Raw genomic sequence first — 72,089 nt, 5'->3', positions numbered from 1 at the left:
AAACACCGTTTTTTCCCAGTACCCAACCATGTTTCAGCACCACTGTGCCATCATCAGTGGGTTTCCGTTTTATTTATTCTGTAATGTGAACATTTTTAATAAATGGTTACAAAATTATGTGGATGTTTAGTTCAAAAGATAGTCTGTTTCTTTTTGTTAATATCTTTACACTTGGTGTGCATGATTTTTCCGGATCCCTTGTGTCTTTTTTACTACAGGCACCTTCTCACCTGTTAACTGCAAACACGGTCAACACAAGGAGCTGCAAATCCAAACGATGTGTTACTAAAACAAGGAAATGGCTTTCTTCTAGTTGAGAGAGAGTTATATAAGCATTTTATAAGAACGGTGAGACACTGGGTGGATATCCTCATCCACGTGGGTATGAACTTCAAACTAATTCGCAAAATGCCGCGTTCTGGTTCATGCGAGCCGCCAGTACAAGAAATAATTTTACCAAGCGTGAAAGAATGTCAAAACTAGTTGCATTAATGCAGGAAGTTATAATAAGAAAGCGTCTCCTATGTGCAGAAGCATCATGTGATGCCACGAATTTAATCAGCGTGCTATTCCATACACTTAATCTGCATCAGCCTAACACGAAAGGTTCACCATGAACGTTAAATCAAAATGTAAAGTTTGTGAAATTACTGTCACAAACCGCTAAGCGATATTGTTTCATTGCCTGACAATATTTCATGGTTACTATTTTTGAGTACTGCACCTCTGTGCTAGTGAGAAAAGCTTTGCGTTTTTTGCGCTGGGACGGAGAACTACTGGTGTGGTCTCAGCGTCGTGTTGTGAGCAGATCGCAGTCAGTGAATCCTTCCGTGGGAAACTAGCAGTTTTCGCCAAAATAAGGTTGCCGCCAGCTTCTTGCTGTTATAGACCGAGCCGGCGCCCTGTCCAAAAAGTGGGCAGAGGGCGCTATGCTGCCACAGACGTCCTGGAGGCATTGGAAAGTTTAGTGCACAAACACCAAAGGCCGAGATTCCGCAGCACTTTGTAATACACAGTGATTAAATAGATTTTTTTTCTCGTTGTAATTAGATGATCACACTCTTTGCTATCTCTTATGAGGTGCAACAGCCATGTCTCTAATTTCCTAGGACCACCGTGTCCTACTAGTTATTTACGATATTGCAGTGCCTGCGTTGTTCAGAAGCACTGGGCAAAATTCCTTCAGGCTTGTCTGGCATCGTACTTCTGAGCAACACAGCAATGCAATATCATATTTATCCTCCAACGCTGAAAAAGTGACTTTCAGCTGAACTGTCTCCACTGTGCAGAAGTGCACATAATGGATGTACGAGTAAGGTTTGTAAGCGCGTGGTGGACAATATATGGAAATTTGATTCTGGCCGTTAAGATTGATCAGATACTCTATCGGTAAGGTGACCTCTCAAAATAAGTAGGAAGCCAGGTTCAAGTACCGAACTGACACAAATTTTCATTGTAGTTGCACTATACTGCTCATATTCGCAATTGCGAATACGTTTCATCTAATAGTTAGTTGTTGGTCGATACCTTTTATTAAATGCATGCGAGCTATCTGATTGCTGTCTAACCGATGTGGATTACTCTCCCATCCACAGGGGTATGTCGACAGCTCAGGTGTACTCTCACAAATATACTCATACACATATAAAAAATTTATTTTATCTGGAACATTGGTGAATATTTTTCGTAAAACTGTAGTTGCTCCAATTCAGTACTACAAAAGCTTTTAGTAGGTTCCCATTTGTCATTAACTGCCGGAATAGGGTATCCCGTCCCCAAGAACACCAACTGCGCCGTAGTCTCAGCTCCGGGACTTTATGCAGAATCGTCGGCGACGATCAAAAATGTGTGCCGGGCTGGACTCTGGTAAGGTATAGGGTTGGTAAGCAGGGCACATGAGCTGCTGAAGTGGAATGCTGACCCCATCTGAGGGAACAAAACTTTATTTTCACCACAATAATTAAAACAGAACAACACAATGATTACTTAGCGTTTGCAAATAGTTGTGATCTACGCCGATTATTCAATTGTATAAAAGCAATGAGAATAATTCAAAAAATTTAGAAGAGAAACAGCCTTATGGCCCCAACTTTGAACTAATAAAATATTACTTCACTCAAATATAACTTTAACATAACTACAGAGCTGAGCTCACTAGTTGTGAACTTAAGTCATTATCAGGCTTTGTGAATATGAAAAACAACAATTTGTATAAAAGCTGTTAGGTTTCAAAAATACTCAAACAGCAAGATGTCATAAATACTGAATTAACTGTTATGGAAAACAATCGGCAATATGATTTTATGATAGCCCGAAAGATCCACACAGCAATCAGCACATTCTCGACGTTCGGCGTTCACATCGGCCGCGCGTCTGAATTCCGTGCTCGAGAGTTCAAGTGACAATGACAGGCATGAGGGTCTGTGCACACCAATAACGGCTTCTAGAACACACAAACCCAGTATTAATACACAATTCTCTAAAATACTAAAACCAACAGCCGAGCACTGCGTCGCACCACGTGCAGGAAAAGATGTTAAACGTTATGGTGTGACAACGGCAGTTATTATTAAAGCAGTAGTTCGTTAAACAGTCTCCAATGACGTGAAATTTCACTTCATAAATTTATAAACCACAACTACCTCTAGGTGATAATGACCAAGCAATCTGCGCGCAACCTTAGATCCAAAGCACCGTTTGACAGCTTAAAATTGATACTATTATTGTTGCCAACAAGGAAGAAGTTGTTATTTCCTATTTAAATTAACGGCTAAAGTTTTATGCAGAGATAAAATTTTGTTTCAAAACATTGACCACTTAACATAATAACAATAATAATAAAAAAAGGAATCACCGAGTACCGGCCGCACTTGTAATTGAAGATAAATGCAACGAAACCAGAGCACAGCCCAGTCACAATAACTTGCAATACATAGTATACCGGACGCAAGTCACAGTGGTTTAAGGAATGACTAGCGAAGATGAAAGTGGCCACACGGAGCAATCACATCCAAAAGTCCCACCACAAAATGGCTCACAATATAAAGTTAGTTCAGGAGCTCGCTGTTAACATGCACGCCAGGGAAAACTCCCGCGCTCTTCTCAGGATTCGAGATAGACACGACTCTGCTTCCGCACTCCACTTCCGCTCGCCGCCAGACCCAGACGCCGGAATGTAAACATCGTGCGCCCTCGCAGTACACCAATCGCTGACTGACTGCTCGCGATGCTCCGTTCGCAGTCTTCCCTCTGTTACTGCCGCCGACCGAGTCTCCGACCTGCCCCCGACCGTCTAACCTCGCGAGCCGCGGCCGTCCTAAATAGAGGGAAAATTAGGAAAGTTGTGGTAAGGACTATGGGACCAAACTGCTGAGGTCATCGATCCCTAGGCTTACGCACTACTTAATCTAACTTACGCTAAGGACAACACACGCACCCAAGCCCGAAAGAGGACTCGAACCCCCGACGGGCGCAGCCGAGCAAACCGTGACAAGAAGCCATTGACCGCACGGCTACCCCGCGGGGATAAATAGAGGGCGCTAGCCAACCAGGACGCGGCAAAGTGCGTAGTTTTGTCAAAGAAACTATTCCGCCAAGAGCAACGCACCAAGTCACGACTCAGACTCGAACCCCGAATCTCCTGCTTACTGGGCAATTGGTTTAACTACTCCACAATCCGGACACAATGTTCATTGCAAATGCATGGACTATGTCGGCACATTTCCCGGTCGAGCTGTGTAGACTTCCATGTATTGCTGTAAAGTTGCTGAGCTGTATTCAAGACTAGGTACATTTAGCGTGATTTCTAGCACAAATGCGAAAGGTGGAATATTAGGTAGAAAATAATTCATTTGCGGCAACCATAAGAACATAAAACCTCTTCTTGGTAACAGCAGGACAGTAAGTCTGAGCGTCAAATACTATCAGCAACCTTGCAGCCATAGCTTATGAGAATGACAGCACACAAGGGATCGCATGTTTTTCGGGTGGCTCATAACAAATGCTACATTAAGTGACACAAGACAAAGACAGAAGTAACTGGAAAGGCAGTAATGAGTGGTGTAACCTATCCTACATGTTATTCATTCTGAACTTCTAGCACTCTGTAAAGGAAACCAAGAAGAAATTTAGAATGGAAATGTTAGTTCAGAGAGTAGTAACAACAACGTTGACGTTTTATGATGACATTGTAATTCTGCTGAAGACGTAAAGGGCTAGAAAGAGCAATAGAAGGAAATGGATACTGTCTGAAAATGAGACTGAAAGGAGTACATCGACAACAATAAAACAAACGTAATGGAGTATAGCCCAATTAAAATAGGTAATGGCGAGCGAATTAGCTGACGAAATGACGCACTAAAAGCAAAAGTAGTGAATGAGCTTTGTTATTTGCGCTGAAAAATTAGTGACGTTGACCGAAGTTCACATGATGCAAAATGATGACTGCTAGTAGCGAGAAATGCATTTTTGAAGAAAATAAAGTTAGAGTCGAATTTAAGTTCAAATCTTGGGACGTATTTTCTGAAGGTATGTGACATGCCATTGAGTCACACCCCTTGTAAGAAAGAACAGAGAAATAAGAACTCAGATCCCACCGATTACTGCAATCGCAAATTTGTTCTCAACAAGGTAATTATCGGCTTGTTCTACGCTACGAAAGTTCAAAGTGTTTTCATTCAAATTCGTGCAAATCGATCTATCAGAATACTTAACAACATTTGATTCTATCTTGTTTGGTTTTAATCAATTGGAATGGGAATTTACTTATCTCATCTAGGAACACGGGATGCTATTGCGACGACGCCCATCACAGTACGCCCACCACCCTCCTATTAAGGGGGAAGTGGTCACTATGTAATTCTTCATAAAAACGACTATATATATTCGGTAATTGTAACCGCATCAGCTGTATTTCGTTCTTTAGTAACATATGATTAAAACATTAGAGCTGAGAAGTTCGGGATCTCTTTATCCAATATTCGTTGTCCGTCAAAACAAAACGCCACTAGAAGACAGTATGTCATGGATTAAAATATGCCAGATTCCAATATAGTGGATGGGTTCAAAACAAATCGCACTATAGCGATCGCTTCTCCAATCTATATTGATACCCAAGATGAATCCTCATAGCTACGGTTGCCCAACCTACAAGGTTGTCTGCAAATATACTAAAATTTGCTGTCCTTATGTAGTCGACGATAGATGCTAATATCTAACAACCACCCACCGTTTAGCGTAATAATTCTTCCTGTTCTTGTGCTCGCAGCTTAAGAGTGAAGTTTACAATCTATTACAAATTACCTAGAAAGAGTAAGTATAAATGTAGCAGATTCTGATTATACAGGAGTTAGTGGCAAAATTTAAATCTTCTATCTTAAAACTTTATATTAGATTGCCTTTGGTACAACGTGAATCCATTTTTAGACAGACTAACATAATCAGTGGAAAAATGTCAATCAGCAGCAACACTGAAGAACATCATCATCATTCACCCTTACGGAGTTTTAAGGATATTGTATATTTAAAGGTCAACATTTAGTTGCCTGAAGACATGACTATAAGGCCTTGAAACTAGTCCCACTTCATAATTATTTTGAGACAGATTTTGACGTTTTCATCGTCTGAAAAAAATTATTATCTCGATCTATTCATCAATGGTAAACCAGAGGAAATGAGGGCTAAATACCGATTGATTGTTCTAGTTACAAAAGACTATCACCTAAATCACGGATGAAAATACAAAACAATGCTTTGAATTCTTACCATTAAACTCTATTTTCAACATAACTATTTTAAATAAAAGATACGACATGTGGAGAATACGAAGAATGCTTTACTAAATATTGGTGAAAATGGGTACGAGAATTTACCAGATATTTCTCTCTGATAGTTCGTCCTGGTCTTTATTTCTTCTGTTTTTGTAAGTTGCAACAACTCAAATAAAAACTACTCATCGCTTGTTCCATGTGGTGCCCTCAGCCATAGCGTCAGTATGTTTTCTCATTACAAACAAAAGAGTTATTTTCAATTAAATTTTATATGCTCGTACGACAAATTGTTTCAGGATTTGTCTATAGCTGTATTGGGTTTAGGAACATGAATTAACACGGGCAGGAAAGCAAGAAGAATAACCAGTATTGAAGCAGCGATTGGGAAGCACAGTTGATGCGGTGTGGGCTGCCACTGGAGATGGGAAGGGGGCAGTTTGACAAGGCAGATCGCCATGTAGCATCGCTATTCATCCGCTGCTTGAGTACTTGTATTTACGGGTGTTTCGGTGTCCCTGTTAATACACACCGCCTGCTGAAGCTTGTGAAGTACCCAGAAGACATGGTCGCGTAGTTCACGAAGCTTTTCATTGTGAATGTTCGTCAGTATATTAATGTCTCTCCACTGTCACTAGCGTGCTGTTTCAATCGATTTAATTGGTTTCGGTTACTACCAACCTCAGTTGATGCCACTTTGGATAACGGTTTGGACTGCCATTTTATTGGCAGTAATATCTCACACACAGTATGACGGAGAATATGCATATTTAGGGAAAAATATATCTACTTCCGAAAAAAATTCTGGATAACTATAGGTCGGAATGATATTTACGTCCATAAAACGATAGCCAATCAACGACGAGGGCTTGATATTTGGTCCGTTAAACTAACAGTGTTTGGGCATGTCGAGCAGTGGAGTTTCGCCTGACGAATCTGCTGCTCCATTATGCTGTGGTTGTTATGTTTCACTGCATTTGTTATCGTGTGGTGTAATCATAAGAAGGGAGGCGTATTCCTGTTCTGTGTACATTATCAAAACTTAAATCATCTGATGTTTACATGTCATTATTAATAAAATTACAGTTTACAGTGCCATATGCAGACTATTTCACTGCGGTGCTGTTGCTGGCAGACCGCTGTGACCGAGCGGTTCTAGGCGCTTCATTCCGGAACGGCGCTGCTGCTACGGTCGCAGGTTCAAATACTGCCTCGGGCAGGGATGTGGGTGATGTCCTTAGGTTTGTTATGTTTAAGTAGTCTGCGGGACTGTTGACCTCAGATGTTAAGTCCCATAGTGCTTAGAGTCAATTTTTTGCTGTTGCTTCAGAGCGGACTATTTTAAATTAATGATATTATTGTACTCTTAGCGTAAGTGGTTTAAGGTTCTAGCTTTGCTGAATAAGCATAAAAAAATTTCCTGTGGCGTAACCTGCCGTGGATAAGTATTTACAGTTTCTCAGCTTTTACGGTCGAAATGAAACCATTACCTTCAGCTAATGTGATGAGTAACTCTGCGCTTTCGAATAACATGCATGTGCTTATGCACGCTCGTCGCTGATTAGCTGTCGTTTTATAGGCATAGCATCACAAGCTGCATTCTTGTCATGTGATAGTCTGAAAAAATTTTCTGCAGTCTATGTCCCCTTTCCTGCTCTATCAATTGGTCTTGCTCCACCACTTGTTGTAACAGCCTTTCTCGTGGATATCGCAGGTACGACGACATTTGAGATGCATCCATTAAAACCGTGATACCTTGCTACCTTGATACATTCGTAAACCTTTGAGCCCCAACAATATGAAAGTAAATACAATTTCAAAATATTTCTCCAAAGTAGCCTTTATTATAACAGTAACCAACGGATAAAAATGATTCAAATGGCTCTTAGCACTATGGAACTTAACATCTGAGGTCATCAGTACCCTAGAACTTAGAACCACTTAAACCTAACTAACCTAAGGACATCACACACATCCATGCCGGAGGCAGAATTCGAACCTGCGACCGTAGCAGTCGCGCGGTTCCGGACTGAAGCGTCTAGAACCGCTCGGCCACTGCGGTCTGCTCCAACGAATACAAGAACAAATTCGCTAAAAATCAACACTCAACTGTTTTAAGATGATTTTATTTCGGACCAGTGGGACATATACTTCTCAATCACTCATCATTTGATACAGAATATTTGAGAGGAAACTCGCATCTTTCCTAGACACAGTTCCACATCTCGAAACTTCGATCAACACGTAATGTCTGAAACAAATTATAGCCTTAGATAACGACAGAAAATGGGCCTAAAGTGTAATAAATTTTCTGTTGAAACTACGCAATGCCCTTGTTTTTCTTCATTTCGAAACTACTCATAGAAGCAATAGGACATACTGATGTTTACAATAACTTTGTATAATGCAGACTGAAACGACGAATGACAAGTCATACCATGAACGGGATTCGAACGCAGGTCTTCTGCCTACTAGACTGCTGCGCTAACCACGACGCCGCCCTGGCACAGTGGCTTTGCACAACTGCACAGACTAATCTAGCACGCATCCCTCCTCAATCCTAATTCCCATACAAGCCTCAGCCCATTGGGTATTCTTCTTAAACCCGAACACCATTGTAGAGACTTTCCAGCTATACTGGAATGGTACCAAAGCACCGAACGAAACGCGGGATTCAACGTGAGATCCACTTGTAATTTCTATAATCAAACGAAAATATGTGGCTCCAGAGACATTTCCATGTCTCAAATAACTAAACTGCGGCTATGGTACCTCTTTTCATTCGTCGCTTCAGTCTGCATATATACGTAATAGTTATTTGAAACTTGAAAAGATCTCTGGAACTATTTCGTTTCATTTGATTAAGACTTTACATAAACTTACTCCTCAATACGTTCACTATAAAAAAAACACGTGACAATCTCTTACATTTACGCGGCACAATCTCTGCCCCAACTGTTGCCTTGAGTTGCCACAATACACAACATTCGTAGAAGTACGTAAGTGAACCACTAGATGTGTTTGTCTTGCAACAGCATTGGTGTTCTCATGCTAGAGACAATGGACTTAAAAAAAATAAGAAGAAAATAGTTGTTCCAGGCAGAAGCCACCTATACTCAGAGGGGATAATTTTTTATATAGGATAAACAGAAAATCGTTTGTCTAGCATACTGCACGGAAAATGAAAACTCATTTGAACTTACAGCAAATCAACAAATCCGTGAGGCTCTGAATGGTCTTGCACGAGGATCATATCCAGAAGAAAGCTCGGTGCCGTGTGGCTGACGTGTAACCCAGTGGCTGGCAGCGCCCATTTGATAGACATCGTCGGGCGCTAAGTGGCAATGTGTCGCATTACGGCAGGTAACCGCCACCGCCGGACGTCACGCCTGCCCCGGCGCCGGGGTGCTTCTCGCCAGTAACGATGTTAATTACGGCAGCCGCCGCCGCCGCGCTGTATCGCAGGCGGCGCTGGCGTCGCAGCCGGCGCTGACGAGCGGCCGGCGCCTCGCGCCTCGCCAGATAACGGCCGCGGCCCGCTGCGGCGCGGCGATAAGCTAACGGCGCCACGGCGACGCCCCGCCGTCTTATCACCGTCCGCCGCTGCCGCCGCGACACTTAGTTTTAACACGGCAGGGTGGCCGCTGTCGCTGGATGGGCGCCTGCCTCGCTTCGAGACAACGTGGCTCCCTCTCCGGTCGCGGAGGGGAGATTACCGACGCGTAATGGCAGTTACGTTGCGGGAAGGTCTACGTGTAGACCACTTAGTCTCTTAGTATAGAAAACTGACACTCCTGTGACCTTCTCGTCTGTAAAAGACTACTAAGAAACACCAGCTGTTGTCCATCTTACAACAAGGATACGCACAAATACAGATGGCGGTAGTATCGCTTACACAAAGTATAAAAGCAAGGGCAGTGCATTGGTGGAGCTGTTATTTGTAGTCAGGTGACTCCTGTGAAAGGATATCCGACGTGACTTGAACGCGGAATGCTAGTTGGAGCTAGACGCAAGTGGCAGATTATTTCGGAAATCTCTAGAGATGTCAGTATTCTGCGATCCTGCGATCCACAGTGTCAAAAGTGTGCCGAAAATATCACATATCTGGCATTATGTCTCACCACGGACAACGCAGTGGCCGACGGCCTTCAGTGTTTCCGTCGTGTTCTCGGAGCTAACAGACAATCAACAAAGCGTGAAATAACTGCAGAAGTCAATGTGGGACGCACGACGAACGCATCCGTTAGGACAGTGTGGCGACATTCGGTGTTAATGGGCTATGGCATCAGACGTCCAGCGCGAGTGCCTTTTCTAACTATTTGAGTTGGCAAGAGATGATGGTAGCGTTCGAGAGTGGGGCAAACAAAAAGCAGCTATGCATAAAAGTTGTAAACAAGGCATTGTTCAACCTGCTGGTGGTCCCATAATGGTATGTGTTGTGTTTACATTGTACTGATTGGGTTCCTGGTGAAACTGAACCAATCACTGACTGGAAATGGTTATGTTCAGCTACTTGGAAACCACTTGTAGCCATTCACGGACTTCATGTTTCCAGACAACTATACGTCATGTCACCGGGCCACAACTTAATGGGAGTAGGACGTCAAACGGGTCGACTTGTAGCAGGAGAGGCACCAGAGGACATTTTATTTTCTACTGTCTATGCTTTTACAAATAAATTCATAAAATTTTGTAAGCATGACCAGGAAGGATTCAGGATTCACACTCATAGCAGTGGAAGTGCAAAAACATAACAAAATAATTTTTTTTTTAGATATGAAATTTCATTATTTTTTCACTGACTGTTGGCAGCATTTGTTGCTATACGTACATTTTTCTTCACAAGTAAGAGAGATTCTGTGATGAATTTTGCTAGCATACAAACCATACTTACAGGTGTATGAAACTCTAGAATTTTTCAAAGCTATTAAAAACTGTGGTAAAAAGTGAGATAATTAACAACAAAATTTGATTTTTTTCTAAACATAAAGTTTAAAACGTAACAGCTCATTCATTTTCTCATAAATTAAATAGATTCTAGAGTTTCAGACACCTGTAAGTATGGTGTGTATGCTGTGAAATATTCATCGAACAGTCTCTCTTACTTATGAAGAAAAGTGTACCTGTAGCAACAAATGCAGCCATTAGTAACTGAAAAAATGATGAAATTTCACATCTAAAAAAATTACTGTGTTATGTTTTTGAACTTCCGTTGCTACATGTGTGAATCCTGAATCCTTCCCTTAAGTCCCATAGTGCTCAGAGCCTGAATCCTTCCCGGTCATGCTGACAAGGTTTTATGAATTTACTTGTAAAAGTATAGACAGTGGAAATTAAAATGTCCTGTGGTGCCTCTCCTGCTCCAAGTCAGACCGTTTGACGTCCTACTCCCCTTAAATAACTTTCTGGAGAATTTGACCAAATGATTTGACCGTCCAGATCACCCAACGAACTTACATCTGACCACCATCCTGCGCTGATGTTCTGTCTTAGGCCATGAACTGCTTGCCAACACCATTGTCTACCACTACAAATAGGGATCAATTTGCGAGATGATCAATAATAGCGCCCATCCCACCGACAACGTGTCAGCTACTGATCACATCCGTGAAGCCATCTGCAATTCCACAGGCTGCGTTCCTTCCGCCAGGCTTCTGTTACAATAGTGACCCGAAACACGTTCTCTCCTTTGCTGTAAGAACTGAAATGCTTCAAGAATAGGGTGCGACGGCGCTGGCAACGATAGAGGAATCCGGATGACCACAGGAAGATGAAGAGGCCCTATGGAGCTATAGAACACTGCGAGGAAATGTCTGAAGACAAAATGGCCTCCTTTGCCCTCCAGACGCGCGACCGGAGACCCTAGCCAACCACGGCTGTCTAAACGCCACTTCAGGGCCCACAAGGACTGATACACGACCGGCTGGGTAAGGCCGAAATTTTCGTCGAGGCGTACGAGGCCTAGAACACCATTCATGACTTGGCCGACGATGACAACACGGAGGGTATACACCGCAGAGTATAAAAGAGGCACCGCTGGTGACGCCAGTTCACGTGAAGACTCTAATCCGCTACCTGGTAACTCATTCCGCCCCCGGGGTCAGACGGCGTTACAAACGAACATCTAAAACATCTTCCACAGAAACCCTTAGCACTGCTCACAAGGATTTATGACGGTTGTATGAGGCTGGGCTATTTTCCAGCTACATGAAAGGTCGTTCAATTCGCCCCAGTCTACTGACCAACTACCGTTCTATAAGACTACATGTTATCTTACCGAAGTTTCTAGGACGCCTAATTTTGCGCTGCATGAGACCATTTATCCGCTATCAGGACATCACTAGGCTAGAGCAGTTTGCATTCCAGCCTTCACTTTCAGTAAACCTTCAACTACTGCGAGTCACGAAGTACATCGCCTAAAATATGAATGTTTCCAATTCTAATGTGGCCTTTTATTTTGAGGTAGAAAAACCTTATGACCTTGTGTGGACTGATAAGCTCTTGATCAAACTGCATGATCTAGAGAACTGGCTTGACTATTGCCTTTGGGTAATCGGTAGTTTTTCCAACTCCAGCAGATAGTAGTTCATATCGATCGGCATCACTCCAGCGTTAGTTGCCTAAAGGAAGGTCTCTCACAGGGTTCGGCCCTGTCCCCAACTCTTTTTACCCTTTGTGTTAACGACCATCCCATAATGCCCCAGGTCGTTCTAGCTCAGTTTGCAGACGACACAGGCATAGTCACCGGCAGCCAGCAGTAGTGGGGACACTCCAACGTTAAGCAACGCTGACGGGACAGTGGGCATCGGATAATCTCATTCGTCTCAACGCCGACAAAACTAAGGCTCTCGTCTTCACTAGCAAACGCCACTGTTTGCGGGACAGGCTTACTCTTCACCATCAAGAACATACATGTACGTACGAAGTAAACTACTTAGGGGTGACAACGGATAACGAACTCCTTTTCAAACGTCATATCCATGGCAACAGAATTCCACTACTATACCTCCTACACCAGTTGTACACATTATTGAGCAGTGCCCAGCTGAACGTTCAAACAAATCTTCAGCTGTATAAAGCGACAGTTTTACCTGCATTTCCTTAAGGCTGCTCCACGAGGGGAGCTACCAGCCCATCCAATCTTTGGCCACTACAAGTCATTTAAAACAGATGTCTCTGCCTCACATGAGGAACTCCAGAATGATTTAGGATTGCGACCTTCATGCCGAACTAAGCATCCCACGCATCTCTGGTCACATCTGCAATGCACAAGCTCCTCCGTACGTTCGACAGACTCAGGCCCAGTACCCAACACTTGGCTGCATCGGTCCTGAGTGCGTTTCCCTTGTGCGATTTCTGATCATTGGGGCACCCGAATGATTGGATTCAACAAAAACCAACACCTTTAGCATGGCCAGCTGTGCAGTAAACTTTATACTGATTTGGTTAACCACAATTAAATCAAAAATGTCGAATAACAGTTCTTCAGCGCCCAAATGCCGTTTGCAAATGAAGCTATTTAATAGCACAGGTATAATGACTCAAAATGTGGTTCAGGCTGTGTAGCACCTTTATCACTTAAGGAACTTACACACTTTTCTGGGCTAATATCTTCTAGTCAATTTTCGCAATAGGGGGAAGATGCACTGCTCTTAAAATTAAGGGAAATGAAAAATTGAAACTGCTTTGCACCGCCAACTCTATTAGAGAATTTATTTTGACTGCACTTGTTAAGCGCAATAAAATACGAACTCGAACAGTAAGAAAGTTTGTTCAATAGGTCCACCTTTATTCAAGCTCAAACGTTTGTGACGAAATACGAAACATGCGATGTATACCATGCATATGCCTGGCGTTGCATTCACCCAAACTAACAGGTTTCACCAGAAAGCAAACACGAGCGGCATCAATTACCATTTAGATTTGTCGTGTTGCCATAATGCCATCGAACAAGCTGCTACTGCAAGTTTTATGGCCAATCTAAAACTGTGTCACAGGCCACCAGACGATATGAAAACTGCAGCACCACGTTACACAAACAACAGAATTGCTCACTAAATCGATTGCTAGTCTTGACAAATAGCCGGGTTGATTAACACATTCACTTTCCCAGTTGACAGCAGGATGCATGAAATACGGAGCAAGGGGTTCCACCGACCAAGTCAGCACAGTTAATCCGAGTAACCACGTTGGTGACTCGGTATAGGATCCTGTGCAGCCAGCCTCCTGAAACCCACTTCCACAGGCACGCCACAGCAACTGTCACTAGCTCACTGTAGCTCACTGTGCTAGCACGCTGTATTGCTGCTCGCTTCCTGGCCGAGAGGTCACTGAATGGCTGCCACTGGCCGGTCCGAACACTGTGTCCTTACACCATTCTGCTACGGCTGCAGGTTCGAATCCTGCCTCGGGCATGGATGTGTGTGTTATGTCCTTAGGCTAGTTAGGTTTAATTAGTTCTAAGTTCTAGGCGACTGATGACCTCAGAAGTTAAGTCGCATAGTGCTCTCCGCGCACGCCTTCTAGAATCCCCGCGCGGCTTAAAGTCAAAGACAGCGACTCTCGCCTGGAAACAAGATCGATAGGAGACTACACGGCCTGCTAAACAAAACAGCCTAAATAACGACATTTGCAGGAGTGTCCAAACGACAGAGAATTTTATATATTGGCAATGTGGTCACATGCTGTGAATAATTTTGTTGATGCTTACGATTATTATCCATGCGGAGTTAGTGACCACATACACAGAGTCACCAAGATGGCGAATTCTGAACTGACATTACTTGAAAATACGTTAATGAAGGAAGTCGCTTCTAAAACTTCCATATGCCAACTGTTCTTCTTCTTCTTCTTTTTCTTGACCTTTGTCCCTTAGCGGAGCAGGGTCGGATTTGGTATAGTTGAGTTAATGAAAACGTCAGTTTAGTCAACGTGGTCCCTACCACCAACTAGTGGGCGCTCCACCTTTCATGATGGACAGTAGGCCGTAGCTGCTTTAAACACGTTTTCATTACTTTTTCATCAAATTCTAATATAACGCATTTGGTAAGTAATTACTAATATGCGCACTGGTTTATAAGTGTGGTTAAGTGGCTTCTCTACTTTATAGATCACTATTATTGTGGAACCTGTGGCACTTACAAAATTTTACTATCAATAAAAATGCAAAAGTGGACGGTAAGTAAATGGGGTCGAATGCCGTGAGTTAGTGGGTGACTGTTTGTATGTAGCGCTATTCACAAGAACTGAGCAAAAGTTTCTTTGTAAATGTTTGCGAGTAGTGTAACACAGACGGTACTTGGGTACCAGATCGGTATTCACCTACTGGGATGTGAGAAACGCCTGGGAACCAGATCCAGGCAGGCCGGCACACCGAGCTGAAACCAGAAGCTATTATACTCCTCCCAGAAGCTACTCTTTAACACAAATGCTTGTCCGAACGGATGCCCATATCATATATCGATCATTATTTGTTATATGAGTATTACCCAGTTGGATTCGTGTAGGAGATAAAGGAAATGTCATGAGCCCGTTACGTCTCGGTTAGCGTGTCGTAGTCGTAGTCTATTGCACAATAAAGAACACATAAAGAACTACAAACGAATTTATGATAATCTTACTTTCCCCCCACATACATATTGCATAGAGGCTCGGCGTTTAAATTGAAAATCTGGCCAAATCAGGGATGAAGAAGCCATGGTTTTTTAATGAACTACGAATATTCAAAAGCATTAAAATAACACTAGTCCGACAGGCAACCTCAGCAATATATGATGTGCCATAGTTTGTGGAGTAAAAATGTAAATGTCGATCTGCACAGAAATTCAGAAAAGTACCGAAGCAAGCCGAGTATGCTGTGAAAGAAAATGAGTCATCCTTCACATGCGGCATAAGAAGTTCGATTACTTCAAAGAGTATGCTCTTGTTTGAAATACATGACGTCGTACATTCGTCAAAACCGTTGTGTGCGGCCAAATTCATAGTCTCAAATAACACTCAGAGTACTACACTATCGGCCATTAAAATTGCTACAGCAAGAATAAATGCAGATGATAAATGGGTATTCATTGGACAAATATATTATACTAGAACTGATATGTGATTACATTTTCACGCAATTTGGATGCATAGATCCTGAGATATCAGTACCCAGAACAACCACCTCTGGCCGTACTAACGGCCCTGATACGCCTGGACATTGAGTCAAACAGAACTTGGATGGCGTGTAAAGGTACAGCTGCCCATGCATCTTCAACACGATACCACAGTTCATCAAGAGTAGTGACTGGCGTATTCTGACGAGCCAGTTGCTCGGCCACCATTGACCAGACGTTTTCAATTGGTGAGAGATCTGGAGACTGCGCTGGCCAGGTCAGCAGTCGAACATTTCCTGTATCCAGAAAGGACCGTACAAGACCTGCAACATGCGGTCGTGCATTATCCTGCTGAAATGTAGGGTTTCGCAGGGATCGAATGAAGGGTAGAGCCATGGGTCGTAACACATCTGAAATGTAACGTATGTAACGTCCACTGTTCAAAGTGCCTTCAATGATAACAAGAGGTGACCGAGACGCGTAAGCAGTGGAATCCATGCCATCATGCCGGTTAATACGCCAGTATGGCGATGACGAACATACGCTTCCAAAGTGCGTTCACCGCTATGTCGCCAAACAGGGATGCGACCATCATGATGCTGTAAACAGAACCTGGATTCATCCGAAAAAATGACGTTTTTGCCATTAGTGCACCCAGGTTCGTCGTTGAGTACACCATCGCAGGCGCTCCTGCCTGTGATGCAGCGTCAAGGGTAGCCGCAGCCATGGTCTCCGAGCTGATACTCCATGCTGCCGCAAACGTCGTCAAACTGTTCGTGCAGATGGTTGTTGTCTTGGAAACATCCCCATCTGCTGACTCAGGGATCGAGACGTGGCTGCACGATCCGTTACAAAACCAAAATGGTTCAAATGGCTGTGAGCACTATGTGACTTAACTTCTGAGGTCATCAGTCCCCTAGAAATTAGAACTACGTAAACCTAAGTAACCTAAGCACATCACACACATCCATGCCCGAGGCAGGATTCGAACCTGCGACCGTAGCGGTCGCGTGGTTCCAGACTGTAGCCGCTAGAACCGCTCGGCCGCTCCGCCCGGCGATCCGTTACAGCCATGCGGATAAGATGCCTGTCATCTCGACTGCTTGTGATACGAGGCTGTTAGGATCCAGCACGGCGTTCCCTATTACCCTGCTGAACCCAGCGATTCCATATTCTGCTAACAGTCATTGGATCTCGACCAATGTGAGCAGCAGTGTGGCGATACGATAAACCGCAGTCGCGATAGGGTACAATCCGACCTTTATCAAAGTCGGAAACGTGATGGTGCGCATTTCTCCTCCTTACACGAGGCATTGCCGGTCTAGTGCTGTTTGTGTATGTGAAATCGGTTGGAAATTTCCCTCATGTCAGCACGTTGTAGGTGTCGCCACCGGCACCAACCTTGTGTGAATGCTCTGAAAAGCTAATGATTTGCATATCACAACATATTCTTCCTGTCGATTAAATTTCACGTCTGTAGCACGTGGTGTAGCAATTTTAATGGCCAGTAGTGTAATTCAGAGCGTCGCTTTGTGTGTACAGTGAGATTTGTGAGTGCTCGTTCTGTACAAGTGCGACTGAGGATTCAAAACTGGGACTAGGTTTCCCGTCACAGAGCGGGCTGCAACCGTTCTGGGGGATGTGTCCCTCGAGGCAGCAATCGGTTCCGCATTAGCTCGTAATTACGTGGCCCGCGGACGCTCCCGACCGAGAGCGGTCCACTTGACGCCCCAACGAGCGAAACGCCAGCCGACCTTTAACATGAAGGCCCATAAATATCCAGCCAGCTCCTCCCCACCTGGGAGCCAGCGGGGGCTAAACTTTTCCATACGTTTGCCAGAGGCCGACCCATAAATTTCTTTTCCAAAATTCTCGGCCTTCTTGGCACGCTTCCTTCGGCTTCCTACAGTCACTGGCCTTCCACAGAGTACTACTGCAGGAAACATTCTCCGTTCTTTAATAATTTTAAGGGATACCTTAGAATGGACTGGTCATTTTCGCAGGGTACACTGCTGTACTCTGGTCTGAAAAGAAATAACGACGAAACAAACAGTGTTCCTACATGGCGCTGGGAAAGGCCTCCTGAGCCAAGTGATGCATCTTTCCTCGGGGAGGTCGTGCCCCATCGCTTCAGGAAGCGAATCTCTAGGGAAAAGCACGTCGTGTAGGAAACAGATATTCTCTCAGGATAGCTCGTCACGGTACCGGCTACATGTTTCTTCAGGCCATGCACGCCACTGTTAGCAAGCTGAGCATACACATTCACGCACGCACATACACACACACATACCCGCACATTCATTTCAGCCACTAATTAAGAGACAAATGATTATGTTGTCTTTGCACGGTCAAAAAACCGCGGCTCTTTAAAAATTCACTCAGTCAGCAAGCCAGACATCAAAATATTTTCAAGAGGACATGTTTTAGATAAACAGGCGGAAATCAATGTTGCCTTATTTAGTGGAAACATCAAAACATGCTCAAACCGAGATTTACACGCATTGTGGTGATACTGGACAATGGGATGGAAATATGTCGCCGACTGAGTGATTAGAGTTACAAGATGTGAAATTTTGTACATTTATTTAAATAACAACTTTTAAAAAAATATCTTTATAACATCGCTTCTTACAGCACCTCAGCAAACCACTCATCAGTCTCGAAATGTAACCTGTGCTCAAGTAACTGACAGCTGAAAAACTCTCAATTATTCCCAAAAATGTATCATATACAGAAACAGCGGCGAACGCAACAGCAGTAACAACAAGGTTTACAAGCAACGTTACTCAACATCTTAGGAATTTAGAAACAGCTTAAGAATTTTATGTAGTAATTTCTGCTGCTTCAGTCACCTTTTACTAATATTTAAGTAGCACAACGCGTTTGGACAGCATTCTGCCATCATCAGAACCAGTATTTAAAATAGAACGTCAGAATGATTACGGAAGCGAACTATAGAGGACAAGGAGGAGAGGTGCATGTTTTTAGAGCTGAAAGTATAGGTGATTCTGAACAAAAAGCTCCAAATGAATATGTCCTCCCAGCACCTGTCTGAGAATCACGGACGTCAGTCCCATGTCCTTCATCAGCTCTCACAGGCGAATACAATCAAATCGACATCAGGGTACGCAGTGTTCTCTGTACTGACCATTTCAATGCACACTTTTGTTACTCCATTACGTTTCTTACATTACATTATATTACATTATTTACTAGCCGGCTGGTGTGGCCGAGCGGTTCTAGGCGCTTCAGTCTGGAACCGCGCGACCGCTACGGTCGCAGGTTCGAATCCTGCCTCGGGCATGGATGTGTGTGATGTCCTTAGGTTAGTTAGGTTTAAGTAGTTCTAAGTTCTAGGGGACTGATGACCTCAGATGTTAGGTCCCATAGTACTCAGAGCCATTTAAACCATTTTTTTACATTATTTACTCCACTAGGTTACTGGTTCTGTGGCTGACTTAAGAGCGAAGTCTACAACCGTAGAATGGACAGGAAGTAGGAACCGCTCGCTCTTATTTTACATGCCCGTGCTCAAGTAAAGGACGGTACGAATGACCTCAGATAAACAACACAGCAGTTGTCTGCAAGAGCTACAAAATGTATTGCAGTTGAAAATGGACTTTCGGAACAGATCTTTCGTGAGGACATGCATGCAATTAAACAAAACTTTTGATCAGAATGTTTCATTTACTATCACCTGTATTTTCCTTATTCCCCAGTTTCTTTTAGTTACCCCGGGAATTGTTAAAAACTGGACGTACGTTCATACGCCGTTTATTTTTCAGAATCACTGTCATCCCTCAAAGCATGTATCTCTCTTCGTCGCTCACCCTTTATAACCCATCCTTAAGAATCAAACAGTCAAGGAAGGTAGCTTCCCTTCAGTAATAATCTTGGATGGCTCCAGGTTTGGATTCCATACAGTTTTTCTCAAATTGTCCTGCTATAAAACGTCTACCTGGTTCTGTTGCGGCGGTGTTTAGCACAGAGAAAGAAGGCTGGGAGCTATTGATTGAGCTGCCCGTTACAAAACACAAATAACAACAAAACTTTCCAAACAGAATTTCAGCTCCAGAAATTGTCTTAAAACATTGCAGTACAAGATTACCTGCTACTCACGAGTTACACTACATCATTAGCCACTTCGAACCTCTTTACCATCATTTTCATCATTATGTTTATTCATTAGATTCTTTGACTGTCGCAAATTTCGGACTTGATCTTACCACTCTGTGCAACCCTCTAGGCTTTACGTGTAATACTATATTGGAAAACGTTCATCGCTTCCCCGTTCTATAAGATATCTCAAATTTTTACCAAATTATGTAAGTGTTGAATGTCATACCTCTTCATTTTTTGTCAGCCCTACAACTGATGGAAAAAGTCGCATTTCGGATGTTGGATTCTTCTTCAGTCTTGCTAGTGACGTATGAACGTCATGGTACGTCAGCATTGATACGTTTCTGACTTTTTGCTCATTGCACCATACAATCTGTAAGAAATATTTAGTTCTTTTCACTAATGTCGAGTTGTTTAAAAGGTAGAGTGTGAGTGGATGAGAAGTTGATCGGTTGGATAGTGTAATGTATTTGAAATAAGCATAAAATTAAAGTAAAAACTGCTGCGAAAACTACTCCAGTTTTCGCTGATGGTGATATATCAAAGCAACGGTAGTGAGAGATGATGGAATCATAAAAACATTACATATCACAAACAGCACTTATTGTAACTCGATATACTGACGAAAGAAAGATTTTCTTTACGAGCTACCGCAACACTAAAGATCTATTGGTCGTGAAATGTTATTGCTCGACTTTCACTCGTCTTGCGAAATATGTCCTCTCGCTGTGACAAGACTATTCAAAATTGACAAACTCAACAGCAGTGGACAAGTAGTTCCATTCATACATGTTCTCGTGCTCCGTCAAAGTTTAGCCTGCACAAGAACTAACATAAAAACAGTATATGCGAAGTTTCAAAATGGGTAGGGGAGAATGTAGCACCTTGGAACACATTTAGGACCGTAGCCTGCAGCAATCCCTGTAAAAGAGGTGTAATATACTTTGTAATTTCACTTTTAAATTATGGCATTATCTCTTCATACGCTGCAGTGTTTTTCTAAAATTACACAAATTGGTCCAGAAAGTTTAGGTTTTCCGAAGTGGGAAAGCATCGTCGAAGATACAATAGGAAAAAATATTCTATTGAAATTTATGTATTGTAGTGTGGAAAATCTTGGCAATACTGTGTAACGAAGGTTACTGTGCTACGCACCAATAATCAGTAAGTTAAATCGAAATAAGTAGAAGAAAGGCCAAGAAAAAAAATCAATAAAGGTAAAAAGTTCAATACACTTTTAAATTGAAGCTGATGGAAACCGATACAAATTTCTGTTTACAGGACAGTTAAAACTGTGGAGACATTAACGAAACTCAATTAATTTACTAGTATCACATGTTCAATGGTAAATGCTCTTCTTCAATTTCAAAGTAAAATATGGTTCACGATCGATTAAATATGGCTTAACTGTCCACATGTTACACAGAAGCTGTATCATTACACAGTATTTTCCTGTCCGTAAAATTCTGTACCTGAAGAATTAATAATGTATATGAGCTGCCTTTAATACATTACACAGCACTTAAATGTGTCGAACGCGAAACTTTAACAAATGCTGCTCAAAACACCCCATATATAATGACATCAAAACTGTGGGAAATGGTGGAAACTGCTCATGGTGGTCATTAGAACGTATTCCTTCATGCGATTTTAAAATCAATCACTAGAACAAAAACATCACGTGTTCCTGGGTATACTATGCTCCAGGCATAACACTTTCCCATGGATGTGTGTGATGTTCTTTGGTTGGTAAGGTTTAAGTAGTTCTAAGTTCTAGGGGACTGATGACCTCAGAAGTTCAGTCCCATAGTGCTCCGAGCCATTTTTGAACTATAACACTTTCCGCTCTACACGTTTAGTACATTGTACAGGTACGAAGGGTACTCATGAAGTTTTAATTATATTGAAAATTTATTTGTCTTCAGTGTCTTTCACGGTGGTATACTTCAATACAATATTCTAAGTTTACAAGCAGTATCACTTTGGGTAAAACACTCGAGCTTCCGATAGCTGTCGCCGCCATCTCATCAGGAGTTAAAATCACTGACAGCCGCTGCCGGCATGGTGTTCTGACTATACAGATTCAATAGCAGCGTCCGGAACTTTCCAGAGATGGCTGAAGTGACGCATGAACGGATGACGGGTTGCTCATTCCAGAGCTGCTCCGGCCCGCAGCTTTGAAACTGTCATGCCAGCCTTCCTACAAGCGTCGAACCTCCGTCTTTGCTTTAATAATGAACATACATTTATAAAGTCTCGTAATTACTGTTTATTTGCATGTAATTGTCTACGGTCCTGCTACAAGCAGAAAACCTCGTATCAGAGTACGGCTGCACGTTGCTTGACGAGTTAAGGCAAAACGGCACAGCCCAGTGAGAAATTGATCGTGCAGTAACTCATCTTCTATGTCTGAAGGGAAATAACGCACAATGCACAGTTAGGTGGCCTCAAATCTGAACCACGTCTGAATAACTGTGAATGAAAGTGACAGACCATCGAACCTGGATTCACGAAAGAAGTGAATCCGCTGGTGCTCGAAGACCGGTGTCGCACTATCGAAGTGACGGTGGAAAAAAAGTGAAATCACTCATGTATCAGTCTTAAACATCTTGCACGAATAGAGAACATAATAAAATTGTCCGCCTGCTGGCTCCCGTGACTGCTCACACCCATTCACAATGCCCCCTGATGCGAAACTGTAACAGAAACATTGCATCTGTGTTAGGCCGGTCCAGATGTCGTCTGCGTCTGCCTAATTACCATGGACGAGTATTGGGTGTACCACTATAATCCTGAGAGAAGGGAACAAAGCAATCACTTCAAACGTTACGATTTACAAGCTCAGAAAAAGGCCAAAATCCAACCGTTATCGGCGAGATGATGCAGTCTATTCGGACTGAAAATAGACCACGCTTATAAGAAGTATCCACCTACGTCTCCTCACGAGGCTGCGGAAGACCGTCAAGACAAACCATCGTGGGAAACAGTTCAAGAGAATGTTTCTTGCTCTATGGCAAGGCTCTACATCATTCTACACATTACACACAACCTGCTTTTTTAGTCTATAAAATTTGTCCTCAGTTCCGCCTTCTGACATAGCTTTTCTAGGATGAGGTAGTCTTTATGTTGAAGCAGTTACCACAACGATGGGACTGTGATTTTCGAGGTGCAGCGTTATTGAACAATCGAAATACAACCGTATACAACCAAGGCTTCAACCAAAATGTGTCTCAGTGAATGCAGCTCGACTCAACCTCCCCCCTCCCCTCCCCATCCACTCAAATGCAAACCCGGGGGTAACTGCTACCAGTTGAGACCTGGTACCAAGGAAGGCAGGATTGGGTTGCAATTGTGGACGGGGCCGAAATCAATTACTGTTGGTTAGTTTATTTTTTCTATCATGTAAACTTTATTTTGAAACAACAAATAAAAGGTGATAATAAATTAATAAGTATTCCACGGCTGAAGGCCTTAATGACAACAAATTCAAACTATTTCTCGGCTGAAGACCCAAATAGCGATAATTTAAAACTGATTCACGGCTGAAGGCCTGAATAGCAATCAAAGTGCGTCGGCCGTTGTGGCCGAGGGGTTCTAGGCGGTTCAGTCTGGAACCGCGACACCGCTACAGTCGCAGGTTCGAATCCTGCCCCGGGCATGGATGTGTGTAATGTCCTTAGGTTAGTTAGGTTTAAGTAGTTCTAAGTTCTAGATTACTGATGACCCATAGTGCTCAGAGCCATTTGAACTATTTGTTGATCAAAGCGCTTCTGTATGTTGATTGACCTGAGGTTACGCATGAGTTCTGCAGTTTACAACGTCTCGGTGGACTGAAAACGAAAATAAAAGTCATAAACTGTTCGCCCACATCCAATGAGTTGATAAATTTCTATTCAGCTTGGAAATGAAGATTATTCTTGAACTTCCCTTCGACTACGAGGTCATTAAAAGATGCAGTCTCCGATTGAGCGGGAGTGGAGAACGACACAATGTCATCTCCAAAGGAACCATGCTGACATTCACCTTAATCGTTCTGCGGAAACAAATGAAAGTGGGCGCTGATTTAATGAGCTCTTACTTACAAGGAAAATTGTCACGGAATGATGATTGATTTCAAAGTGGAAAAAGTTTTGGGCACCAAAATATCACAGAAAATGTATTCCGAGCAACACAAGTTTGTTTAGGGATAGTATGTACCTGCAGATATGAGAACAATTGAGTTATAGCCATCAGACAAAATTCAGTTTACTAATACTTCTACTACCGTCAGTTTTTCGTTACTGGCTTAAGTTAATCTAGGTAAGGAATTTTTTTCCTAGTGATGGGTCATCTGTTTTATTAAACGTGAATACCGCAGTGGCGATATCGAAGCCTGTGGCTTCTCTCTTGAGACAATTTTGTTAGTTCCCTTATCCACAGTTGTGCAACTGCTATTGAAAAGGCGCAGGACTCTGAAACTCACGATCTATCATAGTGGAACTGGCGGTTGAAGAATTGCAGAATAGTCTATCATATTCGGTGGTCAAGTCGCACTCCAGAGTTGACCTGCAACAGCTATTGAAAGAGAGCATGTCTCTAAGACTCAGACAAATAGTGGAATTGGCTGTTGGAGAATAGCAGAATAGTCTACCATCCGCCATGGCCAAGTCGCACTCTAGTTTTTGACTCATGGAGTATGATTTTCCTTCTCACTGGATTCGAATCACTCTGACGTGTTATTGACTCTTCCCAACCTGACCCACGTAATTTATGTTCTTTTTCCGTGAACACCGTAGTAACGTAGCAATATGAAGGAGTCATGTTACAATGAGAAAACTATAACACGCTGCAAATTACCGCTGCAGGTGTGGCAACACAGTTCGTTACCTCGTAACTTCAGCTTTATCGTCTCAGTACGGACATCCTATGACAGAGTAAATAAGTATTCACTAGGAAATATTATAAATCCAAGAATCAGTTCATATGATCGAATTTCAGTCACAGATTGATCATTTCTATGACAGAAAGCATTAAATTATGAAAGCGAAAGTACTTCGCAGTGTTTTGGGAACAGTATTTTGTAACAGTGAACAGACGGCAGGAGAAACGTGTGCTGAATGAAAATTTTGTTGTTACACCAACAGAAAATGGGAATAATTAGACTTGTGAAGTGTAATCCGCCATACTGTAAGTCTGCGTTGTGATATAACTGTGTTTGCCTTAGTATCGAACACGACGTATGATATATGTTGTTACCACCCATTAAGGACATGAAATCTTAGAAAGAGTGTCATGTATTACAGTTTTCGACTGTTGCTTTAAGGGATTGACCGAATCTAAATAGAAAGCCCTATGGTATTAATGGTTAAGAGGAAAATCAAATGGTTCAAATGGCTCTGAGCACTACGGAACTTAACTTCTGAGGTCATCAGTCCCCTAGAACTTAGAACTACTTAAACTTAACTAACCTAAGGACAGCACACACATCCATGCCCGAGGCAGGATTCGAACCTGCGACCGTAGCGTTCGCACGGTTCCAGACTGTAGCGCCTAGAACCGGTTAAAGGAAACCAACGGCATAGTTCTGATTTATTAACATGGGAGACTTTAGTGGAAAGCATAGTTTTGACAGTTTCACAGTGTAAAATTTGTGTTAAAATTGGAATCAAGACACTTGTTATATGAAATTTCGCGAAAGCAGTCGGGTGAAAATGATTTCTTACCATGGTATTTCGGCTGGAACCATTCAGCGATCTTTAGTGGAGTGCTTTGCAAAATCGTCTGTAGATGGCTGAATGGTTGACAGACGAAATATCGTGGCAAGAAGTCAACGTTATCCGGCCTCATTCCCGAAACTTCATGGAATATTCTTTACGCTGGGAAAGTTTCGATAATCCCAGGTGACTTTCTGCCTCACAGCCCACTAGTGTAGAACAACACGAATTTTAATGGATTATTTCGCTCTGTATCTCTTATATTAACCTTTATAAATTTTGCTTTCCAAATTACTTTCAATCATCCTGTATGCTTGTGAATTTTTTCTACAGTCGTATAATTCTCAAAACCTTCACATGTTTCTCTCATTAATAATGATTTAATATCTTTGGGCTTCTGGTTAATTTCATCTTTAGGCATAGTATCTGTGACCTTACAACTTCCGACTTGAATTTCATTAAAAATCTTCTGAGTGTACTGCCAAGTCATCTTATAAAATATAAACACATCCTTAGTTACGCCACTAAAACGAAGCCGAAACGTCGGTTAGTTTACTATTTTCAAAATTTAAATACCGAAGAAGTGGCCAACTTTGTGATTGTCGTATCACTTCATGACAACAATGTTCTCTAGCTCTTTACTGACACGCATGCGACAGTATGTTCTAACCTAATATGTTCCACAACGTCACGCATAAAAACGGCATTCTCTCAGTGTTCACATCGCGGGTCCTATTGCTGATAGAAAGGCAGGGTCTGATGTTTTGGATACTCAACACAAGGATCGTATTTGTGTCACTATCGTACAGTACAGTGTGAAAGTGAGGATAGTACACACTTCCTTCTGCTTAGTCAAATGGAGCAAAAAGTTTGCTTCTTTTTTAATTTGATGTTTACGGCGCGCCTCAGGATCTTATGGAGGCACTATTATTTCATGGGCAGTTCTTAGAAAACCCCAGAAAAAGGGTTTTCAGCATGTTTTCATATCAAAAACAAGCCGCGGATTTAAGGACTGCTCTGCACAGCAAATTTCTGAAATCCTTAAGATATGATACTGAGATCCCGATCTTGAATTGCATTGGAACAGATCTACTAAGGAGACTGCCCACATTGCGCTTGTCCGTCCTCTTTTAGGATACTACTACCCGGTGTGGGATCTTTATGCGATAGGACTGACGGAATACATCGAAAAAGTTCAAAGATGGGTAGCACGTTTTGTATTATCGCGAAATATAAGAGAGAGTGTCACTTCAATTATACTGGATTTGGGATGGACATCATTAAAAGAAAGGCGTTTCTCGTTGCGACGGAATCTTCTTACTAAATTCCAATCACCAATTTTCTCCTCTGAATGCGAAATTATTTTGTTGAGACCGACCTATATAGAGAGAAACGATCACCACGATAAAATAAGGGAAATCAGAGCTCGTACGGAAAGATATAGGTGTTCGTTCTTTTCGCGCGCTATACGAGATTGGAATAATAGAGAATTGTGAAGGTGGTTCGATGAACCCTCTGCAGGCACTTACATGTGATTTGCAGAGTATCCATGTAGTCATAGATAAATATGTTTTTTTGTTTACGCTGAGATACAAGAATAATTGAATACAGGTCCTCATTCAGGTAAAAAGTCACTAAATATGGGAAAGAATCTGTATGAGCTAAACGCTAATATAAAACATTTTATGTAACGATACATCAAGGAGGGAAATTTTCCGTAGATGTACTCACTACGAAGAGTGATTAGCTAAACGAACTAATCGAAGTACTTAGGTGTGTAAGATGAACACAGTGAAGTAATTACCGATACGAATTTGTGTCCTACCAAGTACTATGTGCAAATAACCGTGGCTAGTCAAAGACGTGTGAGTGAACTGATAAGCCTCATTAAGTAATGAGAATCAATTCAATAAAAGACGGTCTACCGGGTGCAAACAACACTAGTCCCAATTGAAGGACGGTAATTGTGTAATTATGGAAATCAGTAGTTAATAAAAGTGCTCAAATCCTTTTTAAGACCGATAAACAGTGAAAGAGTGAAATCGTTTTCGTAAGTTGGGAGAGAGACTGTACCCAAGCAGAGTGCAACTACAAACATTCCATGCAATCGCTCGGACTCGGCCGTGGTGGCCGAGCGGTTCTAGGTGCTACAGTCTGAGCGGCTTAAAGGCATGGACGAGTACGTGTGAGCCTGTGGGAGTGAGAGGTGAGTTTCATATTAAAAGGAGCGTGAATATGGTTGCATGCCAAAATTCTTGGAAAAAACTTTTAAAGGTGCTATGCAAGGTTGAATGATTCAGCCGGTGCCTCACTTTTCAGTCACTCTTTTAAACAGGAGCATATTCGCCTTTTTTGTGCTCGGACCGGAGAATTTTCCTGCTGGTTCTTAAATACCGTAAACCGGATTAACATACCACAGGTAGCTCCGTGGCAGTGTGTTCTTATATAGAACTGTCATTAGTGGTCTAAGTTACAATGTGTGCATTACACCTTAGTTGATCACAAAGCCATTTCGTTTGTGGGTGGGAAAATGTGCTTGTGGATTTGGAAAAACCCTTTTACTCCCTATAACTTTCAAGAGGTGCCTAGCTGAAGGTTCGTTACATAAATCAGTAAAATGTGCTGGCCTTGCTGTAAAAGAGTTACATCTCCCTAACATTTTCTGCAGCCACTGGAAGGGGAAGAACATCTCCGTAGATTAAAGAGATCTTAAACAAGTAATTATCTTCCTTAAAAAATATTGTTAGTACTTCCCACTTTTTTTTGCTCATTCACCTTATTTCTTTAATTACCTTCTTTCTTTAATAACAGTGTTTCTTTAATTACCTTGCTTAACTTTGGTCAGATTTTTTTCATTTTTATTTTGTACCAATGAATTGGCCTACACTTATATCGAAAAACGTTTGCAACATAATTCTCAGCAAACTGGCAAACGTTGTAACCAATATTTTTTCTGTATATACCTAAAATGAAACTCTTAAAACTGGGTAAGTATGTGACAAAGTTATAAGCAGTTACGATTTACAATACTGCCAGGGATTTTTCCTTGATGGGAGAAAGGTTACGGGCTATACTCAGCCTCGCGAAGCTAACGGAGGAGCTGCTCCACCTATTAGTAATGGTTCCAAGTCAAGAAACCATGCAATGAGTAGCTGAGCGGTGTGCTGACCACAGGCCCTCTGTACTGCATCCAGTGATGTCATTATCAGAGGATGACACACGGCGGTAGGTCGGCTCCGATCATTCCGGCTAGGGTCTGAACGTAGTACTCTATCTACTACTACCTTACCTACGTCATCTGTTCATGGCACAATGTTGTGCTGAGCTGGGGGAAGGGGCGGCTTTAACTTTATGACAAATAGTATTCCGTTTTCTGAACAGCTTACTGCACAATAAAGCTTTATTCTGTCAAAATTAATGGAGAAAAAGCTACAGGATTTCAAATATGTCGAAATTAAGCAAGTTATGTTACAGAAGCTGCTACATGTGAAACAAAGTTGTCCACTTTTTCTGTACACTACCTGCTCAAATGTATCCAGACACCTGTTAGTGGAAATTAATGCAGTGTGAGTCTTCGATTCGCCTCTATGACGGCTAGAGCTCTGGTAGGGACACTTTCAGTGAGATGTCTGATTGCAGGAATGGCAGGCCATAAGCCCTCAGGAGGTGAAACCAGAGAAAATGACGATTGGACACTGGGGTCTGGAGCCAAGTCGATATTATAACTTAGCCCAAAGGTGTTCTGCTTGCTTCACGTCAGGTCACTGTACAGACCAATCCATGTTAGGAATGTTATTGCTCATAAACCATTGCCTCTCAGATGCTGCTTTATGACAGGGTACACAGTCATTCTGATACCAACAATCGTCATCTCCAAACTATTCCTCTGTTGTACAAAGTACACAATGTTGTAAAATATGTTCATTTCCTTCCACATTCAGCATTTTTCCAAGTGCAACAATGGGATCACATCATAACCGCGAGAACCATCCCCATGCTGTAATACCACCTCCTCAATACTTCACTGTTGGCACTTCATATGATGACAGGTAACGCTCTCTAGGTATCCGCCAAACCCAAAGCTTTCCATCGGATTCCCACAGGCTACAGTGTGAATCATCACTTAAAATCACTCATATGCAGCCATCCATTGCCCAGTGCCGTCGCTCTCTACACTAACTGCTTAGCACTGACCACAGAAACGTGAGACTTTTGAGGACCTTCTCGATCACTATACCCTATCCGTTTTTAACTTCCAAAACTCAGTCATTGTGCCAAGTGGAATGCAGAAACATTTTTGCGGATTTCATTCGATTTTTAGCCACTCTCCACAATACTCGACGGTCCCTGACTGTTATTAAATATGATCTGTACCGTCTTCGTTTAACAGAGATTGTTCGTATCCGTTTTCATTTCACAGTCACACCACCAGAAGGGGACTTGGGCAGATTTAACAGGGTTGAAATGTCCGTGATGAATTTGTCACTCTTCCGAGTAGTCCACGTTCGAAGTTACCGAGCTCTCTTGACCGATGCTTTCTGCTGTTACTACTTTTCTGCTGACAAACAATTTTTTATACATTTCATTTTCATTACGTAGGGGAATGAATGGGCTGGCTGAGAATTATGTGACTCTTTGCGGCCAATGTGCTTTTGTTTATTCAGTTCTAACATTGTTTATCTTTAGATTGGGTGGATTGATTTTGGAGGACTTGATTCCTAATAAGGAATTTTGTAGAGAGCATTATTTGGGCCAGTTCTTACAGCATCTGAAATCCCCAGCTAGAGCTCCTGGTGTTGCCACCTTACCGTCATCTGCGTGCCTATCGGTGCAACTGTCAGGCTCTTTCTCTGATGGTCATCAGGGTTGGTCGTATCCCATTGACGTCGTCTGCCTGAACAATAGCGTTCATCGACTCAGGACGATCCTTGCTGTCGCCACAGAGACGTCTGCTCTGATAATTTTCGTCGTTGTGCGGCACGATTGACGACTATCGTGGGATGAAGTTTTGACTCATATGACTGGATCACCTACGTTTCCTGTTTTTGTGCTGGGTGGTCCCATTTTTGTGTGGAAGCCGTTGTGCACCCATGTTCGCTGGTCTACCGCTGCAGCTGTGTGTTTCCACGGGGGACAGTGCTGACAGTCTTCGCTCTGCAGCGCGCAGCTGGCTTCCCCTCCATCACCATCACTGGTTTGAGGGGGGGTGGGGGGGCAGCCGGGCGCGTGGGAGATAAGACCTCTGCCTGCTCGCCTTTTACCAGCTGCAAAGACGAAACCTTGGTGGTTGAGATCACAACACTCCTCGTTTCCTTTTATCATGGCATGTCCATTTGAAATTACTTGGAAGCGTCTGGATACATCTGATCAAAAAGAATATGTTGTAAGATGACTGAGAGCTATCAGCTCTTATCTATATTGCACGTGGTTACGCTTTTTGACTTCATCAATAAATGGCTTCTTGCGTGGCCCCATAAAAAGGCGTTCGCGGCCATTCCAAGCCCTTTACTGCTGTGCCGGGCTCGCGTAGGAGAATCTCTCTGACCATCAAGAAGGAAGTTCCCAGCCTGCAGCAACAGCGCTGTCTCCGTCCCCAGTGGCCATGCTGGGTGGTTGTCTTGAGAGCATCGCGTGACCTAGTCCACGACGTCGGCGGCAAGTCCAGTACGAGCATGCTGACAGACGACGAAGTGGGCAGTCGTACACCGGGTAAAGCTATCGTCGGCCCCACGAGATGTGCCCAAACCAAGACTGGGGTACCAGTTGCCACTTGGAGCAGCACCAAAGGGACTGAAATTGGTGAGAACGTTTCCGAACGCAGCCTGTTGCCGTCCTTTCATGCTATGGAGTTGACTTTAACGGACAGTTCAATATGTTTAGTGCTGTTTGGCAGACGAAACCCCTCTCTTCCCTTCTCCCCCCCCCCTTCCCCCTCCTACCGAGTTGCGGTCTGTTCCGTTCGCTTTTTTCTTTATGGTTCTGACAGACTTGAAAAGAATAAATTGTTTATTGTTTCATGTTAACTAGCTTCCGTTCATTAATTTGGTCTTGAGATTCCAGGTCATAATGAAATGTTTGGTTTTAAGGCTTAAACTGCTCATTTGTTAGTTTGAGTAATGGGGTGGAAGGGGTAAATTGCTTTGAGCGGTACCGCTGATCTGATATTGCTCAGCCGGCCGGAGTGGCCGAGCGGTTCTAGGCGCTTCAGTCTGGAGCCGCGCGACTGCTACGGTCGCAAGTTCGAATCCTGCCTCGGGCCTGGATGTGTGTGATGTCCTTAGTTTGGTTAGGTTTGAGTAGTTCTAACTTCTAGGAGACTGATGACCTGAGATTTTAAGTCCCATGGTGCTAGGAGCCATATTTGTTATGCTGCTCAGTGAATGCATTTGGTTTTAATACTAACGTTATGTGAATTCCATGAACTGAGCTGCACTAGACTTGTGCTTGATGTACCAGGACTTCTTGTTCGTGGTGTATCATTTAAAGCTTAATAGCTAGTGCCATCAGATACCAGGACTGTTGTTTTAATTTTTTCTTATTCTTAATCCTGGAGTCTACATTATTAATCGGTATCGTAAAAGGTTGTTTTAAATATATTCGCCGGAGTGTAATCTGGATAAGTTGGAAGAGTGGTCTGCTTTCTGAGTTGGTTATTATATGTTTGTGAAATGTGTTTTATGTATACACTCCTGGAAATGGAAAAAAGAACACATTGACACCGGTGTGTCAGACCCACCATACTTGCTCCGGACACTGCGAGAGGGCTGTACAAGCAATGATCACACGCACGGCACAGCGGACACACCAGGAACCGCGGTGTTGGCCGTCGAATGGCGCTAGCTGCGCAGCATTTGTGCACCGCCGCCGTCAGTGTCAGCCAGTTTGCCGTGGCATACGGAGCTCCATCGCAGTCTTTAACACCGTAGCATGCCGCGACAGCGTGGACGTGAACCGTATGTGCAGTTGACGGATTTTGAGCGAGGGCGTATAGTGGGCATGCGGGAGGCCGGGTGGACGTACCGCCGAATTGCTCAACACTTGGGGCGTGAGGTCTCCACAGTACATCGATGTTGTCGCCAGTGGTCGGCGGAAGGTGCACGTGCCCGTCGACCTGGGACCGGACCGCAGCGACGCACGGTTGCACGCCAAGACCGTAGGATCCTACGCAGTGCCGTAGGGGACCGCACCGCCACTTCCTAGCAAATTAGGGACACTGTTGCTCCTGGGGTATCGGCGAGGACCATTCGCAACCGTCTCCATGAAGCTGGGCTACGGTCCCGCACACCGTTAGGCCGTCTTCCGCTCACGCCCCAACGTCGTGCAGCCCGCCTCCAGTGGTGTCGCGACAGGCGTGAATGGAGGGACGAATGGAGACGTGTCGTCTTCAGCGATGAGAGTCGCTTCTGCCTTGGTGCCAATGATGGTCGTATGCGTGTTTGGCGCCGTGCAGGTGAGCGCCACAATCAGGACTGCATACGACCGAGGCACACAGGGCCAACACCCGGCATCATGGTGTGGGGAGCGATCTCCTACACTGGCCGTACACCACTGGTGATCGTCGAGGGGACACTGAATAGTGCACGGTACATCCAAACCGTCATCGAACCCATCGTTCTACCATTCCTAGACCAGCAAGGGAACTTGCTGTTCCAACAGGACAATGCACGTCCGCATGTATCCCGTGCCACCCAACGTGCTCTAGAAGGTGTAAGTCAACTACCCTGGCGAGCAAGATCTCCGGATCTGTCCCCCATTGAGCATGTTTGGGACTGGATGAAGCGTCGTCTCACGCGGTCTGCACGTCCAGCACGAACGCTGGTCCAACTGAGGCACCAGGTGGAAATGGCATGGCAAGCCGTTCCACAGGACTACATCCAGCATCTCTACGATCGTCTCCATGGGAGAATAGCAGCCTGCATTGCTGCGAAAGGTGGATATACATTGTACTAGTGCCGACATTGTGCATGCTCTGTTGCCTGTGGCCATGTGCCTGTGGTTCTGTCAGTGTGGTCATGTGATGTATCTGACCCCAGGAATGTGTCAATAAAGTTTCCCCTTCCTGGGACAATGAATTCACGGTGTTCTTATTTCAATTTCCAGGAGTGTATTTATGGGAAGTACTAGCGACTGCATAATCTGACTAGATCCAGTAGAACGGCGCATCCAGTACTATGAACTATTTCCGAGATTGGGTCCCTCCCACATTCGTATAATTGTAAAAGGAAATTACTCGGTCATCACCCGGCATTTATAATTGTCTGTACCCTTTCGGACTAATTTTTACTTTGTTTTCATGAGCACAGTGTTGGTTTATTTTACTAAAATTGTTTTTGTGCGGACGATACTTACTTGAATGAGATTTTTCCACACTGCAGCGGAGTGTGCGCTGATATGAAACTTCCTGTCTGCTGGACAGAGATTCGAACTCGGGACCTTCGTCTTTCGTGGGCAAGTGCTCTCCCGTCTGCGCTACCCAAGCACGACTCACGCCCCCCTCTCACAGCGTACTTGACGGCCTAGTCCTACCACTCCCGAAGCATCTACCTCACTGTCCTTTACAAAATGGTTCAAGTGGCTCTGAGCACTATGAGACTTAACATCTGAAGTCATCAGTTCCCCAGAACTTAGAACTACTTAAACCTAACTAACCTAAGGACATCACATACATCCATACCCGAGGCAGGATTCGAACCTGCGACCGTAGCAGTCGCGCGCTTCCGGACTGAAGCGCCTAGAACCGTTCGGTCAGCAATGCCAGCTGCCCTTCACAATGACTCGGCGTTACATCTAGGTTTTTAATGACTGACTCCTTTGTAGTCGTTGTTAACTTTCTCGTATTCTTTTCTTTCATCCGTTCGCTCATGTGTTCCCAGAATCATCCATAATTTATTTACTTTTGTTCCTGCTGTGTCTAAAGTTTCCAGTCCTACTCCAACTATTTCCTTCTTTGTTGTACTCCACTCCCACATGAATTCTCTCAGCGCATGCGTGAGCTATCATAAATTTGCACTACGATGTTATCTGTAGGCTGTACTGGCACCTCCGCTGAAGTGCTGGGACATGTGTTTGGGATTTCCAATAGACCCAAGATTGGCATCAGTTCAATTTCAGCAACCGCCCAAAATTTAACTTTTTTTATCCTGAAAGATATACCTGTTATGGACTGAAACAAAATTATTTCGGATGCTGCCAACTATTTCACTGGTGCGGTATGTAGCAATCGTCTTCATTAAAAAAGTAGATCAAATTAATTGTTAACTCTCCTTCCGTACACTGACCATCATTCCAGTGACATATATCACGCAAATATCTGTCGCAATGTCGCAGAATTACGAAGTTGTCACTCTCCATCTGGAACACCAACCAGCTCAACTGATCACAAAAAGTATTTTCACAAGTTTATCGTAAGTGACATTTAATGCGTCCCAGACGACACCAAGCGCTGACTGACAGCGCCCTAAACGTCAGTATCGTATTTCCCACAACTTTTGTACCGTTTTTTGACTTTTCTGGCTCGACCAGACAATGGCAGTTTCACAAATGTTTTGCTTATAATTGAGAACATAATTAATAACGGATACTTTCGAAGAGATTTTTTACTTTGTTCCTATCTGTGACAGTTACCTGTTTTGTTTAATATTTGTTATTAAAATTTTCCCCTCTGCACTAAAACTGCAGCGAATTCCATTGTCTCATCACTGCCTCCAAGAGGTCTTTCCAGATGGTTTATCTTACTAAGCACCTATTAAGTACAGCCTCACTCTGAAACGTCCCCTTAGAAAAGTTATAATTACTGTGCTGGAAACTTCTACGTTATTTGATTTTCAAACAGCTGAGCAAAACTGAACGTACTCAGACATTTCTCTCTTTACTTATTCTGATCATCATTAAACTGTCACACAATATTTTTAGCGCAACTCAATCTGAATTTTCAATAATCCCTATCAAAGAATGGCCCTGCATAACAATAACCTATACCTTTCCTAATTCACTTGCCTCACAAAAATCTTCGTTACTCGAAATACTGCAATACAGCGAGTGCCAATACTGCTAGCTAAATAAGAGATTCTAACTACTGAAGTCACTAACTACTGATAGGCATAGTTAGCAAATGAAAGATTTTGATAGAGAACAAACAATGTATTTACCTTAATAATGTTCAAAAGTCATCATATATATGACCTCCATCTTTGAAAATTCCTTTTCTCTGGCGGACACACGTCCAGTTCGTCCGCTTATAGCATCTCTCTCCCCACATCCACCACTGCTGGCGGCTCACCTCCAACTCCCCAACGCTACACGCTGTTCACATCCAACTGCTCAACACTACAATAGCGAATATTCCAAGAATGCCAACCAGAGCTCTACGTGGCGTTACCAACATAAAAACCTAAACAGCCTACTTACAACTCGAGTCCAACACCAATGAAGCTTTACACTCACCCACCATATTTAACATTACTTCAAATGAACGAACAAAATACACACATTGTGCAGTACATTGTAAAGGGGACTATCAGAACAGCCCCACATCACCGCCACATTGTCCAATTCTAACCTAAATTTTGACTATTCCATTTTTTCGTACACTGTTATGGATTACATTATTGAGTCTTATATCTTTTTCAACATCAGGCTAATGGGTTATGGCTAGAATCAGACTTTTGTGTGGTTTCTGTTTCAAGTTGAAATTACGTTTAACCGTTTGTCACGTGACGTGTGAAACACCCCCGATTAATTCCTTTATTGGATTTTGTGTAAATCATCGTAGCCGCCAAATAGTTAATTATTATGATTATACGACCGTGTGCTTAATGGAAGAAAGGCTATCGGTTTTTCTGCTGGTTTCGGGGGTATTTCAACCGAGTGCGGCTGTTCTGAGATTGAATAGTGGAAATGATAGAAAATTTGTCTATTATTAAGGACCACAAAGGTTGCGATGTACAAACTGATATATATTTCCTACTAACACACAAATGCTGAGGCAGTTACTACCTTCGCCTTACACGTCTAATTACGGTTATATCTCTTATTGGTTGCTGATTTTAGGTATTTCGTCACACGCAATGATGATAGCTAACATCCACAACAATCCTCACTGCAATCCATGGTTGTTGCTGGCCGACGCGGTTGACGCGAAACACGAAATTCGGCACTTGTCACTTTTGGTGTCATATCACTCGCGAATCGGTATCGATGAGGGTCCACCCCACGACGATTAGGGGGGGGGGGGGGAGGGGCCCTCATCTGTCACACTTCGGTGAATTTACTTGACCACCATTCTTGCCTGTCTCTCCCGCACTACTTATCACTCGACGCACTCTCCCATACTACTTCACACTCAACGCTCGTCTCACTGCCTGCTGCAGCGCTTGACAATCGACTCCTGTCTACTATCGACCTGGGCGTCGGATACTAGCATCTATGTTTGTGGGATCACCGATCCCTTACACGTGTCTATAGTCAGACTAGCCAAAGAGTGTGCTTAGTACAACAACGATACTTTCCGTACTAATGTAACGAATTATACACTAGGAATTCTTACGAACTCCTCCTTTTGTGTACTTATCTTGCTACAACTGACTGGCGTAATATTAGAGTACTACAGACGAGAACATATAGTAGGGGAGAGTGTTGTGCCAGGAGGCTAATGTTCCTGAGAACATACACTGTTTTTGGCCGATACTTCAGACTAATGACTGATTTTAGAATCATATGAAGGAATCCTCACTAGAGACCTCCGTAAGCAGATTCAGCTATTTCCTACAGTATTTATTTTTGTTAGAAATAAAGTCGTGTTTTGCAAAACATACATAAATATTTCGCATTCAACACATTTCAGTGTTGTATAATATTTTAAAGCTGTTAGAATACTATTTTAATTCTCCAGGTACAATACAGGGTGTCGCAAAAAGAATGACCCGATTTTAACTTGTAATAATATTGAGACAAATGTCACTAGGTAACCGAAACAGCACTGGATGTAATCAGCATGGTCTAGAGTTGCAGAAAAAATCCACTAGGTGTCGCTACGAGGGGTTACCTGGAGCGTACAGCCCGTCTCGTGCCTCAACGTTGGATAGGATGTACAGGACCGCGTGACCAGGCTTAACACTTTTGGCCTCGTAGTTCCCCTGACTGGGGATATGTTAAACAATGTGTTTTACATTCCTCCCTTACCTCGTGACATTGATGAACTGAAAACCAGAATATCAGCTGCTGCAGATTCACTGACAGAAGGCACCTTACGCTCAGTTTGGGATGAATTCGGCTATCGGCTAGATGTCGTCAATGCAGCCAATGGAGGACATATTGAACATTTATGATGGATTTTTATAAACTTCTGTCTTTTCTGAGTAATTTAGTATGCAATTGGTTGGTGCTAAGTCATTCTTTCTTATAAATAATTCTATTTGAAATCGGATCATTCCTTTTCGGACACCCTGTACTTTACAGTGAGCAAAATGCTGTATACACTGTGCAATTAAGTTAAAGGAGCACTTTTTGAAACGCCTTTATTTTCCACCATTTTGACGTAGAAGTTTGAAATTAGGCTCAAAGTTACCTGCAACCTTCCTCCGTAATGGTGGGAAAGGTTGACGCCCTACGACGTCACCCTAGGCTCGGCAACACTTCAAGCAGCAAGATGTCGACACATGCGAGAAAAAAGAAAGCCACAGCTTGGAAGTTCATGTGAGGTTTATGGTTGGTTAATAATGTCACATTGATACCAAGTTTCACCACAACGTCATCGTGGAAGTGTCACACGATGGGAAGGTCGTCATCCTCCGCCCCACTTCCCAATTCCTCACATTTCACCCGTTGTATTGACGTATCTGAGACAGAAGTCAGAACCGTGACGCCCAGTGGTGATTTTGCTATGGGTGGCGGCCTAAAACATTTCAGACACAACGCCTCTGAGAATCGACCCGAGAAAGCTGCAGGAGATGGCACAAATGGTGTCAATAAAGTAACCCATTCCCTAGGGACATTCATTTACACAAATTGCTCGGTCAAAAACAGATTATAGTGTGATGTCCAACAGACTGAGCTTCATGAAAACCTTCGACTATACTGACACCCATGGACGCTTCAACCCATCTCTCAAAACATCGTGGAGCCACTGCCCGACTGAACGTGATCTGACCTTTTCGGAGTATTGCGTGACTATAACTTTTCCTCTGGTGTGCGACGTAGAACGACTGTGGACCGTTCCAAGGCATTAGACGAAATTTGAACGTGATCGGAAAAGGAATGGGCGTTTATGCTTTTTCAGCCTCCTGTTTCGTACTATCCTGTGGTGAGATCACTCTCGAGATGTGACATAGACATGCACCTAATTAAAAGACAAAACGTCACTCTAAGAACTTACTCCACCCACCCCTTCCGCACCACCATCAGTTTGGCAACACGCTCACGGCCGACCGTGTACTTTTCTTGAGCGGTCTAAAAATATTAATGCACCGAGATAGTTTTTGACCGACTGCTAGGTGCCTGTGGGCAGGAATCGCTTCGTCATCCTTGAGCTGAGCGGACCTACAGCACTGCTGTAGCACCTGCTTGTCGGCATGTAAAATCTGAGGCACATAGGAACTGGTCACGGGTTTTCATCGTACAGGTAGAGTTTTAAAGTGCTCAAGAAAGGGTGGAAGTGTTCCGGGAAGATGCACTATTTGAATAGCTACAGTTTTGTTATAAATAATCGTTGTAGCATAGCACTGTGGAATGGAAAGCGGAGATCATTTATAAATAACGGAAGACAAATGACGTACACATCCTTGAATGTATGCAGATGTAGGTGAATTACAGACAGCTAGTGAAATGGGGACAGGAAATATTACAGTGGGAGATGACTGACATGTCGTCAGACCTTTCTTTTACTGCTCGGTGGCATGATTGTAAGCAGAGAGTTGGTGAAATGCTTGCGATTGTGAATAGCTAACACATGCTACATTGTCTGCTGAGCTATTCGTGTCGAGGTTGTACCTTGAGTACACAGTCACGAGAGTCAAATATTTTGGATTAAAACGAGTCATCAACAATGTGCCAGAAACGACCACGAATTGTAACGGGTAACTAGACGAACCCCAATGCATCAGAAGACTTACTAATTCACTGTTAGACTGCATTTTCTAGCTTCCAAGTCATTGAGATTTACGACGAATCTAATTCGCAGACTTTTCTTCGTCGCATGTCAGAGAACAACGTGAGTGACTGGGTTAGGAACACCATTTTAAGACACTCGAAAGATGGAATAAAACGATATAGACTAATGATGTAAACATGCTGATGACAGAGTGCGAATTCCTCGAAAACTACGCAAAGCATTGAATGCCACTTGTCAGTAGAGTATTATTCGGGAATGTGGTGATGAGGTAGTTTATTGGTATGTATGAAATTGGTATGCAATGAAATGTCGTGGGGGTTATATTTAATTACATTCTTAAAAGGGTAATCGTTTATAACATTTCTATTTGCTCGACTGGTAAATGACACCTCGGCTAATTATCGTATGCCATCACTCCTAACTTTACGTGAAGGATGATGACAGACATAGACTATGTGTGACACTTCTATTGAGTGCAACACATCAGTATGTCTACTGTGTATTGTAGCATAAGCTCTTTGTAACATCATTTTTCGTATTGATACCCTCTCATTGACTATTGTGCGGTCATAACATGTTGAGTCAAGTGCGGTGGTACTTGGAAATGCGTGTAATTTTAAACGTGTGTCGCACACCTGGATTAACGGTGCTAATGATAATGGTTACATGACAGAGACGACAAGCACTATGACAACAGACGCCATTCAAAACAACACGTGGAAGGATTTAAGTGGCATAACGTGTCATCTCTAAAATTTGGTGCAGGAAGTTTTTATCATGCCTAGAATGGTTTGTTACTGTGTTTAATATTTAACCACTTGTTAATGAAAATTTTTTGTTGCTTTCGTTCACCTTTAGAAACACTGTGTTAAGGTGATCTTCCGGGACCCCACAGATATTACAGCTGTACTCTTCTCTGTGAAAGAAGGTTTACAGCTTCTTAAAGCGTGTGTGTATCCGATTCCTTGCGGAAATTGTGAGAAGTCGTACATATGTCAAACAACACGCACCGTTTTGAGAGGTGTTTGGAGCATCGAAGATACACACGCTTATTACAGCCAGAGAAGTCAGCTGTGGCCAAACACTGTATTGATAGAGGAAATTTCATGAATTACAGTGATGTGAAGATTTTAACATCCACCTCTTCCTTTTGGGAACATGTCTTCAAGGAAGCTGTATAAATTAGATTGGCTAGTAATTAAATAAATAGAAATAATGGTTTTAATTTGGACAAAGCATGGAATCCGGCTCCTGGGGTAATTAAACTGCAGAGAAGTCGTCATGGTGTCACCGCCGACGATCATACATCGATACGTGAATCGAATGCCTGTACGCCTTCGCCACAGGCGGCGCATGTGTAAGCGTATTTCTTTGCCGCCAACCAGGATCTGTGACCCGCATGCGCAGTAACGGCAGGGTGGAGTATATTCTCCACCGCGGCGGTACTGCCACACTTGGTATCTTGTCGTCAGTCTTGTGACTCACTCTGAGGATGGCTTGATGATACGCGGCCGAAAGATAAGTGGAGGAAACTTTATTTGCGTGGCTGCATGCCCGAACTTTTTTGGACTATTCATTACGCCGTGAGAAGCTGAAAATGCACATTTCATTTAGTATTGTGGTGAGGCAATTTTCGGTCGGCACAACTCTCTTCAGTTCAGCACTGCGGTGATTTCAGCGCTGCTTACCCTTCACATTTCGTTCATGGTGTGGGGGATGTTCATAGGTCCAGTGGATATTCGCACAAGAAGAGGCAATCTAGCGATCAATCGTCACAAGCTTTTAAAAATAAATGGGATTGACAGAAGAGGTGGACGAGAATTCTCAATATATATTATGAAGTCGCATAAGTGGCGGGAACTGCAAATTTGCTAGGAAACGATATTACAGTGACATGCAGAAAAAATGTAAAGATTTAGTTGACTATGACAAAGTAAATAATTACGACAGTCGACAGGTGGGATTCATCGTTCAGTACGTCAAGAAGCACATCGTGCTGAATTTGCAGGCATGCAACAAATGAATATATTGGTGGTATGAACAGAAAAAAATCTGAAGTTGCACTCATTTTTCCACTGTGAGTTGCAACTGTTTATGATGGAACTGAACAAACGGTATGGAGACTTTATTTATTACTGCAAAGTACGTTGGTTATATTAGGGAACCAGCCTGGAATATTTTTTCGATTTAGAACTTGCTATTGTCGAATTTATTAAGAAAACAGGAGTGCGGGAACGAAAATTAGAGAATCCGAAATAGATTGCAATCTCGCATTTTAAGTAGACTTGACTGCACACTGCCCAAAGATACACCTAGGTGAGCAACAACACCTTTATAATTTGATGGGGATGCATTTGAGAAGAAAATCGCATTATACGAATGACACAATTTGACAAACACAGTCCAATTCCTCAAGCTCTTTGTCATTGAAGAAATCGAGAGGTTTGAAGAATTCATTGTAAACTTGAAAGAGTTTTGAGGGAACTGTCAATCTTACATCTGTCTTCGAGCTGCTGTCGAGACCGTTTGCCATTTCAGTGCATGTGTAGATGTATCTGATTGAGCAGGAACACAGTTCCCGTATCAGTGACAACTCCTTCTACGTTAAGACTTTCCACGAGGTCTGCATTGCTTTCCTCATAATTTCCGAATCTGGATAACGAGGTTACAAAAGTTCTACAGCATGTCGATCAACATATTTGTGTGAAAGACTTTTTTTCTCGATTATGAAATTAAATAATTATTACTAAGTAGCAACTTGAGTGAGAAAATTTACCGCTACGGTCGCAGGTTCGAATCCTGCCTCGGGCATGGATGTGAGTGACGTCCTTAGGTTAGTTAGGTTTAAGTAGTTCTAAGTTCTAGGGAACTGATGACCTGAGAAGTTAAGTCTCATAGTGCTCAGAGCCATTTGAACCATTTGAGAAAATTTGTGAAACGCTATGGAGATAAAAATTATGTCTTCAGTCATAATTGGTTAAAGAATACTGAATTTTCGTTTTCTTTGTGGTGTGTGTTGCTGAGAAATGTGAAATATAAAATCAAGTAGTGTGTAGTACCACTGCACTGTCATTCAAACGCGGCGTATTCGCAGTTCCACCCTCCCGCCCCCCTCTCACGTTTTCGAGCTCAGCGTGGCGCGGGTGCGGGGGAAACTTTAATGAATCTGAGCGCTATGGCACGCGATCCAGGGCACGGCCTACGAGTCGAAATCTGGGCCGTCCCTCTTACACACTGTAGTGCTGACATCAAATCCGATACCGTCTGACTGCATTCGTCGGTCTACTACATTTCTTACTATTGGATGTACTTTTTGCACAATACTTTGTAATGGTTCTTTGTTTACGTGACTATTACGGCACACCAACACCAGTTCTCGATACCAGAAATATCGTACTACTTTTCTGCGAAGACAATATTTACATTGGTTTTATTAATGTATAGGTACTCCGATGTATCGATATACACTCCTGGAAATTGAAATAAGAACACCGTGAATTCATTGTCCCAGGAAGGGGAAACTTTATTGACACATTCCTGGGGTCAGATACATCACATGATCACACTGACAGAACCACAGGCACATAGACACAGGCAACAGAGCATGCACAATGTCGGCACTAGTACAGTGTATATCCACCTTTCGCAGCAATGCAGGCCGCTATTCTCCCATGGAGACGATCGTAGAGATGCTGGATGTAGTCCTGTGGAACGGCTTGCCATGCCATTTCCACCTGGCGCCTCAGTTGGACCAGCGTTCGTGCTGGACGTGCAGACCGCGTGAGACGACGCTTCATCCAGTCCCAAACATTCTCAATGGGGGACAGATACGGAGATCTTGCTGGCCAGGGTAGTTGATTTACACCTTCTAGAGCACGTTGGGTGGCACGGGATACATGCGGACGTGCATTGTCCTGTTGGAACAGCAAGTTCCCTTGCCGGTCTAGGAATGGTAGAACGATGCGTTCGATGACGGTTTGGATGTACCGTGTACTATTCAGTGTCACCTCGACGATCACCAGTGGTGTACGGCGAGTGTAGGAGATCGCTCCCCACACCATGATGACGGGTGTTGGCCCTGTGTGCCTCGGTCGTATGCAGTCCTGATTGTGGCGCTCACCTGCACGGTGCCAAACACGCATACGACCATCATTGGCACCAAGGCAGAAGCGACTCTCATCGCTGAAGACGACACGTCTCCATTCGTCCCTCCATTCACGCCTGTCGCGACACCACTGGAGGCGGGCTGCACGATGTTGGGGCGTGAGCGGAAGACGGCCTAACGGTGTGCGGGACCGTAGCCCAGCTTCATGGAGACGGTTGCGAATGGTCCTCGCTGATACCCCAGGAGCAACAGTGTCCCTAATTTGCTGGGAAGTGGCGGTGCGGTCCCCTACGGCACTGCGTAGGATCCTACGGTCTTGGCGTGCATCCGTACGTCGCTGCGGTTCGGTCCCAGGTCGACGGGCACGTGCACCTTCCGCCGACCACTGGCGACAACATCGATGTACTGTGGAGACCTCACGCCCCACGTGTTGAGCAATTCGGCGGTACGTCCACCCGGCCTCCCGCATGCCCACTATACGCCCTCGCTCAAAGTCCGTCAACTGCACATACGGTTCACGTCCACGCTGTCGCGGCATGCTACCAGTGTTAAAGACTGCGATGGAGCTCCGTATGCCACGGCAAACTGGCTGACACTGACGGCGGCGGTGCACAAATGCTGCGCAGCTAGCGCCATTCGACGGCCAACACCGCGGTTCCTGGTGTGTCCGCTGTGTCGTGCGTGTGATCATTACTTGTACAGCCCTCTCGCAGTGTCCGGAGCAAGTATGGTGGGTCTGACACACCGGTGTCAATGTGTTCTTTTTTCCATTTCCAGGAGTGTATTACAGTGATATGGTTCTTGTGTCTATTCATTTCTGTGAGACTGTCATAATCGTTGACTTACTTGTAACCGTTTTGGCGCGAATGCGCACACAGAGCAGTCTTTGTTTCACTTTGCAGAAGTTAAGCTGTTATTTCGCTTTGTAAAAGAACAGTCAAGATTGATACAAAACTGCCTTCTTGATGACGTGACAATTAAGAAGAAGTATATGTGAGTTTACAAGAAGTTTAATAAAAGTGTGGATCGTGAACACCAAATCAAAAATTATTTCTACCATACCATTGATCTGATCTGGGACTGTTTGTTCATTAAGAATTTCCTGAAAAATGCATTTGTTAGGTCTTCAAATGTTGCTGAAATACAGATTTAGACCTTCTAGCTGTCAAAGTGGAATCACCCTAGAATCAACAAGATGAGCCATAACAACTTCTACGAGATCTGCGTGGGAATCCATTCAAGGTAAGTGCCAAAATTAATGACTTTTTTACAGTGACTTCATTATTTCCATTCTGACGATACCATCCACAGTCAATAACTTTGTTTCCAGAATGAAATTTTCATTCTGTAGCGGAGTGTGCGCTGATATGAAACTTCCTGGCAGATTAAAACTGTGTGCCCGACCGAGATTCGAACTCAGGACCTTTGCCTTTCGAGGACAAGTGCTCTGCCATCTCATTTTTCCATTTTGTTCGGTATTGTTCGTTGCGTTTGTTCTGGGCGGACGTCACAAGACACCCATTCAAGTTGATGGTTCATTCCTTGACTCAGTTTTTTTTATTACAGAGAGCACACAGCCCTCTGACCGAACACGCTGAGCTACCGTGCCGGCTGCATCTGAGCTACCGAAGAACGACTCACGCCCGGTCCTCACAGCTTTACTTCTGCCAGTATCTCGTCTCCTACCTTCCAAACTTTACAGTAGCTCTCCTGCGAACCTTGCGGAAGTAGCACTCCTGAAAGAAAGGATACCGCGGAGACATGGCTTAGCCACAGCCCGAGGGATGTTTCCAGAATGAGATTTTCACTCTGCAGCGGAGTGTGCACTGATATGAAACTTCCTGGCAGATTGAAAGTGTTTGCCGGACCGGGACTCGAACACGAACTGCGAGGTTCGCAGGAGAGCTTCTGTAAAGTTTGGAAGGTAGAAGGCGAGGTACTGGTAGAAGTAGAGCTGTGAGGACGGGGCGCGAGTCGTGCTTGGGTGCTCGGTTCGTAGAGCACTTGCCCACGAAAGGCAGAGGTCCCGAGTTCGTGTCTCGGTCCGGCACACAGTTTTAATCTGCCAGGAAGTTTCATATCAGCTCACACTCCGCTGCAGAGTGAAAATCTCGTTCTGGATTATTAATCTGATTTATAACCTACTTTGCATGTAGTCGTATTGTTAGAAGCTCTAACGGACAATGTAAATTTTCCCGCAGATATCCAGGACTTTCTACCGATTTCCACTACGATGTACCTGTTACTTTCGAGGGACGTCTAGTGCCCATCTTCGGACTTTGTTGTGGATCCGCTTGTTGCAAGCTATACAGTTTCCTTGTCAGAGATATGAGACCAGCTCGGATGCTTGTGTCAGAGTCTGCTGACAGGTAGAGCGGACGCAGCGGGCCACAGTTCCTTCTTTAGTGGCCAGTAATACGACAGGCGGGAAAAGACGGCAGACTGCCGGCCGGCGTGGGCACTCGTTTATATCGGGCGGCCGATTGTCCGGCCTCCGTCGCTGCCGGCTTCCGGTGACATCGGCGGCGATCGGAGCAGCGATCTCTCCGGAGCCGCAGCGGCCCGCGGGGGCCGTCCGCACATAAAAATACGGCCCTTATCCTCTTAGATTCGGTCGGTGCGTCGCGCCCGTGTTGGTTGCCCCGAGATAAATCTGTGTTTCTAAGCTCCTTCCGCGACCCGTGTCCCGACTCTTCTGCCCCGTCGCCGGGGAGGGGCTGTGCTGCGCCTCGCAGCTGTTCCAGCCGCGCTGGAGACTGCGCCCGAGGAGAAAGTTGTCGCAAGTTTCACTCTCTGGAAACAAACTCCATTGCATAAAAACAGGAAGCTCAACTTTATGCCTTTACTGCGTGGTTATTTCCTCACTGCGGGACTCCAAACGCTACCACTGCGTTATCGAAAAGCAACAAAAGTGACCACCGTTTACAGACTCCGCGTCTTATGTATGCTCGAACTGACTACAGAACAGCTCGTAATGAGAAAGGAACAGTTATATCTGCTGCGTTACAGCCACAGAATTTCTCCTTCCTGCTTCATCTGCTGTAGCCTCCAAATATGTTGTACGCTTCTATTTCTCCTGAATATTAATGTTCTAGTTTACTGAAATCTTTGAAAACAAAAAAAATCCTTCCAGTGTTGCGGAAACTGATTCCACTGCGCCCGCTGTGTTTAAGTTTGGTGTCGTGCTAGCATCGCATACATTTCAGATTTTATAACTACATGCCATTAACGTAGCTCCTTCTCAAGGTACTTGATTTCACTAAGGGTTACGTTATTTTATACTTCCATTTTTAAACCAGAGCAATTTTATACAGTGAACGATACAAATTTCATTTGTTTCATATGAAATGTACCCGCCAGGTGGGCCAATGTTATATAAAATCCGTAAGAGTGTGCTAAGGTAAGGATTATCTGTTGAATCGTCTCAACTGCTTAATTTTTCAAATAATGGTTCCACTTTAAGACACGATTTTCCATTTCATGAACAACCACGAATAGTTATACATCAGTCTATAAGCAAATGCTGTGCAGTGACAGATATATTTTATGAAAAATATCATTTGCAGACTGACATCTTACTGTTTTATCTTAATTAATATCAGCATGGTCACTGTTATTTGTGACACCTAACAGGTCTATTTCGCCCGTAATCGATTGTCAACACCATTTCTCAATGTTTGTCACATGATGTAATTGTGAACAATTAGTTTTATACCAAACATGTGGACATATTTTCACTTTCGTCTTTTTTTTCTTTACTTACTAAGATATTACAGTTGAGATTCGACATTATACACTGATCAGCTATAACAGTACAGCCACCGACCTACCATCGATATAAACCGGTCCAGGAGATAGCATTGTCAATGGCGAGGAATGACTGCTAGTCACACTCATGCAAGGTCCATGTACTATCATTAAGCGTACTGTCCATATGTAGAATGGGCAGGGACCCGGCCTACTTGAGTTTGATCGAGGGCGGATTGAGATGTCCCAGAGGCTAGGAACGAGTGTTTAGGAAGCTGCACGATTTGTTCGGCGTTCGAGGAGTGCTGTGGTGAGCGTCTCCAACAAGTGGCGAAACAAAGGTGAAACCACGTCCAAACGTCGTGAGTTTGGGCAGCCACCCCTCGTTACAGACGTCGGACATCGTAGCCTGGGCAGACTCGTAGAAAAGGACAGACGGTGGACTGTGCCGGAATTAACATCAGACTTTAATGGCGACCAGAGTACAAGTATGTCTCAACATATAGTGCACCGAACACTGCTAACGCTGGGCCTCCGGAGCCTACGACCCCTACATGTGCCAATGTTAACATCACGACATCGACAACTGCGACTGAAATGGGCACGTGAGCATCGGCATTGGACGTTGACGCAGTGGCAGAGCGCTGCATGGTATGGTGAATCCCAGTACGAACTTCATCGTGCGCGCATCCGTCGTCTTCCTGGAGAACAGGTCCTTGACACTTGCAATGCGGCACGGAGACAAGCTGGCAGCGGCTCCATTATGCCCTGTGGAACATTCACTTTGGCATCCAAGTGTCCAATGGATCTCGTGCAAGGCACCATGACGGACAAGGAGTATCGTACACTGGCAGCAGATCCCACACACCCGTTCGTGATGATCATGTTTGCCGACGGCAGTGGCATTTTTCAACAAGGTAAGGCTCCATGTCAGAAGGCCAGGAGAGTGATGAAATGGTTCGAGGAACACAGTGGTGAGTTCAAATTGACATGATTCCCTTCCGCTCTTCCCCCAACCCCCCTCCACGCTTCCCCAGATCTGCAGATCTGAGTCTGATCGAAAACTTCTGAGATGTGACTGTGACGTCAGAGCTCATCGCCCCACTGGCCGGAATTTACGGGATTTATGTGACTTGTTTGCACAGATGTGGTGACAAATCCCTCCAGCGACCTACCACGGCCGTGACAATGCACCGCTGTTATCCACGCCAAAGGTGGACATACCAGTTACTAGGTAGATGGTCATAATTTTCTGGTTGATCAGCGTATTACATTTTTTATCAATATTATGCCTAACACATACGACGTAAATAGCTTTCGTTCAGTCCATGAAATATGTGTCAACATATACAGGGTGGTCCATTGATCGTGGCCGGGCCAAATAACACGAAATAATCGTCAAACGAAGAAACTAGAAAGAACGAAACTTATCTAGATTGAAGGAGGAAACCAGATGGCTATATGGTTGGCCTTCTAGATGGCGCTGCCATAGGTCAAACGGATATCAATTGGGTTTTTTCAAATACGTACTCCCATTTTTTATTACATATTCGTGTAGTACGTAAAGAAATATGAATGTTTTAGTTGGACCACATTTTTAGCTTTGTGATAGATGACACTATATTAGTCACAAGCATATGGCTCAAAATTTTAGACGAACAGTTGGTAACAGGTAGTATTTTTAAATTCAAATACAGAACATAGGTACGTTTGAACATTTTACTTCGCTTGTTCCAGTGTGATACATGTACCTTTGTGAACTTATCTTTTCTGATAACGCATGCTGTTACAGAATGATTACCTGTAAATACCACATTAGTGCAATAAATGCTCAAAATGATTTCCGTCAACATCAATGCATTTGTCAATACGTGTAACGACATTTCTCTCAACAGCGAGTAGTTCGCCTTCCGTAATGTTCGCACATGCATTGACAATCCGCTGACTCATGTTGTCAGGTGTTGTCGGTGGATCACGATAGCAAATATCCTTCAACATTTCCCACAGAAAGATATCCGGGGACATCAGATCCGGTGAACGTGCGGGCCATGGTATGGTGCTTCGACGACCAATACACCTGTCATGAAATATGCTAATCAGTCATCTTCAACCGCACGCGAGCTATGTGCCGGACATCCATCATGTTGGAAGTACATCGCCATTCTGTCTTGCAGTGAAGCATCTTGCAGTAACATCGGTAGAACATTACGTACGAAATCAGCATACATTGCACCATTTAGATTGCCATCTATAAAATGGGGGCCCATTATCCTTTCTCCCATAATGCCGCACCATACATTAACCCGCTAACGTCGCTGATGTTCCACTTGTCGCTCCCATCGTGGATTTTCCGTTGCCCAATAGTGCATATTATGCCGGTTTACGTTATCGCTGTTTGTGAATGACGCTTCGTCGCTAAATAGAACGCGTGCAATAAATCTATCATCGTCGCGTAATTTCTCTTGTGCCCAGCGGCGTAACTGTACACGACGTTCAAACTCGTCGCCATGCAATTCCTGGTGCATAGAAATATGGTACGGGTGCATGTGGCTGTACACTTCCTGTTTCCTTAAATAATGTAACTATCCGGCGAACGGTCCGGACACTTGGATGACGTCGTCCAGGATACCGAGCAGGATATATAGCACACGTACGTTAGGCATTTTGACCACAATAGCCATACATCAAGACGATATCTACCTTTTCCGCAATTGGTAAATTCTCCATTTTAACACGGGTAATGTATCACGAAGCAAATACCGTCCGCACTGGCGGAATGTTACGTGATACCACGTACTTATACGTTTGTGACTATTACGGCGTCATCTATCACAAAGCGAGAAAAGTGGTCCAACTAAAACATTCATATTTGTTTAAGTACTACATGAATAAGTAATAAAAAATGGGGGTTCCATAATTAAGAAAACGCAGTTGATATCCGTTTGACCTATGGCAGCGCCATCTAGCGGGCCAACCATAGCGCCATCTGGTTTCATGTATGCGAAACCGCTACAATGGTTGGCGAGCACCCTTGGCCAATTTCAGGTGATCTCGTATCTCCCTGGTGGGTTTGTACTCGCATATTACCGTGATGTTCCGCTTTCTTAAGATTTTCCCTATACGGTCAATAACGTCCCAAATGAAAGCCAGGAAACTTCGGGTTTCACCGGCGCTTGAGCATCGCTGTGATTTCTACACGGTGTTCCTAGCGCTCTTTTCACCTCAGCGAACAAATAAACCATTCTTGAGCAAATGGTGAAATGTTTTTATTCTACGTCAAGCAGCTGTCGTTCGTAGAATGTCCTTGCTCCATCCGCCAACATTTTTTATGATGCCGCCCGTTTGTTGTGGGTGGTGGATCAAATCGCGATGTAGATGTCTGATTCTCTGTCATCAAGGAGGAAGCTATATGATTTTTCTCCTTACATAATAAGATGAGGATATTCTCTGAATTCGGTATGATTGCTAGCATTCAAATATGGTTCATATTCCTTTCCAAAGAGCAGGCATTCCTTTCCCTGCTATAGGTTACTATGTGGGTCGTCGATTTGATTCCATACATATCATAAAAATCGTTGTACATATGTATGTACGTAAGTTTCACATATCCTTCTAAAACACTTGAGAGATTTCAACCTAACATCGTCCACATATCACTTACTGTCTGGAAAGAATCACTGTTTGGGTAAGAACGACGTAACTATCAAAAGGGCGGGGTCGGGGGTGAGAAAGCAGAGTAGCCTACGAGTCACGAATTCACAGAATTTATTCATCCGGTATTTGAGAATGAAAACAGTTAGTGACTTCTAACAAACTTTAAACATAATTTCAAAGATTTAAAAATCTATTTCTCGCTTAAAACCTCCACAAAATGATGAAAGGAAAGAAATTTATCACTTGCTGCATTGTCGCTGTTCATGTAGTAAAACTGCCGGATCAGGCATGAAGTTTTATTTATTGGATTTTTAGTACTATCTGTATTCGCGACACATTTTGCAGACAGTATCCACGTAAACCCCTGAATGTATCCTCAGAATTATATCACTGTGTGGCAAATATTTCAGGAGATATGATGTCATAAACGCTGAGATGCGTGAAAAACTGCCGCGTAATTTGTTAATTTTCTGCTAGTAACTCTATTCACAACCCATTTCACATACAGTAGCCGCATGTACCACTGAATGTACCTACAAAAGTATATTATAGTACCACACGTATGACGATATAGAGTTTGAGATGAATGAAAACAAAACTGGACGGCGAAATTAGCAACTGATACAGGTGCAATACGCGTGCAGATATGTGCGAAATATGTTACATATATGTGGCAAGTGCATACTCTGGGAAAGCTGCAGGTAGAAAGCTCCTCCTATATCCTTTGATCGAATTCAACCAAACTTGGTACAAATATTAGTTAATATCTGGAAAGAAATATTGTGGGGGTAAGAAACAACAACCTTCTGTTGGGGTGGTGTTAATAACATCTAGGGAGAATGGGGAGGAAGAGATGCACCGATGTAGAGGGGGAAGGAAGACATGGAAACAGATATGAATGAGGAGGAGATGGGCAGAGTCAGGGGGAGGGCATGTGGTCAGAGAAACGACAGAGGAGGACTAGGGAGAGGAGGCGGTGGACATAGTGGAAGGAAGAGATGGACAGAAAAAAAAAATGTTCAAATGTGTGTGAAATCTTATGTGACTTAACTGCTAAGGTCATCAGTCCCTAAGCTTACACACTACTTAACCTAAATTATCCTAAGGACAAACACCCTCACCCATGCCCGAGGGAGGACTCGAACCTCCGCCGAGACCAGCAGCACAGTCCATGACTGTGGCCCCCCTGACCGCTCGGCTAATCCCGCGCGGCAGGTGGACAGAGAATGTGGGGAGGAGCAGATGGACTGCTTGAAGGGCAGGAGAAGACAGAGAGGAGGGTGGAAGAGGTGGACAAAGAGAGATAGGAAGAGGATACAGAGGAAGGCGGAAGAGATGGGCAAAGAGGGGAAGAAGAGCAGATAGCCTATTAGAACTGGAACTCAGCTAGCGGGAAATATTTTCGTTTATCAAAATACCAGTCTGGTAGAAAACCAGTAAGTTCTACAGAAAGGTATTCTACCGCGCCCATTCCTTAGTGAATCTTTCACTTTGCAGTGAAGTATGGGACGTTACTCGGAGTGTACATAGTCGGAAAGGTACACAGAATACCACGTCTGGCCGGCCATCACACAGGCACACTTCTCGTCAGGTGCCTCCCAATTCCAAGCAGTCGACTCCAGATGGCTTTCACACGACCAGAACTAATTTTCGTTTCTGCAGCACATCCCTCGGCGTGTCATAGTCATCAGCCGATAGTACTGCTAGTTCGCACAGGGAACACTGTCAGACGTGGATTAGGTCGCTTCCGCGAAGTAAAGAACCAGATCGATATTCTCACGCCAAGAGGAACAAAATAAAACGCTCCACCGACACTCGCCGAGTTCCTGCAATTCCCTATGGAGCCAGTTCTAGGAGTTCCGCTCCGCAGTTACTACAGTTCCGTCTCTTCTACAGGAAGTTCCTTAGTTCTATAGTGACTACGTTTCCGACATAGCAATAGCTGTTTACGTAACAATAGGAACAGTTATCTGCTAGGGTCTGGAAGTTAATTTCAGTCCACGTCACTAACGCATGGACTGGCAGATATAGCAAAGTTAGTTAGATTCAACTCTATTCTGAATAAGACTTCACTGCCACGCACCAAACTAACGTAAAAGTAACGTATATTTATTGTAAATATTGTTTGTTAGTATACGGTATATATGCTTTTACATTGTGTTACTACTTTTATATGTTTTCACTTAATGCTGCCCAACCACCGCAGTTTATGAATGGAGATACATTAACAGTTTAGTTACAACAGCGCACAGTTACAAAATTTCTTGAAAGGTTGAAACTGTGCGCTGAACAGGGACGCTAATCCACATTCTCGTGCTTAGACAGCAATGCTACGAACGCATCAACTAATACCTTACATCGCCTACCTTCACATTTTAACGGTGACACCAGTAGGGTATTGCGTTTTAGATCTAGCGGGGTGGAATTTCCCGATTGAGGAAGTGAATGGAGACACCTTTTGGTAAAACCACTGCCCACTAAAGTGCAGGTTCAGTTTCAAGTCATACTGGGACGCAAAGTTTCAGTCCTTCGGAAAAATTCAGATCAAATTACTATTCGTCATTATTGTACCTCTTTCTCGTGGTACCTACCTTCAGTTACTGTGGATATCATATATTTTACCTACGTATTTCAGCGATCCCAATTGATATCGTTGAATATCCAATGTAGCAGTACGGAAGCGCTGGGTTAACTACCCTCTACGTGTTCACCCTCGTTAAATAACTCTTTGACATGATACAGCTTACATGAATGTCATATTTATACCGCTCGTTATGAAGGTGGAAAAAATCTGACTGCGATATAAAACCCTATTCAAAAAACCAAACATCTGTAAGACTATATTGAAATTATACTACTATCAAGTGGTCATTTCTCATATACTCTCATATATGCCAAATCAAACAGCGAACAGCCCACATGAACTGTAGCAAGTTGTTTAGTAGCATTCCGACTTGTTCTGCTTATGAAGCTTGTAATACAACATTTAAGCACCTTTCGTTACTTTTGAGATAATCGTATTCGTTAACAGTTATTTTCATTGAGAGCGTTCAGAAGAAAGAGCCATCTATTGTGACATTAGGGTCTCTTCTGTTATGAATGAGGGATATGTCAAAGGAGAAAGAAACAACTAAAGAGTAATTTCGACGGAGGCAGATGAATGAAACTAAAGTTCTTGTCGGGCGTAAGACATTCGCAGAACTGAAATGGAAGATTCACCAGCCAGGGAACTGTCTTTTTATTAGGTGTAGAATATATCTGGCATTGTACAGACCGGAGTGTGGAAGGTCATTCAATCGTTCGTAGTTTAGACGATAAAGGGAAATGGAAAGGTTGAAGTTAGATACATTGGGAATAAGTGTAGTACAGTGGCAGGAGGAACTGGATTTCTCTTCAAATGAACACAGCGTTATCAACACAAAATCAAATATGGACGACGCAGGAATTGGTTTAATAATGAACGTGAAACTAGAAATGTGGTTAACTACGAACTGCATTGTGCAGTGGTTATCACAGCCAAGACATGGCGCGAGGCCGGCCACAGTAGTACATATGTATCTCGCTGCTAGTACGACAGATGAAGAAATTGAAAATATTAATGATGAGATTAAAGATTATGTTCAAGGCATTACGACATATTAAATTTTGAAATTAATTACTGGCATTTTATTGAAGGGGAAAAAATTGTTCAAATGACTGTGAGCACTATGGGACTTAACATCTGAGGTCATCAGTCCCCTAGACTTAGAAGTATTTAAACCTAATTAACCTAAGGAAATCACACACATTCATGATCGAAACAGGATTCAAACCTGCGACCGCAGCAGCCGGGTGGTTTCGAACTGAAGCTCCTAGAACCGCTCGGCCTTATTGAAGGGAATAGAATGAACAGAAAAATAGTATAACAAGAGCTTTGGGAGCTGTGTGGCAGTTTATTGGACACAGCGAAACCATTGGCTACCATTTGTCTTAAGAATAATGAAGGTCTGACGTGTTTAAGAGATCCTGAGGCAATGGAAGATACTAGCTATATTACATAAGAGTATTGCAGAAATTAAAAAAAAAAAACAAAGAATGTTACATGCAGAGAGCTTGCACGATATCACTAACAGCGTACACAAAATCAGCACAATGGAGACAGATTCCCACTAGAAAACATTCATCCCTAACAACGTAATTATGAAAATATAATTTTGATCATGTTATTTATTGATTAAGTCGTACCTACTTGGGATTGAATGAATAACATGCGTAATGATAGTAACTATTTGCAGTACATACAAAAAAGTTCAATTATTTTGTGTCACTATCTACGAATTAACAATTTTTTCTCAACTTTATGTGTAATACTGTGCATTCAAAACATTATACCAAAAGGAGGGTTATTAATACGTCTTAATCTGCATTTGTAGACGAATTTGTCTTTAACCATAAGACTGTTGAGATTGTAATATAACTAGCTTTCTTAATCTTTTATGCAATTGAGTGCTCTATTAATGTGTCCAAAAAGAATTTTGATTTAATCCAGGACTGGATTGACAGTTAATAGTAAAAAAAGGATAATAACATCAAAGGCAGCGATCCCAGATTTTCTCGACTCGCGAACCCCCTCTAAAACGATCGGAGTTGGGTGAACCACTGACTTTTAAATATACATACAGTAGACACGCATAAATTTAATTCCAAGCATAAGGTTCAGATACTCTAGTTACGGCTTAAAAGCTACATACGTGTAGGTCTAATTGAAATATTAAATACGAGCGTCCTTTGTAATTACTACCTTTTTCCTTGGAATACAGTAAGAAGATTGCGCCTGCTTTACATCCCACAGAGATTTGCAGTCAGGAACAACAACACTTAAATAAAGTCTCAAATCTCTTCCAGCAGAAAGTCTGTTTCTGTATTTATTTTTTAAATATGAATGTGAAGAAAACAAGTTTTCGCACAGATAAGTGGATGAAAATGGTTATAAAGCCGTTAACACTAGGAACTCCTTTAAGATTAACCAACAACCAATTAACGACGAAGATTCAAAGATTCATGACATTTTGTACACTCAATGTGTATTCTAAAACTGTTGACCGATCGCAGGGATTGCGAATCCAGGTATTATCATTGGAAATAGCACGGAAATATTCTCTAAAAGTTCTTCACCAATGTTCATGACATTTTTTCGTCCAAAGAAAAATGATTTTCCACCGGGAAGGGTATCAAACCAGAAGGTGTGATTCCTACTGAAACATGTTTCACAAAAATTAGATGTTTTAATGAATGATTCGATACGGTCTGGCACAATAAAAACGTCTGTATTTCACCCGTGTAGAGACAAATTTAAACTACTAACTTTTGAGTAAGCTAAAGTCTGAAGCGAGATTTCACCTTCCATGCATTCTGCCTTGTGAAAGACATGGCTAGTGAGAAACACGTAGTCTTTAAGCTCATAGAGTCTGGAGGTAGCCACCTAGCTTCAGTGCCAATAAATAAACACATCTAAATGCTTCACATTTCCCCACAAAGCACTGCAAAGATGCGGGAATCCGTAGGGAGAGCCTTAAAAAAAAATTATTTCCATTGCATCGTCTATCACAGGTTTCAATCCATAGAGCATGCGTTTAGAAACAAGAGCCTGTTTATGAACGCAACAATGTGTCCAAGAAGCGTTCGCCGCTACCGATTTCTCTTTGGCAACAAACCCAACTTAAAACTCTGCCATATATTTCTCATCATACGAATGAATGCCTATTTAGCGAATTCATTTCCTTGAATTTTCGCGAAAGTATTCGTCGGTTAACTTAAAAATATATCCCCTTCCGTAGTCCCCTGTTATTAAAGCCTCCAGAATAGTAGCTCCTCTTCTGTAGACTCCCCATTAATACGTATAGCGGACAAAAAGTCGGAAAATGGCTGAACCGGCAACATCTGTCGATTTGTCAAGTTGAATTCCAAAAGATGGAACTCTTTACAAATTTTCATTTTCGACATAATTGGACATGTCTTTAATTCGGCGGTTAATCGCATTGTTGGACGGTGGCACCATATTCACTATTTTTTGTGAAAGATTCTCAAAGCAAGCACTGTACTACGTTGTTTATGCATGGCTACACTAAATCATCAGGTACTGAACGAGGTTTTGCAGAACTAGCAATTCTGTAGCTAACGCGATAAGACAATTCAGGAGAATACTCATTGTCAGTGTTTGCAGTGGATCCGAAGGTACCGAGTAAATTTCGGTGTCGAAAGAGCAGATTTGTGTATGTGGATGGACTGTTTAGCATCTAAGTGACTTTAAGTAGAGAAGATTTCAGACTACTGTTAGCACTAATGTCGTCACAAACAACACACTGTGGCCTTGGACAGTCCTTGTCACTTGTATAAGCAAAATTTAAAAATAATATAATTATCATCACACTTTCTTTTCTTTACACACTGTTCACTTTTGTCGGATCGACCCACATCATTAGAAGTTGAATGACCTGTTAACATAGCTCTAACTTGGGATTTTCTTAAATCCTATTTCCCTTTCAAATAAACATTTTTCAACCAATTATTCATCTTAAAATGATCGGAAATGATTCTGATACACAACTGACAACTTAACTGCATCTACTGTAAGAAAAAAAGAAGTAGGCTACTGTTGAAAATGAAACGCCTGACCGCCATGTAACCATTTCTTAGTGGGGTGCCGGTACTGTTGTTAGTATTGTTAGAATACAAAGAAGCTGGCAGACTAAATTTCCATTGTAGCGAAATCAAATGCGTTCCTAATGCTGTTGCATGGCTGTAAATCAGATATTGGGTGTAAATATTAATTTATCGCGGAAATAATGTGATAAGTTACCGATGTTATACATATATGGCGAGGGACATTATAGGGTTAATTTAATTTTAAAATAATAACTATATTTATTATTATTATGAAAGTGTAGGAGGAACTAAAGCAAAACCGGCCATTATGGGAAAACGTTTTGGCGAACCACTTCAAATATTTTGCAAACCACCTGGCAGTTAGCGAACCACAGGTTAGGAAACGATGATCTTGAGGAAACACACAACAGAGAGAAAGCAGTTACTCGGGCAGCAGAGTGTATGCGGGCTGAATCGTGTTTTTTTTCTTTTTTTTGGGAAAGGGGGGGGGGTTGAGCTACAGGATTATCTGAGGTCTTCTGACGGACTCCCACTAAACAATACGAAGAGATCAAAATCAGACCGCTTAGAAAGGAAAGGCGTTTAGAAATTCAAGAGTTTTACTGTAAATTTCCGCAGAATTTGTGACAAAGTCCGTGGATTTATTGCCCTGCAGGGATGTTCTAGGTCTCAAATTACATTCGGAACCGAAACTTAGATGGAGGCCGATGTAGAATGCTGCGAAATTTTTGACGCGGCATGGAAAATACACTATGTGTTCAAAAGTATCCGGACACCCACAAAAACATACGTATTTCGTATTAGGTGCATTATACTGCCACCTACTGCCACGTACTCCACATCAGCGACCTCAGTAGTCATTAGACGTCGTGAGAGAGCAGAATGGGGCGCTCCGTGGAACTCATGGACTTCGAATGTGGTCAGGTCATTGGGTGTCATTTGTGACATGCGTCTGCACGCGAGATTTCCACACTCGTAAACATCCCTAGGTCCAGTGTTTCCTATGTGATAGAGAAGTGGAAACGTAAAGCGACGCGTACAGCACAAATGCGCACAGGCCGACCTCGTCTGTTGACTGACAGAGACCGCCGAACGTTGAAGAGGATTGTACTGTGTAATAGGCAGACATCTAGCCAGAACGTCACACAGAAATTCCAAACTGCATCAGCATCCACTGCAAGTACTGTGACAGATGGCCGGGAGGTGAGAAAACTTGGATTTCATAGTTGAGCAGCTGCTCATAAGCCACACATCACGCTGGTAAATGTCAAACGACGCCTCGCTTCGTGTAAGGAGCGTAAACATTGGACAACTGATCAGTGGAGAAATGTTGTGTGGAGTGACGAATCACGGTACACAATGTAGCGATGCGATGGCTGGGTGTGAGTATGGCGAATGCCCTGTGAATGTCATCTGGCAGCGTGTGTAGTGCGAATAGTAAAATTCGGAGGCGTTGGTGTCATGTGTGGTTGTGTTTTTCATGGAGGGGGTTTGCACTCCTTGTTGACCTGCGTGGCACTATCACAGCACAGGCCTACATTGATGTTTTAAGCACCTTCTTGCTTCCCACTTTGAAGAGCAATTTGGAAATGGCAGCTGCATCTTTCCACACGATCGTGCACCTGTTCATTATGCACGGCCTGTGGTGGAGTGGTTACATGACAATAACATCCCTGTAATGGACTGGCCTGTACAGAGTCCTGACCTAAATCTGATACAAAACCTTTGGGATGTTTTGGAACACCAACTTCGTGCCAGACCTCACTGACCTACATCGATACCTCTCCTCAGTGCAGCATTCCATGAAGAATGGGCTACCACTCCCAAGAAACCTTCCAGCGCCTGATTGAACGTATGCTTGCGAGAGCGGAAGCTGTAATCAAGGCTAAAGGTGGGCCATATCACCAAATTGAATTCCAGCATTACCAATGGAAGGCGCCACGAAGTTGTAAGTCATTTTCAGGCAGGTGTCCGGATACCTTAGATCACATAGTGTATATTAAAATGAAGAGCCTGTCGAGGTCGAAACTGAGTCTTCTTGGAAGTTATCGGGACGCGAGTAAGCGATATAGGTGAATCCAAGTTAATTTTTGGATGTTTCTATCTGAATCAGCTATAGCACTCGCAGAAATCGTTCAAAGAACTTCTACGCTTAAGATCATGGACCATGCAAAATTATTTCAGGGCCACTTTAACCTACCGAATATACTCAGGGACGTCTATGGATTCGTTACCGACGGTGGGGCCAAGCGCTTTTGTTGTTCTGAACACGTTCACGGAAAACTTTCTTGAGCTACTAGTTGCCGCACGGAGCCTAGGGACCGATGACCTCAGCGGTTTGGTCCCAGGAATTCACACACAACACACACATTTGAACATTTGCGCAACTGGTTCGGCAACCCACATGCTATGAAAATGTTTCAGACCTCGTAGATATAGACAGGCCGGTTTTTATCGACAGTGTCAATACAGAGAGAGGGATTAGTGATCATGATGTCGTCATTGCGACGACGATTACTGAAGTTACTAGATCCATAAAAACGGCCTGGACGAGCATTTATGCCGGAAAGAGCAAGTAATCTGCTGTCGGCATAGTGCTTGGACAATGAATGGATTTAATTTAGTTCTAGTATGATGACCGTATAGGAGTTATAGGCAAAACTGAAAAACTGACACCAAATTTCATTCCACGAGACTTCTATTATTAAACGGATCAACAGCTGGAATAGCGGTAAACGAAGCAATAGAGATAAAATCGGCAACACCTTCGGGAAACGTAGAGAAGTTTTGGACGCCAGAAACGGAAACAGTAACTAAAGAAAGGCAAGAAGCTTTCAAGAACTACAAAAATAATCCCAAAGAAAATAAAAAGAAGATAAATAATGCGAAATGGATAACTTAGGAAGCGACTGCAGGATCAAGGCAGTGCTTTATCGGCAGTATAGAGCACGATTTATATGGCAGACAAATTATCTCTTATAAAGTGATGTAATCACTCAGAAGATCGTATGGGTGTTAATAATATAGGAGGGAACGAATGGATAGCTCATTATTAAAAAAAATTGTAGTATGACGATATTTCATTTCAGAAGTTACCCTAACTGAGTGACACAAAAGGGCTGGACGACAATGATATAGGACAACTGATGGTAACTCTAAAAGCTACAAAAAGTAGGAAAGCCACAGATTTAAATGGTATTAATATGGAACTTTGGAAATACGTAGTGTTATTCCTACATTTTAAGACTTCTTCAAATATTTAATCAATAGTTGAGAGCCATGGTAATACTTTCCTTTAAAGAGAGCAATGAAAATAAAAGTAGCAACTATCGAAGTACAAGCTTTCTGGATTCAACCTATAAATTATATGCCAAAATCCTGAATGCAACACTTAAAAATACCGAGGAGAAACTAATATCTGAAGACAACCAGGTCTTAGAAAAGTCAAATATTGACAAAGTTATTGTATTGCAACAAGTCGCCGGCCGAAGTGGCCATGCGGTTCTAGGCACTGCAGTCTGGAACCGCGAGACCGCTACGGTCGCAGGTTCGAATCCTGCCTCGGGCATGGATGTGTGTGATGTCATTAGGTTACTTAGGTTTAAGTAGTTCTAAGTTCTAGGGGACTGATGACCTCAGCAGTTAAGTCCCATAGTGCTCAGAGCCATTTGAACTATTTTTTTGCAACAAGTTACAGGAAAAAGGACGATAGCTTAATATGGAAGCCCATCTTGCTTTTGTGGATTTTGAGAAAACATTCGATAAAGTGGGTAGAGAAATGCTATGGAATATCATAGCTGAACAAGGTTATCGGTGTCACCTCAGAAATGCAAATGAAATTCTATAGGTAAACATCGAAATTCTTATGGATATAGGATGTATAACAACAAAGTCAATGTACACAAAGAAAGGAGTACGACAAGGATGGTGTATTCCTCCAACACTCTTCAATATATATATTTATGCATCAAGTTATCAACAAATGGAAAATGTAGAGTAGAAATTGAGTTCTTTTAGATCGCGACACTATATTAAATGCAGTTTTATGTGCAGATGACCTTCAGATGGGTTTCTATAAGTGGCAGAAGGTAGCCTCAGATTACAACCTAAATTTTCGGTAGATCATACGGAAGTGACGGCATCTCAAGACAAACTACCACTAAAATCTAAACTAGTCTTCAGTAATAAAATCTTGCAGCAAGTAAAACATTTTAAATATCTAGGATGCGATATCATTTACGAATATAACTATCACATGGACCAAAATTAAATAAATTTACTTCCGTATGTGGAACCATCGTAAAATGTGTGCAGAATAAATCCAGGAAAGAAACCCAGCTGAAGTTTTATATATATATATAAAAAAAACAGTACCAATCCTTATTAATGGAAGTGAAGCATGGGTAATGACAGACGCCAAGGAATTAGATGTAGGCTCAAGAAATGACATTTTTAAGATGAGTCGAAAGATGTACGAGAGAAGATAGAATGAAAATGAAGATGTAATGAAACATATAGGAATGTATAATCTCTGTGAAAAAATAAATAGGAGGAAATGGAAGGAACCTGAAGACCATATCAGTAGAGAAAAATTCACGGTAAAGACTATCAACTACAAATGCACTGGAAGAAGATATGGGAATTGGAGTACCATAACAGCCAACTAGCCTAAAACGCAAGTGAAGAAGGAGAAGACCTTCAATAAGGGCAGTGGATTACAGCTGAGACAGTCCTACGATTTATGAGTTGAAGCACGTGCGACAGTCACGCCATCAGATTATTTTCATGTATGGTGCGGGACTGGGCACCAGTTACGTCACTGGCAACGGCGCGGCTATGTAAGCATGGCAGGGCCCTCCACACGACAGTCCACCACATGAAAATCGAGGAGAAGGTCTCTGCCGAAAGGTCGTGGACTGTTAAACACCTGATGCGGCTTGAAACCAGACGATATTTTATTAATGGATATCGCCGCGAGAGTATGCATTCGTACATAAAGTTTAGCCTGTGTGTAAATCACACTCTGGAGAAGTAGGTGCTGAATAAGTGAACTAAGAGAAAAAAATAACCCATCGAGGTATTCGGAAAATATTGAGAAAACACACCATTGTACTGTCGGTTTAAAAAAGAATGCAGAAATTTCGACATGTGTCTTTCAAAAGATCGATGCGCCAGGAAAACTAAGACTAATACAGTTATACATTACCGAAAATTATGATCGTACGCAAACTTATCAAGGTGGTCAAACACATATACTCAGTCACTCGCAGATCAGTCTACTTTGGCAATGTAAAACTGAAAAGGAAATAACTGAAGTTTTAAATTTCGCGTTTAAAAATCATTCATGCAGTATCTTAGACGAAAACCGTCATATGTATATATTCAGAGGAGGGAGACATAGGCATCCCTATCGATGAAAGAGTTGAAAACAACTACTTGGGGAACTCCAGACGGAAGGCCAGTTCAGTTTTTCAGTGTGTGCTCTTCAGTGTGGGCTCTGTACTTAGGTTACATTTACTACAAATCTCTCGTCCAGAGCTACGTCCCAAGTAACTGAAAAATAGTGTAGGTTACTTTCACTTACAAGTTGTTTCCACGATGACTTTGGAAGATGATGGAGACAGGCAGGTAAGGGACCTTGGTCTGGAATGATCGAGTCGAATGTTATCAGCGAAAATCGTTCTGATACCTCTGGCAGTTGACCTCTTCTACTGCAATCTCTCTGCCTCCCACAATTTCGGAGGTAGTGGACCAAACCAGGAAAAAAATGTCAAGTAGACATTGGCTCTAAAGTGCGCACCTAACTAGCAATAAGTACTTGTTCATCTTTGCTACTTTCCTTTGTTTATTTATTTAAAACACGCTCCATTGCAATATTTGTAACACTACATGTATGTATTGTGTATGTGTGTTAAGTGTGTGTGTGTGTGTGTGTGTGTGTGTGTGTGTGTGTGTGAGAGAGAGAGAGAGAGAGAGAGAGAGAGAGAGGGTGGGTGGGTGGGTGGTGTTTGTTTGTGTGTGTAAGGGGTGTAGTGTAATGTTTCTGTTTCATGATGATGATGATGATGATGGTGACAATGTGAGAGAAGGCAGAGGGTGAAATCCGGTACCGGCACATTGCGTATTCCTAGCGAGTAGCACCAAGATAGCTGCCAAGCTTAACGTCCCCATCCAGCGGAGAGATCAGCGTCAACACTGCCATATGTCCTCTTTCCACGAGACACTGCAGAGAGGTTTGATATTTACACTAGGAGACTGGCGCAAAGTCTGGTAATCAGGAAATTTACGCCATCACCTCTCCTCTCGTTGCCGGCCACATACTGGCGTCACCACACAAGTGTGCGTTAGAGACCTCGGACACGAAGGCGGGTTTCATCTTTGCTGCTGTCAAATACATCAGTTGTACTCAACAAGTGTTCATACTCTGAAGGAACAAATTTTAGAGCCCATGGTTGCCGACATAATTTTCTTGCTTTAGTGTACACAACCTCCTCCCACAATACGAAAAGCAAAGAGCTTGCAGTAGAAGAAGTCACAGACGGAAGTACAGAACGGTTTTGCGTATATCGTTTGACTCTGTCGAACCAGTGTCCCATATCTTAAACTGACACATTTACCCATCTACATCATCCCCGAAAGATTGTAACATCGCCATGGAATCACCTTCTACAAGAAGTAAAAATAATGGACTCGAAAAATTACAGACAGATATATATTACATCGTTTATCTACAGAATTCTCTTACGTATTCTCAGTACCAATGCAATTAATTTCTTTTGCAGAGATAAGTTTCTATTAACAAATTAGTATAGTCAGGAAGCAATGTTCGTGTGAAACTTAACTTTCCCTCTTTCTGCACGATTTTTAGTGAACCATGAATGAAGGAAAATAGGCAGGTTCTACACGTCCGTCCAAAAAGTTCAGAGGCTGGTTTTACTCCTGGCTTATAAGCGACGCCAACCGAGTAGCTGTGGTGGCAGCTTGGGCTAACTGCTCTGAACACCAGATGTGCATTCGACCAGTCAGTTATGAGCAGACAATGGATGTGCGGCCGTTGTCTGTCAACGTTGTTGCGTCGCCAATCAGAATGGAACAACATCGCAACTTAAGTATTCGAGAGATTCTCCAGAATGTGTTGAAAAAGAGAGATATGTGGGCAAAATTTGTCCCACACATCTTGACTCTCGAACAAAAACAACGACCACGGACGCCTGTTGGGTCTTAATTGAAATTCAAAGCACGGACAAGCCTTTTCTGGAATAGACCTTCACACGTGATGAGACTTGGTGTTACCAGTTCGAACATATCACAAAGCGACAAACTTCTGAAATTCACACGGAGGGTCAACGTTTTGATGACATTACAACCGTTGCAGCCAACATGACGCGCGGTTTCTTGAGCATCCCAAACAATGACTTTTATGTCAATTTTATATGGTTGTACAATGGATGTACCCGTGGTCTAGGAGAACAGTACGGCTTTAGCGGCCGAGAAGCACGGTTGTGTTGCGTTTTTTTGGCTTGCAGTGCGGGCCAGCTAACCTCGTTTACTTCCTTCGGCCGACAATAACGTGACGCCATAGGGCGACAAGATCATGGTGAATCAATACCTAGAAGCGACAGTGAGATTGGTTTTTAGAATAGACTTTGCCAGACGAAAAGCAGTCGATGATGCCAAGATCCCGGCTTTTCTATCGCAAGTAATACGGTCTACGTGAAAGTTACTGCCGACGCAACGTGCGACAAGATTCTTCGAGACATGAAACAAGGTCTACGCTTCTGCTACGCAGACAGATATGTTGGCAACTTCGAAGTTGCCGATTCTGGACTGGGACTGCAGACTGTTGGCGTATTTGAACTACCCTTCGAACACTCGGCAGAAGACGTGACGACGTTCGGAGGAGCAGTTTGCGACTTCATTCGGCCAGAGAAATGATGACCACAGTCATACGGCAAGAATGCTGACTCCGGCGGGCGAAAGCTGCACGGACTAGAGGCAGCACCGCGGCCTGGTGCAGGGCGAGCCACAGCACGCAAACTCTATGGACCCAGAGTGGAGAACACGGCAACAATGTCATCCCGAACAAGTCGAGGTGGACAGCAAGATGTTTGCCCATACAGATGTATGGCCCGAACTGTACACCACGAGGGTAGGACGCCTGCAGTGGTTGAACTAAGTGCGCAGGTGGATCACCTGTTGGAGGGCATGAAGTCAGCATCATCACACTTAGCACAGAAAACAGAGCCGCAGCTAGCAGCATCAGAGTCCAAAGACGGCGGCTACTTGATCCATGCGGACCTGTAAACCAGCGTAGGTCTCTCGTCGGAGCTGGTGGCCATCAGACTGAACATTTCTGTCCAGAAATGAACAGTATTTATATGGGAATGCTTCGTCCCTGTTTTGACAAGACGTCACTTCCCATCACGTGAGCTTGAAAACAGAGCCTTGTCTCGGATGTGAAGCACTCTGGTCTACCTACACCTTAACGGCTCTTTCTTTCTGGTGCGTCGAACGTATTATGATACTGATCCCTGTTTATTTATTAATTTATTTTTTTATTGTTCCGTGGGAACAAATTAAGGAGAAGTCTCCATGGTCATGGAACGAGTCAATACATGAAATTATAACACGATAGTAGAAACAAATAAAATGAAATATAAGTAACATATTCAGGCGACAATTCGTAGGTTTAAATAAAGAAAGTCAACAATGTAACACTGGAATTTGCTTAATTTTTCAGCTCTTCCAGGAGCTCCTCGACAGAATAGAAGGAGTGAGCCATGAGGAAACTCTTCAGTTTAGACCTAAAAGTGTTTGGGCTACTGCTAAGATTTTTTAGTTCTTGTGGTAGCTTATTGAAAACGGATGCAGCAGAATACTGCACTCCTTTCTGCATAAGAGTCAAGGAAGTGCATTCCACATGCAGATTTGATTTCTGCCTGGTATTAACTGAGTGAAAGCTGCTAACTCTTGGGAATAAGCTAATATTGCTAACAACAAACGACATTAAAGAAAATATATACTGGGAGGACAATGTCAGAATTCCCAGATTATTGAATAAGGGTCGGCAAGAGGTTCTCGAACTTACATCACACATAGCTCGAACAGCCCGTTTTTGAGCCAAAAATATCCGTTTTGAATCAGAAGAATTACCCCAAAAAATAATACCATAGGACATAAGCGTATGAAAATATGCGAAGTAGACTACTTTTCGTGTTGAACTGTCACTTATTTAAGATACTGTTCTAATGGTAAATAAAGCAGCATTTAGTTTCTGAACAAGAACCTGAACATGGGCTTTCCACAAACAGCTTACTATCCATCCGAACGCCTAGGAACTAGAACTGTTCCGTTTCTCTTATAATATGCCCCTTCTGTCTGATCAAAATGTCGGTTCTTGTTGAATTGTGAGTTAGAAACTGTAAAAACTGAGTCTTACTGTTATTTAACATCAAATTATTTTCTACAAGCTACGAACTTATTTCATGAACTACATTGTTTGATACTGTTTCAGTATTACAAACAAGATCCTTCACTACCAAGCTGGTGTCATCAGCAAACAGAAATATTGTTGAATCACCTGTAGTACTAGAAGGCATAGCATTTATATAAATAAGAAACAGCAGTGGCCCCAGCACAGGCCCTTGGGGAATACCCCACTTAACAGTGCCCCATTGGGACTGAACATCATTACCACTCTCTATATTGCGGAGAATTACCTTCTGCTTTCTGTTCTTAAAGTAAGAGGCGAACCAATTGTAAGCTACTCCCCTTACTCCATAATGGCCCAACTTCTGCAGTAGTATTTTGTGGTCAACACAGTCAAAAGCCTTCGTTAAATCAAAGAAAACACCTAGCGTTCGCTACCTCTTATTTAAACCGTCCAAAACCTCACAGAGAAAAGAGACTATAGCATTTTCAGTTGTTAAACCATTTCTAAAACCGAACTGTACATTTGACAGCAAATTATGTGAATTTAAATGCTCCAGTAACCTTGTATATACAGCCCTCTTGACAACTTTAGCAAACACCGACGGCATAGAAATACGTGTATAATTGTCAACATTATCCCTGTCTCCCTTTTCATAAAGTGGCTTCACTACCGAGTACTTTAATCGGTCAGGAAACCTACCACTCCTAAAGGAAAAGTTACAGATATGGCTAAGTACTGGGCTAACACACATAGAACAATACTTCAGTATTCTGCTAGATACCCCGTCATATCCATGAGAGTTCTTGGTCTTTAGTGATTTAATTATTAACTCAATCTCCCTCTTGTCAGTATCATGGAGGAGCATTTCAGGTAACAGTCTCGGAACACTTTTTTCTACGAGCGCTATATGATTTCCTGTTGGGACTAGGTTCCTATTTAGTTCACCTGCTATATTCAGAAAGTGGTTATTAAATACTGTACATATATGCTACTTATCAGTAACACGGATATTCACACTAAGCACGTATTCTATATCCTCGACCTATCTCTGCAGACCAGCCACTTCCTTTACGAGTGACCATATGGTTTTAATTTTATCCTGAGACTTAGCTATTCTATCTGCATACCACATACTTTTTGCCCTCCTAATAACTTTTTTAAGCACCTTACAATATTGTTTGTAATGGGCTGCTGCATTTAGATTTTGACTATTTCTAACATTTTGATATAATTGCTACTTTGTTCTACAGGATATTCTTATCCCTCTAGTCAGCCACCCACGCTGCCTGTTTGTGCTAGTACCCTGTTTTGAATGTTCTAACGGAAAGCAACTTTCAAAGAGCACGAGAAAAGTCTTGAGGAAAGCATTATATTTATTGTCTACTGTATCAGTACCATAAACATCTTGCCACTCTTGTTCCTTGATAAGGTCCCTACAGCAACTGGATCAGCTTTTCTAAAATGTTGATAACTATATTTAACAGGTGTTGCAGCACAAAAATCTTTTAGAGTTAAAATTTGTGCATCATGATCTGAAAGGCCATTCACCTTTTTGCTAACAGAATGCCCTTCTAGTAATGAGGAACGAACAAAAATGTTGTCTATGGTTGTTCTACTGTTCCCTTGCACTCTCGTTGGAAAGAATACGGTTTGCATAAGATTATGTGAATTAAGGAGGTTTACCAGCATCCTTTTCATTGCTCAATCACTTACACAATTAATATTGAAGTCACCACATGTAACTAAATTTTTGCATTTCCTATAAAGTGAACCAAGAACTTCCTCTAGCTTTAGCAAAAATGTTGTGAAATCAGAGTCTGGGGATCTATATATAACAACAGTTAGAAGTTTAGCTCCACTAAATTTAACCACACCTGCACAAGATTCAAACACCTTTTCAGTGCAGTACTTTGAAACATCAATTCACTCAAATGGGATACCGTTTTTCACATACATGACTACTCCCCGACACCGCAAAGAGCTCCTAGAAAAGCTGCCAGCCAACCTGTATCCTGTACTGAGTCAGAGAGTGCAGTAACTGCCCCGCCCCCTCGGAAACAGTATTTGTTGTCTCTGGAGGTCGCTACTGATGCAACTTCGCCTACCTGATCACTGTTGACCTGCGGCCATAAGGATCTTACATTAACTATGGGTGGTATCTCAGCTTTATTCAGATGTTCCAAGTAAGTTAGCTGTGGTGGAAGAACATAAACAACCTGACGTGAAAAGTGAGCAGAATCTGTGACAGTTTGCTGATGACTTTTAGTGTGTGGGAAAGTGTCATGTTTGGGATACTATAGAAGTATACATTATGACATCGAAAGAACTTCTATTTTGTGTGATAAATGTAGCTTGTTCTAAACGTGAAAAAATATAAATTAATGCATATCAGTAGCAAAAATAATACTAAAATGCAATTTTGTTATATGATGATATGGTTAGAGACCGTGGCTGTTATTTGAAGACAAATTTTGATGGTGTTGAGACAGCAACCAGTCATCCTAAAATGCTGTAATATACTATTAGTTGTCTGCAGCTTAACACAGTACTTTCGATAAAATTAGCCATAACGTTGCTGTGCGACGTGATATGCAAGAAGCACGTAATGCCCTTTACAGGAAAATTTATGGTGGATTCTGGTTTGTTGGGAGGAATTGTAATTGTTCTGTAATAGAGACGACGTACACTATACTAATGGAAACCATTCTTACGTAAGTACGGACGAGTGTTTTAGATTCACACCTGGTCGGATCAAAGGAAGACAATGCAGCTCAGCAGCCTGCTGCTAGATATGTTCCATCGACAACCTACTTTTACGGAAGTGCTCTATAAACTGAAGCAGTAATCTCCGGACGGCAGAAACGCGCATTCGCGAAACCCTGTTGAGAGAATTAAGAGCATTCGTATATTCGACACCCTGCAGCCTGCCACCAACTTATTGAGTGTGGGCAAAAATATTGAAACATCACCAACACAACAAATTACTATGCCTAATACATTGTAGGAAAAGGGTTGTGTTCAAAACAGCTTCCATTTCCTTCGGAATGGATAAATGCAAGTCCCACACGATTTTCACGAAAATCTTACACCATTGTTCCTACAAAATAGTGTCAAGTTCAGGAGGAGGTAGAAAGCGATCACACATCCTTCTCTTCATAGTAGACCTAGTAGACCACAAACGCTCAATAATATTGAGATTTACTGGTTACGATGGCCACAGGAGATACGAAAATTCAACCTCGTGCTCATAAGACAAGACCTTGATGATGCAAGCTTTGTGGACAGGGCTGTCGTCTTAGAACATAATACACGAGTGGGAAAGAAGCATTGTACCATGGGATAGACCTGAACAGCCAAAATTATCACATAATCGTTGGCAGTAAGGCGACCTTGTGGAGTAAAAGTGGACCCACGGAATACCATGGTATGACTGCCCAACTTATCACTGTACCACCGCCAAGTTTCATTCTTGGGACAGAAATTCGGCTGGAAGTTCGAAACAGTATGAAACGAGACTCATGTGACGAAATAACACTTTTCCATTGCTCCCTACACCAAGTTTTATTTTTTTCGGAGAAACGTTTCCTTGCCACGAGAATTTGTATCACTAATGAGTTGTTCTGGAATTGCAGCTCTCCGTGTGATTCATTGTTTGTAGGGCTTCAGTCATGCTGCTTTCGTGCTTTTGAGTTCAAGATTGTAACATTCAGTCCTACAATGACTTTTGAAACTGTCATCCTCTTATCTTTCGTCAAAATCTCCTTCAATGACCATCTGTCACTATCACTCAACACACACGTTCATATGCATTGTGACTTAGTGGGTCATGTTCACCTGGCTCCTCCAAACACTTTGGAGACATTGGCTAGGGAAGCACACACCATACAATCACCGAACGTTTGCCCAAATTCGACGACTGACATTTGCAATATGTTGAGGACACTGCACAGGTGCCGTTCATGTTCAAATACAACAACGCAATCGGCAGGCTTGCCTATAGTCGAGATGGCGTAAGATGATCCCTGATAACTTGCTGCGCTGTTGCCAGCTTTCAACTGCAAAGCGCAAACGGCTACAGGTAGAACCAAGCAACGGCTGTTTACATGGCTGTGGCAAAACTGTGGCGTTGCCATGGAGTTGTTTACAAATTATCGTTACATTACAGGTTGAGGTAGGTCTGTGAATGTGCTTCACCTGGCCCACTTCAACTGTCAAGGGTCATCTTAAGCAGACTCAACCATTGAATTTGTATTTAGGTTTCAAGCATACATTTTTTCTAAATTTTTGTGCAATACCTGTACATCTAGCGTAATGACTTCGAAGACAAGAGAAATTAAGGTTCAAAAATGGTTCAAATTGCTCTAAGCACTATGCGACTAACTATCTGAGGTCATCAATCCCCTAGACTTAGAACTACTTAAACCTAACTGACCTAAGGACATCACACACATCCGTGCCCGAGGCAGTATTCGAACCTGCGACCGTAGCAGCAGCACGGTTCCGGACTGAAGCGCCTAGAACCTCTCTACCACAGCGCCCGGCAAATTAAGGTTCATACGGAAGCATATGGACAGTCGTTTCTGCCTCGCTTCGTTTTCGGGTGGAACCAGAAGGGAAATGACTAGCGATGATGTAAGGTATTCTCACTGTAGGTGGCTTGTTCAGAATGTATGTAGGTATAGATGCAGAAATAGACTGCTAAATATCCTGAGGTTGGGCTCACGTGC

This window comes from Schistocerca americana, chromosome 1 (assembly GCF_021461395.2).
Source record: "Schistocerca americana isolate TAMUIC-IGC-003095 chromosome 1, iqSchAmer2.1, whole genome shotgun sequence".
In the NCBI taxonomy this organism is placed as follows: domain Eukaryota; kingdom Metazoa; phylum Arthropoda; class Insecta; order Orthoptera; family Acrididae; genus Schistocerca; species Schistocerca americana.
Note: the sequence above shows the minus strand (reverse complement) of the source record.